We start from the raw sequence: 72,089 nt of genomic DNA, 5'->3' as shown, positions 1-72,089 counted from the left end.
ATGACTCCCCATTTAAATGAACAAAGTGGTAGCGATCGGACAGGTAGGATCTAAACCATCTTAGAGCCTGTCCTTGAATACCAATATAGTTTTGTAATCGATCTATGAGTATATTATGGTCTATAGTGTCAAACGCAGCACTAAGATCAAGTAATACTAGCAATGAGATGCAGCCTTGATCTGAAGCAAGTAGTAAGTCATTCGTAATTTTAACAAGGGCAGTTTCTGTACTATGATTGGGCCTGAAACCTGACTGAAATTCTTCATAGAGATCATTTTTTTGCAAAAAGGAGCATAATTGAGTAGACACAACTTTTTCTAAAATTTTAGACATAAACGGAAGATTTGAAATGGGTCTGTAATTTGCCAGTTCATTTGAATCTAGTTGTGGTTTCTTAATAAGAGGCTTAATAACCGCCACCTTGAATGGTTTTGGGACGTGACCTAAATATAACGATGAGTTAATAATATTGAGAAGCGGTTTTTCTGCTACGGGTAACAACTCTTTCAGTAATTTAGTAGGTACAGGATCTAATAAACACGTTGTTGGTTTAGATGCACTGATAAGTTTATTTAGCTCTTCCTGTCCTATAGTTGTAAAGCACTGCAGTTTTTCTTTGGGTGCGATGAATGAAGCTGAAACTAGACGCAGTAGAATCTACATTTGATATTGTATTTCTGATGTTATCTATTTTATCAGTAAAGAAATTCATAAAATCATTACTATTAAACTGTGGGGGAATATTTAGATCGGGTGGTGTCTGTTTATTTGTTAATCTAGCCACTGTGCTAAATAAGAACCTTGGATTGTTTTGGTTATTATCTATGAGTTTGTGGATATGCTCTACCCTGGCAGCTTTTAGAGCCTGTCTATAGCTGGACATACTGTTTTTCCACGCAATTCTAAAAACTTCTAAGTTAGTTTTTCTCCATTTGCGCTCAAGAATATGAGTTTCTTTCTTAAGAGAATGGGTATAACTGTTGTACCATGGTGCAGTACGTTTTTCTCTAACCTTTTTCAATTTGAGGGGGGCAACAGCTTCTAATGTATTAGAGAAGATAGTGCCCATGTTGCTGGTCATTTGGTCTAGTTCATGTGTATTTATGGGTACACAGAGCAGTTGAGATAAATCCGGCAGGTTATTTGTGAATCTGTCTTTGGTGGCTGGAACAATAGTTCTGCCCAGACGATAACGCGGAGCCATATAACTAATATCAGTAATAGGCAGCATGCACGATACAAGGAAATGATCAGTAACATCATCACTTTGAGGTACGATATCTATATCAGTAAGATCAAGTCCATGCGATATAATTAAATCTAACGTATGATTAAAACGATGAGTGGGCCCGGTGACATTTTGCTTGACTCCAAGAGAGATTATTAGGTCAGTAAACGCAAGTCCTAACGCATCATTTGTATTATCAACGTGAATGTTAAAATCTCCGACAATTAGCAGTTTATCAACATTAACTAGTAGATCTGAGAGGAAATCTGCAAATTCTTTTAGGAAATCTGTATATGGCCCTGGCGGTCTATACACAGTAGCCAGAGCAAGAGATAGGAGAGATTTCTTTTGCATATCTAACAGTGTAACATTGAGCAGAAGTAGTTCGAATGAGTTAAACCTCCTGTATCCTGTTTTCTGAGTAACATTGAGAATATCACTATATTGTTGCCACACCGCCGCCACGACCAGTCTGACGGGGCTCATGTTTATAACAGTAGCTTGGTGGAGTAGACTCATTTAGACCAAAATATTCATTTGGTTTCAGCCAGGTTTCAGTCAGGCAGAGTACATCAAAATGATTATCTGTGATCATTTCATTTACAATAACTGCTTTGGGTGCGAGTGATCTAAGGTTTAGGAGCCCAAGTTTTAAAAATAGTTTTTGTTCATTTATTTTGCGTTTTTCTGGTTTAATCACGGTCAGATTTTTTCTAGATCCTGCATTCAATTTATATTTTGTATAATATCTGTATATTGTGTTTTATGCTCACAAGTTAATGTCTTAAACTGCCGATCTTGTTACTGTGCTGTTTAATAGTGTTTAAACTATATTTTGGATTTTAATATCCAGTGCAGAGTTTGTTATACGGCTCGTTCAGTGAATTGCCATAACAGTGATTCTGTTCAAATCCCTATAAAATCATAAATGATTCCCTTTTTAATGATGATCCCTAAATTAAACTATTTCTTTAAATTACATATTAATATTACTTTTATTACGTTACAAAATGTCTGGATTTCTGTGTTTTCACTGTTATGTGGTGCACATCTTCTGAGTATATTTCAGTATTGAATGTCTGGAACAAAAAAAATTAATAAAAATAAACAAAACAAAACAAAAAAAAGGCGAAGTAGCAGCAGAATGCATGTATAGTGGATGCATGTAAAATAACATAATCATCAAACATTAAACAGCATATAAATCAAAATTGACTTAAGTTACCAAATGAAATGTCGGCTCAGGAAGTGGTGTAGGACTGTGCAAGCTTTGGGGGTGTTGATGGACTCTATCTACTCCATCTATGATTTGATCATCGTTCTTAATTCCGATCCAGACTTAATGGCAAAAAAACGTGCCATTTTCTCAGCTTTTTGTTAAAAATTTTGCTATTTTAATTCAAATGTATATATATTCAAATGTAAAAAAAAATGGTCTTCTAAACAAATTAATTTTAATTTAACTTCCATAACTGGGAGGCGGATGGATCTCTGGGATCAGATGGGGTGGGATGCTGATGGTAACACAGAGATGGGGCTCTAAGAAAGAGCTGAAGGGTGGGACTCAGACGAAAGGGGCTGGGTTCAGAGAGCACAGGGATTGGCTACAGGGAGCAGAGGGGCGGGGCTTTGTGATGCACTCATGCTGCAACACTGCAATGCATGTGTGTGTGTGTGAGTGTTTGCTGTGCATTTCATTCCCAGTGTATTATTAGAGCCTGGGTTTCCTCAGCTAAAACTCATATAGTTGTGTTCTGTAGAGCTGCAAGTCAGCAGCGTTCAGACTGATGGGAAACAGCTGGAAACACTCGAGTGGACAGCACTGTTAGGAGTGTTGTGTGTGTGTGTTTAAGTTTGTATAATGGGGTGGCTGCTGTAGGCTACAGTAGATTATTTTCACATTAACAGAGACTGTCAAGTGTTTCAGCACGCCATACATCACTTAAACTCCATCCACATGCTGCCCTGTTTCTTAGGATTTTACAGGCAAAGAGGTCACATGTCGTATCAAATTTTTTTCTACTTTTCACCTGTTTTACAGTGGTTACAGTGCTGTACGTCTCCATTGTGGTGGCAGCTTTTATTTACAATTGTGGGATTTTTAATGATTGCAGAGAGTAAAAATATTCAAACAATGTCTGCATCAATATACTGGGGATTAAGGCTATGACACATGATGATGATCATCCATCGGTCAAAGTCGGGTTGTCATTGAGCGTCTGTCAGCTCAGTTTTTGCTGTGTTTTCCACACCGGCTGAGCTAGTCAGACCTTGTCGCCTGTTTTTTGGGCAACTGAGTAAGACGGAGCACTTGATTGGCTGTTGAGCTTAGCGAACCATTGCACAAGAAGAATCTTTGTTGACTTTTGACTTTAGTCTTTGTGGTATGTTCAAGAACAACTTTTTTGGCCCAGATGCAGGTGACAACAAAGTCGGCTTTCTTTGATGTTGGTTTGGTGTGTCATGGCCTTTAGGACCCACACAGGCCACACAATATGTGAATTGACTATTATCATTCTTCTTTTGTATTCATTTTAAAGGATGTGGTGGCTGGTGTGTTATGTGGGAGTTGCTATTATGTTCTGAGTGGTTTTATGAGTTAATATGTAGCTTCAAGGGTGTTCAGGTTCATTTCAAGGCTACTCTGTTCTGGGTGGTTGCTTCTAGCCTAAGACAAGTAGATATTTTGGTCCCTCCTTCAATGTAAGTTTATGGGATTTATTCACCTTTTTTATTGTCTGCGAGGTGAAAAGTAGTTTTATTGTTCCTTTACCACCAACCTTTACTTACAGGCCCCAAGCATTAACCAATACATCGTATTATTAAGAGGCAATTAATAGGTGTGTAATAATTCTTATGTCAAAAACTAATTCTCCTGATGTTCATCTTCTGCTCTCAAAGAAAGAGTGAATTTAGAGCATCACAAGACTTCTGAGATTTATTGTCTGGTTTCATAGTTCAGCGCTGGTAACTAGAGCTCAGATGTGATGTTGTTGCCCCATCTGCTGGGTAAACAAAAACTATAAACAATGCAAAATCATATCTGAAAGCCTCTTATGTAAGCTGCTGCTGACCGGTGGAAGTGTTGTTTCTGTCCTGAGGGTGTTGTGTGCTCTGCGTTTGGTCAGATAGGGAATGTGATATTCTCATGAATGATTCAGTATCAGCTCTCCTACAGGAAGAACCAACTCAAAACCAGTGATCCTTATGTAAATCCTGAGAAAAAGCCAAAAACCTCACAGATAACATTAGGTTCAAAGTCCACTCTCACAGCAGCAAAACTTGTTGAGATAATCTTGGGATCTCCTGTCATTGACCTTAAAATGACATGCTTTTGTGTTGGGTTGAAACTGAATTCTTTAGACAGTGACCCTCCTGGAACAGAAAATAGTCCTTTTTGTAGATCCTCGTGGATATAATTAACATTTCAGATGATTTGGGATTAGTTTAGGTTCATGTCAAATTGTAAAACCCTAGGAAAACTTCATTATAATCACAATTCAAAAATATATATTTTACACAGTGGTTACAAAATTGACCACATTTTACAAAGTTTACCATCATGTATGTTTTATGATAATAGTTCAAAAGTTAAAAAAGCAACATAAATGCAAAGATTGCATTACTAAGAATTTACTAAGATTTTACTTGTATATCATTATATGTCATGGACATTATTCACTCTTAAAAATTGTGTATGTGGCTTTCTTTTGCTTAAGAATGTGTCAGTTGTCTATATGATGAAGTGGTTTGGTAATATTTGTTTCATCAGCACAAATCTGTAATTCAGTACATATTAGAGATGCATATGTAATTTAATATAATATGATATGTGAGTTGGTTAACACTTTAGTATAGGGACCAATTATCGCTATTAAATAGTTGCTTATTAGCATGCATATTATTAACATATTGGCTGTTTATTAGTACCTATAAAGCACATGTTCTGCATGACCATATTCTACATTATTATTATTATTATTATTTAGTCATTTAGCATATCCAAAGCGACTTACAAATGCGGACAACAGAAGCAATCAATTGTAGTATTAAAACAACTAAAAACAGATCCAAAACTAAAAGCTAAATCTTTATAAATACTACCTATACACATTTTAAAAATAAAGAAATTTAATAAAAATGACAAATGCATACAACAAAATTTCAAAAGCTTAACATTTAAATGAAAAAATAAAAAATAAAGCTAAAAACTATTAAAAATATTAAAGAAGAAACGTTAAAAGAGTATAATATATATATACACATTTATAGGTTCAATATATATATATTATTTAATTTCCATTTAGTTTGTTGAAGTATTAAAATAACTCAAATCAAATAAAACTAAAACTTAATAAAAGACCTATACAGACATAATAAATTCAGACATAATTGAACTAAAATGAAAATAAATAACAAATCATGACAGTATAGTTTATCAGTAATCCTAAGAAATAACACTGAGCCAAACCCACATGCAACTTACACATAGTAAGAAATGGTTATAAAAACTGAAGAAAAAGAGGAGAAATCAAAAGTGATACATATTCTACATCCCTAATCCTACCCAATACCTAAACAAAACAACTGCCTATTACATTAATTACGAAAACAGTCGTAATTAATGGTTCGTTAATAGCGAGAATTGGACCTTAAAATAAAGTGTGATCGTGAGTTGTTTAAATAATTATCAGGTTTCTTTATATAAAAACTACATCTTAATGTACTATTAGTTCATCCATCTAAAGTGTCTTACAGATCACCTATTATATGTTTAGACCTCTTGGAGCAAAGTATCTTGAACACTATGGTGGTAGTTTCTCTTTCAGCATTAAACTTCAGCTAACACACCATAGCAAGTCATAGCAAAATCTTACCTGGACTGGATAACTAACATACATTTTTAAGAGTAGCCTTTTCTAATAATGCAGAATTTGACTTAGTTTTACCTTGAAGTTCATGTTTAGAAATGGCTGTCCCAGTATAAAGTGTGTGAATGGAACAACATCCTGACGTCTGTGTTCAATCTTGTGTTCATAGAGTGCATTTTCATGCATGCAATACAGTGATGGATGAGAGATGAACAAACAGATGTTCACAGAAGGCTAATGCATCTTATTTGATACATTTTAACATGATTGTTCTAAAATCATGTATGAATAATCAAGTAAACCCAAGCTGCTTCAGTCCAAGTGTTCATCTTGAAATATTACTAACAAGATAAAATATATTCTTACGTTTGCTTTATAAAAATCATTAAAGTGTACTATGACATGAAGGGGGGCTAAAATGCCTTTTACTTTCTAAAAAAAGTATAAACAATCTCAGATGACAAAGGGCATGTAGAAGCAAGTCATGGAAGCAGGTCTGTACATCTTATTTCAAAATGATTAACTTTATGGTAAATCTTCATCATAGTTTTCAAGTAAAGCAGAGTCCAGACAGGAAGAGATTGTTGAAGTTCAGAGCTGACAGCAGACATCTGCTTTACCGGATGCCCTTTGCATATAAGAAATGTGAAACTAATGTTTTCACATTTACAGAAGATACGGCACAATTTGCATCAATCCCAGCTTAGGTTTGGATTGACTATAGCATAAATAATAAAAAATGTGTAGTTTCCTTCATTATCGTGGGATTTTTAAAGTCAGTGGGCCTTCCTTTTGACATGACGTACACAATGGCAATGGAGCTGGAGCTGTTGAGCTATTTTTTTGGGGGGGGGTTTCAGATCCTATGACAGATCCACTTACTTCCAGTTCACTTTCTTAGGTTCACTTTTATGCCACTGGCAGTGTTTCATAACCTTGGATTCACGTGTTTGGCTATTCCAGCTGATTACAAGAATATAAAGCTATCAAAGCTTATGCTTTTTCAACACAACTTTGGTATTGTTTTAGTTAACCGTCAGTTAAAACAAATGATCAAGTTTCTTTTTCTGCTTCGTCATCAAGAACACATTTGAGCAAGAGTTTTCTTCCTTTTGAGTTTTGCCGCAGGATGTTATAAGTATTTGTCTCCATGCATTCTCATGAGAGAAAGGCAATTCGCAGTCCGTCCGCTGCTGAAGTTTAGAGGATCCGCAGGAGCCTGGGGACCCGGTCTGGGGCCTGAGTAAACGGAGAACGAGTCTCTCTCTCATTCCAGAGCAAGAGCCACACATTCTCCAGCAGGGATTTATGCGAGCTTCTGGGCACGATAGCCTGAAAGAGCAACTATCTGAGCATCAGTTTCACAGAAATCTGAAGGAGACAACACTAACACATGCTTATAAGATGCAGATGATGCCGTCTCTTGGCTTTTTGGCCAGGTTGTGCAGCCCTAGATAAATCAGTTATTTTACCAGGATTTATTTTTTTCAGTTTGTTGCTGCTGCCCTACATTACATCATACACCAGATCCTACCTATCCTGGGTGGTGATGGCGCAGTGGATAAGACACATGCCTTTGGTGTGAGAGACCCGGGTTCGAATCCACTGTGAGACACCAATGTGTCCCTGAGCAAGACACTTAACCCCTAGTTGCTCCAGAGGCGTGCGACCTCTGACATATATAGCAATTGTAAGTCGCTTTGGATAAAAGCGTCAGCTAAATGAATAAATGTAATGTAAATGTAAATGTACCCTAAAGTACTCTAGATGCTAAAATATGTCCTCTTTCCTAGATGACACCAGGGCAAATGCCAGTTGGACGTGAGCTTCCCAAGCCCTGCTCACTCTGAAGGCCAAAGGCCTTGAATTGGGGACTTTGTAGAGAGCAGAGCAGCTGTGACTCAAAATGCAGCCAGTAAGAAGGCACCTGATGAAGAGAGCACTGAAAGACCACTTAATTTTCTCATTATCTTCACTTGGAAGGATACTGAGTCCTAATTCAAAGGCTGCATCCCTTGAAGGACTCAGACTTCAAAGGCCACACCTATGCAGGTTGGACCGAGGGTTGTTAAATTAAAGGTGCTTTCTTCACAGCGATGCCATAGAAGTACCATTTTTGGTTCCACAAAGATCCATTCAGTCAAAGGTTCTTTAAAGAACCATCTCTTTCGTACCTTTTTATAATCTGAAGAACCTTCTTTCACCACAAAGAAGCTTTTGTGAAACAGAGAGGTTCTTCAGATGTTAAAGGTTCTTTATGGAACCATTTAGACAAAAAGATCTTCTATGGCATCATGAAGCACCTTTACTTTTACTTTTGGCCTCTGACGGCGGTGACGAGCAGCAGTCATGTTTGTACTGGACGTTTTTTTTAAGTTTTAAAAACAAAACAGGGTTCAAAACTTGTCTAAATATGTTCACTTTGGTCCATTTATGTATACAATAAAATGTGTAACTATATAAAATCATATCTTGTTAAGACACGTGAACATTTTTACCACAATATCTTTATATATTTTTTATTTTTACATCTGTATCATTAGATAAAAAAGATTATTCGACTAATTATTACCCAACACTTACATTTAAAAGTGTAATTTGGCAACTTCTTCTTCAAAAAAAAATCCTGTCGTCACTGGCACGCAATGAATTCTGTGATGACCCTTCAAATGCGCCCTTCGGAGGATGCAACCTTTGAGTTGAGACGCAGCTCATGACAATGCAGTGTCCTTGTTACACATGTTGCATGTACTTACTATTATAATAACAATAAATTATGCATAATTACATGCAAGTAACCCTAACCATATAGTAAGAACATGTAGTTAATTAATATTACTCAGTACTTAAATGTAGAATTACACTGTAACAAGGACACCTTAAAATAAAGTGTAACCTAAACTTCTATCTCTTCTTTGGACCCTGCAGGTAGTCACATTTATTTAATGCATTTACTATTACTACACATTTCTTACCTACTTATTTAAACTTCCTATGAAATTCTTGACAAAAAGGCTAAAATCTCATGTACTACAGTAGATCACAACAAAACAACTTCAATTATTCTTTTTGTAGGCCTTTGTTAACTCAAATTCACCAGCCATCTAGCTTTAAAATGAATTGTGAGGACTCCCCACCCTGGGTCACATGACCATGAAGGGTAAAATGACTTCCTTGAAGTGACTATCACTAACTGACTTGTGGAAGGGAAGGGATTTAGTTGTTTACTTTCGCTGGGAATGTCACTTCAAATGGCATCCTCTTCCTGAAAACGCCATTGGAATTCAACCAGATCTTCTTTCTGCAGTCCTACAGATCCTAGTTAAACTCAGCAGATATGACCACATAACACGCCTGCTTTCAGAGAAAGCACGTCAGAATCAGAAATATGGAATTACACCAGTTGCTATGTTTCCATCCACCTATTTTTATGCGCATTGTGGGATATCGAATTAAAAAGCTGGATGGAAACCCCAAGATGCGCATAAATTCTAAAAATGTGCATAAAAACGTATGCGCTCAATTAAGTAGCTCAATTATCCGGTAAGAATACGTGCGCATAAACTACGATGGAAACACTTACCGAATAAATAATTTAATGCGCATAAAAAAGACATGTGACTTTGCGATGGGACAGCATAAAACTGGACCAACCAATGGACCGATCTCATTGCACAGCATCTGAAATGCTAGTTTTGTCATTCAAATATGCTTGAGCAAAGTCTCATCAAAGTGCTTCGTTATAATTAACTCCAAGAACTGCAAACAGCAGACTCAGAAAATAAGATGTCATGACCTCGTTTCATCAGCACGCCCTGAAGCTCGTAATTTCAAAATAATGTACAGCACATTTTAGTGTGATATGAAGTAAACATAATCAAGATCACATCTATTGCTCCAGGTTTGCTGCTTGCATGTCTGTTTTCTGCACTGGTGAGCTAAAGAGGACATGTGGGATTGGGAAGTTTGATGTGACAGGTGACACACGCATAAGTGAACTGTGAGGTCTGGAGGAGGAACAGCTGCACTTCACTGCTTCACAACTTCAGTGAGTAAAATAGCCCATAATGTCACATGCTCACAGACTTTGTGTCATTGTGCTGCTTCTCTGAACTTGTGAATGGTTCCTTTAGCAATGCACCGTTTGAAGTTTTAGTTGCAGTAAACCAAAGGAAGCAGTCGTTTTCTCCACAGGGAGAGAAAATGTCCCGCTTCTAATTAGAGGACGTGGTGATTGGTGTCCTTGTAAAGGAAACAGTTGGCCATCTGGTACTTATTTTCTCTTTTTCCTGTCACCTCACATGCCATTATTCAGAGAGGGCCAGTGAACGTTCCAGCACCTCTACAGCCCCATCTCACGCTCCTCACACCGTCATCTAGAGCCCTTCAGTCCAGGCCTACAGCTGCTTGTCACATCATACATTTTTGTACTTGACGTCACTATATACTTCAATTATATATAATGCCCTATGATGTAATGACATTTTTAGGGCCCAATATACCACATTAAGATTACTACTATCACTTTGTTCATACTATATATATTGTAACATAAAGTAATGAACTTAATGTGGTGCATATTTGTCAGTGAAACATAAATGAACAGGTAAAAGTTCTGTAATAGTATTAATAAAATGAGTTTTAAATAGAATGAGTTTTAAATGCAAAATAACCAGGTTTATATATATATATATATTGGATTGGATTGGATTGGATTCAATTTATTGTCATTGCACATGTAGGTACAAGGCAACGAAATGCAATGAAGAAGAAGAAATACAGCATAACATGAGGAAAGAGAGGAGAAAAAAATAGTCCTCACACTACGCTCCTGAACGAGAGTGCAGTGTGAGAACAGACAAAAACCTCAGCATGGAGCACAGTCAACACAGGAACATAACTTGCATAGTAATCCTAGTTCAGACGAAACAGCCATCCGGCCAGCAGCCATTCAGCGCAAACACACGGACCCGTTATCACCTGACAGGATGAAGCGATGAAGGCGTGGGATGGGGGTAGGGAGGTGTATGAGTGTGTGTATGTGTAAGTTCGTGTGAGTTCGTATGCCTTGAAATCCGTTTCGCCAGCACTCCAAACCAGTCGACTCAGTTCGCAGGTTGTGATGCGACATAGCAATTGCCATGGAAACGACCTTGGACAGAGCACAAGCGCCCGACAATAACAAGGTGTTTGATGGGGGGAGGGAATGGAAGAAAGAGCGTCTCCCTGCAGTATTCACCGGAGAGTTGATACCAGAGCGGCCTTGCCAAGCCGTTCTGTTGTGGGAAGCCGGAAAGAGATAAGATTGTTTTGTCTTAGGGCGAACAGCTGTCTTCCAGTTTCACAGCTATTCTCATTGTCCATTCTGATCTCCTTGTCCATCAATTTTCCTTTCCAAAGCCGAGAGCTTAGCCGTGATCGAACCCATATTGCGGTTAATCGCCTCTGTTTCAGATGCGACCGCTCTGCCTACAGACTCCATCATGACGGGCAGCCTTGAGAGGTTTTGGATAGCCAGTCCCGTCTCCTTAATTTTCTGATAATTTAGGGCAACGCCTAATCCAAATAGCAGAAACCCAGTTATCATTGTTCCGAATAAGAAGATGTCTTCAATGTCCTCCACGGAGAGAGCCGCCAGACACACGACCCGCCATCTCTCCCATGCGTCCATCGTGTAGCCAGCAGCAAACGTCCCAGCGGGACATTCCGGTTCTCCAGATCCCGCTTTCCTAGTCGAGAAGATGGTGTCAATTGCGTTGAGAGACCAGTTGATCAGATCCATAATTTCGGTTTTGTAAATAGTGCAGCGAGAGTCTCTTAAGAAGGACAGGACAATACTAGAGAGCAAGCAGGGAAGTTCAGGAGGGAGGGAGGGAAGAAAAATGCGACCGCCTTCGAACAGAGCCAAACGAGAAAAAAAAAATAAAAAATATATATATATATATATATATACAGTATATATATTTATTTATAATCAATAAATCCAATTTATTTCAGTCTCATTCATTTTAAACTGAATATTGCTTGTTCCACAGCTAGACATGTTTTAGCCAGGTTCATACTTTTTAACTCAATACACTTAATTATATCAATATATACCAATATTTATAATTATAATGATATAAATTGATTATATTAATATTTATATGAAATCAAATAGATCCAAACCATTCATAATAAACTATGCCATGATTTTATGGCATTTTTCTTTTATGTAATTTATATAAAGGCTTTTGTATCCACATATAAATTCAAAGGAAGGTCATTGAATCAAGGTCAAAGAATACTCAACGTTTTTTCTCTTTAAAAAGCATGCAGCATGTTTGTGTAATGCTGAGAAAGAGTGTGCATTTGTGTTTCAGAGTCTAAACACATGAAGCATGTAGACGTGAAGCACAAACTCATGATCGTCAGAGCAGAGCAGCAGAAGCTGGAGAGTTTGAACAGGACAATCTCTCTCTCTCTCTGAAAGGCTCTATTAATAGAGGTGCTTCCTCTTTTTCCCACTTGCATTCCTCCGCCGCCCCGTGCAGAAGTCACCCTGTGAGTGTTCACTCATTCATTGGTTCCTTCCCTCGCTTCCGCCTTCTTTCAGAAGCACAACCTCTCACTGTAGATCTGAAGCAGGGTTTGCGTCTGTCTGTCGTGGGATTCCTCTCGGTGGATGTGACAGATAGAGAGAGTCTTGTGCTGCGCTCATAGCCGTGGAGCGCTTGGATCCAGTGATGGTTGAGTTGGCTGCGTTGTGGACGTGTGTTCTTCTGCAGATATGTGGTGTTTGCAGTGCAACTCAGAGAAAACGCAGTCTCTGCTTGAACTGGAGCTGGACAGCTGGTAAGACTGGACTATAATTAGTGTTTGTGTGAAAGTTTATGTCTGAACTAATGTTTAAACAATGCATTTTGAGTATAATGATTATAAAATGAATGCCGTTAAATAATATTTGTTTATATTAGTGCTGTCAATCAATTAATTGCGATTAATCACATCCAAAATAAAAGATTTTGTTTACATAACATATGTGTGTGTACTGTATATTTATAAAGTATATATAAATACACACACATGCATGTATATATTTAAGAAAAATCTGTTACGTTTATATATTAAATACATTTATACATGAGATAATTTATATGAATATATGTATATGCATGTAAATATTAAAAAAATATATGCTGTATGTGTGTGTATTTATATATGCATAATAAATATACACAGTACACACACATATATTATGTAACAAAAACTTTTATTTTGGATGAGATTAATCGTTTGACAGCACTAGTTGTATTGATGTATTCAGGGGAAGTCTTGGCCTAATGGTTAGAGAGTCGGACTCGTAATCCAAAGGTTGCGGGTTCGACTGAGGTGCCCTTGAGCAAGACACCGAACCCCCAACTGCTCCCCGGGCGCCGCAGCATAACTGCTCCGGGTGTGTGTTCACTGCTGTGTGTGTGTTCACTGCTGTGTGTGTGTGTTCACTGCTGTGTGTGTGTGTTCACTGCTGTGTGTGTGTGTGTTCACTGCTGTGTGTGTGTTCACTGCTGTGTGTGTGTGTTCACTGCTGTGTGTGTGTGTGTTCACTGCTGTGTGTGTGTGTGTGTTCACTGCTGTGTGTGTGTGTTCACTGCTGTGTGTGTGTGTGTGTGTGTTCACTGCTGTGTGTGTGTGTGTTCACTGCTGTGTGTGTGTGTGTGTTCACTGCTGTGTGTGTGTGTGTGTGTGTTCACTGCTGTGTGTGTGTGTGTGTGTGTGTGTGTTAACTGCTGTGTGTGTGTGTGTGTGTGTTCACTGCTGTGTGTGTGTGTGTGTGTTCACTGCTGTGTGTGTGTGTGTGTTCACTGCTGTGTGTGTGTGTTCACTGCTGTGTGTGTGTGTTCACTGCTGTGTGTGTGTGTGTGTGTGTGTTAACTGCTGTGTGTGTGTGTGTGTGTGTTCACTGCTGTGTGTGTGTGTGTGTGTTCACTGCTGTGTGTGTGTGTGTGTGTGTGTTCACTGCTGTGTGTGTGTGTTCACTGCTGTGTGTGTGTTCACTGCTGTGTGTGTGCACGTTGGATGGGTTAAATGCAGAGCACGAATTCCGAGTATGGGTCACCATACTTGGCAGTATGTCACTTCACTTCACTTCAGTGATGTTACTGGAAGTGGCCTTTGTCCAGTTACAGTACATCTGAATTAAGCCAATAAAAGTTTAGTAAAGTGCTGTAAAATAGTGGAATATAATGTTTGTATTGAAAAGCCTGTGTGTATAGAAGCTTGTCATATGCTGTTGACCTCTTTTTATGCAAATTTAGCACCGGTTTCATTCATTCTTTGGTCAGTGGTCATGTGCCCTGACAGAAGCATTGCTGTATATTTATGAGATGATCACATTAATGAAGGTGTTTTGTTTAGCCTGTCCAGCTGAAAGATACAGTGTAACATGTTTTTCAGGTCCCTAACACAGAGTTCTTAGACCGTATGAAACTGAATGTGTTTGCTTGTCAGAGATGTCCTCGGCTGAGGTTAGACATCTTAGTCAAGGCTTTCATGCAGAGGAGCACTTTAAAAGCTTCATGTTATGGTTTATTTATAATGTCCAGTGTTGTTGTGGAGGGGCTGTGTTTCTCTGTTAGCTATTGGAAGGCCATGAGGCATTTGTCATTCTGGACGGATTTTAAGGTGTCCTTGAGTAATATTAAATATTAATATGATACAATCTACACGTACTTACTATATGGTTAGGGTTAGGATTAGGGTTTAATTTAGGGTTACTTGCATGTAATTATGGCTAATTTGTTATTATAATAGTACGTACATGTAACGTGTGTAACAAGGACACCTTGTGATACCCAATTTTCAAATGAAAGTAGCTGTTTGTATTTTTTTATTACCTTTCGTGGAATCTTATTGTTTTTTCCTGTGGTGATGGAAATAAAGGCCTTTCAGTTCAACACTTGTGTGTTGTGTTTTTGTCTATGTCACATGTCTGTAGTGCTGAGCTAGATAACAGCAGATAGATCAGCAGGGAACGGCTGCTTCCTTTGCTGGAGGACACATAACAGCCACCTCATATCCTGTGCCAACAGCCTTACAGCAAAACTACTGATCAGCAGACAATTTGACTCGGGACACATTATTTTTATTGTAGCCATGTTGGTTATGGGATGCCTGTGTGATTCTCTGGTTGCCAGTGATTGTATCATCCAATAATTCGGTGACTAACTGCGAAAGGTCTGCAAGAGGAACTCTTATGTAGGAAATGTAGCAGCTTCAAGAAGTATTAAACAAGCATTTACGTCACACTTTAAATGCCTGAATGTTATTGCATTAGATAACAAAATATCAAAGCCAGTGACATCAGTAAACTATTTCTGCTAGAGCTTTTCTCAGTTACATTGCACTTTTGCATTGACTTTAAAGTTACTGGAGTTAAGTCAGTTCTCCTCAAGTGACCACAGCAGGTGTAGTTGATATGTAGTTCATTACATCACAGCTATGAAGAGCTCCATTAATGTTTGACAAAGCAAAAAACTCTCCCAATACTCTATCAGTCATTTTGAGCTGTATATCTCATTTGGTGTAGTTGTTTTTACCTCAAACCTACAACACATTGTCTTTTTTTGTGAAACGTTGTGCTTGGCTGTCCCTCTTTAAATATCAAACCAAGTGGCATTTATTTTAGTTGTCAAATAGGATGACTTTTAAGTGTGGCTTTGTGGTTTAAGTGTCCAAACACTTTTTGAGATCACTGTATGTTTAATATGTGATGTTGTGTTTGTCATCTACAGTAAAACTGCAAGTGGTTCATGTGGTCTGCAGTGTGTTTCAGGCACATATGAAAATCCACTTGAGACGACCAGTATGCTCAGACACACACACACACACACACACACACACACACACAAACACAGGGCTGAAGTCTGCTCTTCATTAACGTGATGGACTCCCAAAGATTTTTCCTGCCCTCTTTCTCATCCACCTTTATTCACTTGGAATGCTGGAATCCCCCTGCTATTTGTCAAACACCCGTGGACTCAGACACACACAACACACAACACACACACACACACGTCTGGTCAGCTGTCTCCTGGAGGGACTCTCCATAGGCATAATGGTTTTTATACTGTACAAACTGTATTTTCTATCACACTACACCTAAACCTACCCCTTACAGGAAACTTTCTGCATTTTTACTTTCTCAAAAAAACTCACTCTGTGTGATTTATAAGCTTTTGTACCCATGGGAACCTCAATTTAGGTCCCCACCATGACACGAGTCCCCATTAGTCTGTGTGTATTCAGGTTTAAGCCCCCACCAGGATATATAAACCTGCACACACACACACACACACACACACACACTCACTCACTCACTCACTCACAAAACAAAAAATGCCAAATTTCAAATTAAAGTAAATAAATGTAATCCCATCAGGGTTTTGGGGGGATTTTGGACTGAGGTACTAGTGTGTTTTAATAATAGACAAGGCTCCAGAATGGCAATGCTACGTGAGAGAACACATTCATGTGTGTGTGTGTGTGTGTGTGTGTGTGTGTGTGTGTGTGTGTGTGTGTGTGTGTGTGTGTGTTTTTCTTTCTTTCTAGTTTTCTTGTGGAAATCTTCTGTGGTTAGGGTGGCCACTCTTGATTTACTGTTAGAAACTCAGTTGCGGCTCTAGGGCTCTGAGTCTGGGAGACTGTAAGGGGAAATGTCATTTTAGACTGTTCTTCATTTTCCCCTCAATCATGCAGCAGCTGTTCCTTTTTAACGTGATCTATGATGGGAAATGACTTCACTAGAAGAGTCTGAGTCACACACTTACACAGAGTTTTGCCAAATCACTCATTTACAGAGGCTTTCCTGGTAAAGTATCTAAATTGAATTTCTCCAGCTAATTTTGATGTACAGATGGAATATGAATTTGGGATCCAGACTGGCTAGTAAAGGCTAGATTGACTAACAGCCTGTGTCAGGGCATTAAAAAACTGATGTCAGGATTCACTAAAGACGCAGTAAAAAATTAGCGATGAGAAGTCACGGACACAGTTATTATTAGTTATTACATGCATTTGTAGGCAACATTTATGGCAAGAGAGTATTTAAATGAATTATGCAATATGATTTACTAAGGTTTGCAGTAGTCAATATTTCTGGTATTTGTGCCATCATTTAACACCCCAAAAAAGCATGTCTTAAGCCATTTTGTGCCTGTGTTGTTAGTAGAGCACACATACATTTGCGACCCCAATTTGCGCTACTTTTGGTAGGTTGCACTGGTTGCATCTGTATTCTTTAATTTGCACATTTCCAGTAGATCAACCACTCCCATCTGTGTTTTTATCAGATTGCAGCTAATTCCATTTTGCCCTGTTCAGTAAATTTGGCCAATAGTTTGTGATGGTACTGAAAATTGGAAATGCCCCAAAGGATCTCTAAACACTAGAGGTTGCTAATATAAGGATAGAGGACAAGAATGCATAACATCATTGAAGTTGTTACAGTACATTATAATTCCACAAATTCATTGGATCTGCTTCTCTGAATGTCTGCCACACAATGTATGTGAGGACTGAATTAATTCATGCAGCAGTCACACTGACAGCAATGCAATCACTGGAGATCACAGAGTGATCGTGCTGTTGGTTGCTAGTAGACGTTCCTGTCTGTATCACACGGACCACACTATACACACTCCAATTGCTCATTTGTGCAAACATGAGCTCTGCTTTTCAGCTGTTGACATAAGTGACAAAAGTTGTTCAGTGAATGAATGATGCTGCATAATTATCATTTACATGTTAAAATGTTAAATTCTAATGCATTACAATTTAAAGTTCAGTAAATGCACACTGAAATGATTCTCCATCTCATTATACATGAGTAGCATGTCTTCTAAAATGTGTGCTGGCATTTGTGTTTGAGCACTCGGTAGGCTGGCCACCCGCGAGAGAGGAACGTGTCAGTGTTTGCCAGGACAGATGGTGCATGAGATTCGTCTCGAGAGATATTATGCAAGGAGTGTGAATTTCACTGTGTCTACAGCACATCTCCATGACTGCATGTACTCTGTGTGAATGTGTGGCACGGCACTCATCTGCTCACTGAGATCTTTACCTGTAGTCCCTTCTAACGCATCACAATTAGTCTTAAACAATTCTGTACTGTACTTGTCTTGACTTGAAGTAGGGTCTGATAGCAAGCATTGATACTTCAATAACAATGTTATTTTTACCACGACTTACTAATGCTATGACTTGCCTAATAGCATGTTTAGAGAAGCACTTTATTATTATGTTTGGTATGATTCTGTAAAACTGATCAACAGAATAATAAATTCAGGATGTGTAAATAACATATAGTCTGGATTATTCTAATTTAAAAGTAAGATTTACAGGGTTTTTTTCAACTGCTTACACACAAAACCTTTACTTGTCACACAATTTCTGAAAGCTTACATTCAACTTCCAAAAGTGCATTCATCTTTGCCATGTTACATTCATTTAGTTGACTAGTGCTATACGCTGTATTAACAAAAACATTAATAAAAACACTTACACTGACAAGTTACGCAGTATCATGTTCATAATCGAATGCGATTCACCTGTGATTATGAACGCGATATTGTGTATCTTGTCAGTGATCTACGGCTCTGTGTAGTAAACGCTACTTCATCTGAAAGTACATGATGGAGATTTACTACTAATCACAGACGTGCATGCGATTTATCGGGCAGCCCTAATTTTTTTGTTTGTTTGTTGATCACAAAGTTATGGATGAGGACATATTCAAAGGATGCTGGGTATATTCAAAGCGCCGCCGTTACTGTTTACAGTGCGTGGAATGCTGCGCTGTGATTGTTTGAGCGGATGTATTGTATTCTGCAGAGAAGGGAGATTGGCGTTTGTCGTGGTTTGGAAAGAAAGGGAGAAAACATGACAGCTCGGCGGATATCGCATTTTGCGTACAATTAAAAATGGACCAAATACAATACTGATTTTGGCGGAAACTAAATATATATATTTTTTAAATGGCGTTTATTGCATTTTGGAACCAAACTCTTCACATGTGCTTTACTGAACACCAACCAATCATGCTTTAGAACAGGCCTATAAATTCACAACTACACATGCTTGATGTATTTAGTTTCTTTCATACTGTGTAATACTGTATTCACAACCACAAATGCTTACAGTAAAGTTTGGTTTCAATCTTGCTTTCGTTTTTTACCATTCATTTTTCACCATCTCTCTGCCAATTACCTTCAATCTTGAACAGAAATGTACATAGGAGCTCATGAAAGAAGAGCTTTAGGTTTTGAATAACTGTGTGTATATGATATATCTAAAAATATAATATGTGACCCTGGAGCACAAAAGCAGTCTTAAGTCGCTGGGGTATATTTGTAGCAATAGCCAACAATACATTGTATGGGTCAAAATTAGTGATTTTTCTTTTATGCCAAAAATCATTAGAACATTAAGTAAAGATCATAGATCATGAAGATATTTTGTAAATTTCCTACCGTAAATATATCAAAACTTAATTTTTGATTAGTAATATGCATTGCTAAGAACTTTATTTGGACAACTTTAAAAGCGATTTTCTCAGTATTCTGATGTTTTTGCACCCTCAGATTCCAGATTTTCAAATAGATGTATCTCAGCCAAATATTGTCCTAACAACCCATACATCAATGGAAAGATTATTTATTCAGCTTTCAGAAGATGTATAAATCTTATGACTGGTTTTGTGGTCCAGGGTCACATGTTATGGCAAAGGTGTTTGCAATGTTTGACGTTTGATTAGTTATAAGAGCCTAATGCGCAGTACTTCACATTAGTTGTGCATAAGTTAACTGTATTTCACTTCATTTCATAAAAAGGTGTGCTTGGTTGACATTTGCGTCCAGCCTCTCCTACTGCATTGTAAAGTCTTGTTTACACTTGTTTGTACAGTGATGCATGTGACTGGAGGCATGACAACTGCAAACTCGGAGGAGGAAGTTGTTGAAGGAAGTTTCTGTTCTACATTATTTGAGCAAAATCCTGTACATGCAGGCGAGTTCATGACTCTACGCCGAGCGTGATGTGCTGATTTGTAAATGATTGGTTTCATCAGAGCAGACTTTGGCTCTCTGGAGGAAACTGAACTGCCCTTTGAACTTGTGGCTAAAAATGGCAGATAAGCAGAAGAAGCTGAACTTCTTTGGCAGGAGGTCTTTCTTTGGACAACATTCACGTCGGAATTCTGCAAAGAGTAAGAGTTAGTGAGTAATGTTCATGTATATATGGAAGATATATGCTCTGACTGAAGAAAGCATAGCTGATCCTCATGAACACATTGTTCACTTACAAAATGAAAAGATCTGTTACTGAGTTTGTGTGCTAAGCGTGTGCTAGATAGATGTGCAGTCTTTACTTGATCACTTGAATGTATTTGGTAGAATTAGTTTGAATTCATTCTGATTATGCCTCTAAACAGCTGAGATAATAATTAGTTGTAATGTGTAATGCTACTGTGTTTTCCTTTAAGTTTACCATAATGTTTGTGTCAGCTGTTGAAGATTTTAATCAAGTCTGCTATCAGAAGTTGTTTGTTCTGTTTATATGTTCTTACTTTTTCCCTTCATTGGTTGGATTTTGATTATATATATATATATGTTTTTTTTAACACATTTTCTACCCACAAAACTTTCACTTGGTTATTGTGGGCAATTGCTAGGGAGTATATTTTTCATTGCTAGGGGTTTCTGGCAGGTAATTAGGTGGTTTCTTACTAGACCAAATCCAAATGGACCCTACAAGGTCATAATATCTCTGAAATATTTTCCTTAGCAAGCACCACTAATAACTGTCTTTTTATTTAATATTTTTGGTTACACTTTATTAAGGTCCAGTTCTCGCCATTAACAAACCATTCAATACGATTGTCTCAATAAACTCCTAATTTGCTGCTTATTAATAGTTAGTAAGGTAGTTGTTAAGTTTAGGTGTTGGGTAGGATTAGGGATGTAGAATATGGTCATGTAGAATATGTGCTATATAAGCACTAATAAACAGGCATAAATAATAGGCATGCTAATAAACCACTAGTTAATAGTGAGAATTGGTCCCTAAATTAAAGTGTGACAATGTTTTTTGTTTGCTTAGTCTTGAAAGTCAGGTTTTACGGGTTGTTCAAATATTAACAGTGTTTAATGAAACATGCATGTATTTGTGCCTAAAAATTTGTGTATAATAGCTTAAAGGCAAAGTCATGATTATTAATAAGTTCACAATTAAATTTGTTCTGAATTTAGTTTTAAACTTAGAATCAAGTGCATAAATGACAGTACTCCAGGTGCTTCTATAGAAACATGCATGTGTTCACCCCTAAATGTTTCTTATCTTTTTAAATTGAACAACTAGAAGGCAGCATTTGCATAGATCCAATCTTTTGACACACATCCATTTTTTTGTGCCACCTGTTCCCTATCTGTCGGTCACTACGAGTTATATCGTGACGACATAGGGGATTTACTTGGAAGCCCCAACCATCTCTGACTAAAGAGAAAACGCCAATGAAATTGGCTAGTGGATTTTGCATACCTGAGCCACTCCCCGTACATACGGGTATAAAAGGGCGACAGGTGCATCCACTCATCAGATTTTTGCTTCGGAGCCAAGTGGATGCAAACAGCGGAGTCCCTTCACTAGCGATTCCCCTGGGCACTTCAACTAAAAGAGCAAATTCTAAAAGAGCAAAATCACGGACGATCGCGTCTTTTTCAAGATGCCGTTTCGTCCGTGTCCTCTTGGTTGCGGTCGTTTTCTGTCCGCGGATGACGGACACGATCGTTGTCTTCAGTGTCTGGGTCTCCAGCACGCTGAAGCTGCGTTCGTGGATGACTCATGCGCCTGTTGTGGGCGTATGAGCATGACGTCGCTGCGATCTCGCCTTTCCTTTTTGAAAGGATTGGCACCCTCTGCCGCCACCCGCCCCGGTCTCTCTGGCTCGAGCAGAGGACCGCCGGTTGGCGCTCTGGGAGATCTGAGGGTCACAGTAAGAGCCTCTCCGCCGGGTACGTTCCTCTTACTCCTCACGCAGCGAATGTCCCGTCCGGTTCCCGGGTGATTTCGCTGGTCCCACGGGACGCCCAGCATTTCATTCGGTGCGCCACCCGAGGATAGGATGTCGATCGCAGCATCGGGGGACGGGTTTACGTCCTCTGAGGATGAAGGTGCAGAGGGGCTGCCCCCTTCGGGTGTGGTCGCCACCCCTGCACCAGACCCAGAGTTGACGGCCATGCTTGCCCGGGCAGCCGTGAGCATCGGGCTGGAGGTCAACAGACCGCCCAGTCCCGAGCCCTCGCGGCTGGATGATTGGTTTCTCGGAGTGGGGCGCGGCTCACAACCGCGATCTACTCCAGTGCCTTTCTTCCCGGAGGTGCATGAGGAGCTGATCTACAACTTGGAGGAATCGCCCGCGTCTCCCGTCCAAAGCCTGTAAGGTGACGGCTGCTCTTGCGGCCAAAGCTTATAGTGCTGCAGGCCAGGCAGCCTCTGCCCTGCATGCCATGGCTATCCTGTAGGTACACCAAGCCAAGGCACTCAAACAAATGCACGAGGGTAGTTCCGACCTGGGGGTTGATGCAGGAGCTGCGCAACTGACTGTGACTGGCGACTGACTTCGCTCTACGAGCGACGAAAGTCACAGCGCGGTCCCTCGGGAAGGCGATGTCTACCATGGTGGTCCAAGAGCGCCATCTCTGGCTCAACCTGGCGGAGATGAAGGATGTCGACAAAGCACGCTTTCTTGACGCTCCCATCTCCCCGGTTGGGCTGTTCGGCGACACCGTCGAAGGATTTGCTCAGCAGTTCTCGGCGGTGCAGAGACAGACAGAGGCGATCGAGCACATCCTGCCCCGGCGCGAGGCACCTGCAACAGCTGCCCCCGGGCCCAGGCCTCAGTCTGCTCGTCGCCGTGGGCGCCCCCCTGCGTCCTCTAGAGCTGCTCCGCCCCGTACCGAATCAACACCTGGGCCGGCGCGTCGAGCCTCTCGCAGGAGGGCGGCACCCCCCGCGTCCCAGCCGGGCCCCAAGTCGTCCAGGAGATCGATGAAGCGGCCCTGACGCGGGCAACCTGGAGATGTTGGAATTTGCTCTTTCTCAGGAGACGGCGAGGACAGCGCCGCTCCTTCCCCTGGAGGAGGGCCGGGTGGAGAATCTTGTGTTCCCTTTTGTTTCTGTTCCGCCGTTGGCCCAAGGGCCAGCGGTACCCACAATTTCCCAGAAAGAGCAATTTCCTTTTCCTCCAGGTTATCGGGTTCGCGGGTTTACAGTGCGCGACGCGCTGCCTCTTCACTCTCGCCCGCGACCCATCTTGCCAGCGGCCAGGAGAGTGCGGTTCGGGGACGCAGTGCCTCCCCACGCACCTCTAGCCAGTCCCCTTTGGGACCCAGGGAGTTCGGTAAGGATGCTTCAAAACGCGCTGCCTTCTGTATCATCCAGCCATACTCCTCTGCGCTGCACCACCACAGGTACGTCGATTGTGCCGTTGGAGCCCCTTGCACGACGTCTGGAAGCGTGGCTTGCGCTGCCCAGCCCGCCTCGGTGGCTCACGCGTACAATTCGACTCGGCTATGCGATTCAGTTCGCCAGGCGACCTCCCAAGTTCAGCCGCTCGGATTGCTTCATGTGAGACCACTTCAGCACTGGTTGCACTCCCGAGTCCCGAGGTGGGCATGGCGCCGCGGTTCACTTCGGGTGAGTATCACACGCGAGTGTCGCTGCTCCTTCAGCCCCTGGACGGACCTTGCTTTTCTACAGGCCGGGGTGCCCTTAGAACAAGTGTCCCGGCATGTTGTTGTCACAACAGATGCCTCCAGCACGGGCTGGGGCGCTACATGCAATGGGCAGGCAGCCTCGGGGCTCTGGACAGGGCCTCGACTGCTTTGGCATATCAATTGCCTGGAGCTGTTGGCAGTGCATCTGGCCTTGTGGCAGTTTCGGCCACTGCTGCTAGGCAAGCATGTGTTGGTCCGTACGGACAACACTGCGGCTGTGTCGTACATCAACCGGCTGGGAGGTGTATGATCACGCCGCATGTCACAGCTCGCCCGCCATCTCCTCCTCTGGAGTCACACGCAGCTCAGGTCGCTGCGCGCTGTCCACATTCCGGGGGAGCTCAATCGTGCGGCCGATGCGCTCTCACGACAGCTCACTTTTCCCGGAGAGTGGCGACTCCATCCCGAGACGATCCGGCTGATCTGGAGTCGATTCGGGGAAGCTCAGGTAGACCTGTTTGCTTCCCGCGAGTCCTCCCACTGCCAGCTATATTTCTCCCTGACCGAGGGGCCCCTCGGCACGGACGCACTGGCACACAGCTGGCCTTGGGCTTTACGCAAGTATGCATTTCCCCCAGTGAGCCTGCTCGCACAGACACTGTGCAAGGTCAGGGAGGACGAGGAGCAGGTCCTGTTGGTCGCGCCGTATTGGCCCACCCGGACCTGGTTTCCGGAACTCATTTTCCTCGCGACAGCCCCTCCCTGGCATATCCCTCTGAGGAAGGAACTCCTTTCTCAGGGGCTCGGCACCATATGGCACCCGCATCCAGATCTGTGGAACCTCCATGTGTGGCTCCTGGACGGGACGCGGCAGACTTAACTGGTCTACCACAGGCCGTGTTGCTTCAGAGCAAGCCTATGCTCTGAAGTGGAGTCTGTTCGCGAACTGGTGTTCTTCTCGTCGGGAAGACCCCCGAAGGTGGAGTAGTGCTTTCTTTCCTGCAAGAAAGGTTGGAGCGTAGGCTGTCACCCTCCACCTTGAAGGTGTATGTGGCTGCTATCGCGGCCCATCACGATGCAGTGGACGGCCAGTCTGTGGGGAAGCATGATCTCATCGTGAGGTTCCTGAGGGGTGCCAAGAGGTTGAATCCGCCTAGGTCACCCCTGATGCCCTCCTGGGACCTCTCTATCGTCCTGGCGGGACTTCAGAGGGGTCCCTTTGAGCCGCTGGACTCAGTCGAGCTGAAATTCCTGTCGGCTAAGACAGCGCTCCTGACCGCGCTCACTTCCATCAAGAGGGTCGGGGACCTCCAAGCATTTTCGGTGAGCGAAGAGTGCCTTGTGTTCGGGCCGGACTACTCTCACGTTGTCCTGAGACCCCGGCCTGGATACGTGCCCAAGGTTCCCACCACGCCCTTCCGTGATCAGGTGGTGAACCTGCAAGCACTGCCTTCGGAGGAGGCAGATCCAGCCTTGGCGTTGCTGTGTCCCGTAAGAGCATTGCGCATATACGTGGACCGCACCCGGAGCTTCATAAGCTCTGAGCAGCTCTTTGTCTGCCACGGAGGTCAGCAGAAAGGGAAGGCTGTCTCCAAGCAGAGGTTGGCCCACTGGATAGTGGATGCCATCGCCTTGGCGTACCAATCCCAAGGCGAGCCGTGCCCCCTTGAGGTGAGGGCTCACTCCACACGGAGTGTTGCCTCCTCCTATGCTCTTTGGCAGACATCTGTAGAGCTGCGGGCTGGGTGACACCGAACACCTTCGCGAGATTTTACAGTCTCCGCGTGGAGCCAGTCTCTTCCCGTGTGTTGGGTAACAGGTAAGTGGCGGGAAGAGTTGGCCGGTGTCACGCTTGCTGCGCCATTCCCCCTCACCCGGGGATACGAGCGCCTGTTTTCCTCCTCCAGTTCAGTTCCCCGGACGGCGAACCCTGGTGGAGACCTCCAGCACCCCCGGCAATCAGACTGGGCGGAGCAGTCTGACGCCAGGCCCAGTACTGGTGCTAGCTCGCTCGGGTCTCCGGTCAGCCCCTGTACTCGGCTAGGTGTCCGTATGGCCTGATTCCCTTCGGGTAATCCCACACGTGTATTCGTCCACGGTGCGGTTTCCCTCACGGTAAACCCGTGTCTTCCCTTTGGCAGAGCTCTGTCAGGCCCTGCTGGCAGCCCTCCTCCCTACTCCAAGGTAGGATCTGCCCCAGGGTCCAGTCGTATGTAGTACTGCCCCAGGCCTGGGTCAGTCCATATCAGTGTCTCCACATGTTACCTCCCATCGGGCAGGATGTGGCCTCCGTAGCGCCCTTCTCCGGAAGGCTCGCTTCCCCGTCGTTACTGCCAAGCTGTAACAACAAATAGGAAAGACTTGAAGCGGTCTTTCATAGAAGGTCGAAATCCCTTCCGATTTCTTGGGGAAAGGAACAGCGGCTTGGCTCCAGCAGCAATGTACTCAGTGGTCCCTGCGGGCACCAAGGTTAGCGAATTTGCGCTGGGGCGATGGGAAGGTTGCGACCTTCGCATGGCATTTGTCTGTCACACACTAGCTTGTCAACATCTGCATGCACAAGGTCGTGACGGGGTTCAGGTTGTGGCGCTTTCCATATGACCCCTATGTCGTCACGACATAACTCGTAGTGACCGACAGATAGGGAACGTCTCGGTTACGTACGTAACCCTCGTTCCCTGATGGAGGGAACGGAGACGTTATGTCCCCATGCCACAATCTTGAACCATTGCTGGTTGCCGAGGACTCGTTCTTGGCTCCTCAGCGGGTAAAACCTGATGAGTGGATGCACCTGTCGCCCTTTTATACCCGTATGTACGGGGAGTGGCTCAGGTATGCAAAATCCACTAGCCAATTTCATTGGCGTTTTCTCTTTAGTCAGAGATGGTTGGGGCTTCCAAGTAAATCCCCTATGTCATCACGACATAACGTCTCCGTTCCCTCCATCAGGGAACGAGGGTTACGTACGTAACCGAGACGTTTACTTAAGTCTCACCTGACTGCCAAAATATACTGACAGCGACACTTGGAATAGTTGGAAGTGTTGAATATGAACACAACCAAATGTGATATTTCATAGCATGCCAATGCTTTTAACCCTCTGGGGCGTATACGCGTTTTGTGGCAGATTTTCCTGATAAGGCAGAAATGAGCTTGAATTACTCTGCCATTTTTGATCGTTCAGATAAGAGCAATACACCATTCGAATCTGCAAGGGGTCTACTTTTATTTGTATACACTCATAATAACAACTAAACTTTGACACTTCATTTCCAGCGATATCGTCGACCTGATTGCAAAGACACTATTTAAACTGAACTGAGCTGGATGATGACATCACTGAATTCAATAATGAAATGCCTTTAACTGAAAATCTTTTTTTTAATCTTTTCATTTTACATTATTGACACACTATTTTCCTTTTTTGATATTGTGTAGTTGCTTTGACACAATTTACATTGTTAAAAGCTCTATATAAATAAAGGTGACTTGACTTGACTTGGCTTGACAGGAGGGGTCATGCAGAAACCCTAGATGCTTAATAATAACTATGAGTGTGTACTTGCCCATTTAAAACAATCTAGATGGATTTGTCAACATTAGAAAGGCTAAGAAAAATGTTTGTGAATAATCACAGCAGAACGTTTGCGTTAGAATCTTTTTTGCACATGCAATGTATGTGAAATTGCTCGTGAATATGACCCATTGTACCATGTAAGTGTTGTAAATGTGTATTTTTACATTCATTAATTTGCTTTCTTGTCTTGTCTAGTGTGGAGGGGAATGTTCAAAACAGTGAGCCCGGCCCTTCCTTGGACACCAGCATAGGATATGGCCATGGCCAAGGCCCTGTCACACACAGTTCTTCCTTGAGTCCGGACCAGTTTGAAAGCCCAGTGTACGGCCACAGCGTCCAGCCAGGCCAACAGCGCCCGCAGCGGCCCAAACTACAGCACTCTCAGTCCATCCTCCGCAAGCAGGCCGAGGAGGAGGCCATCAAGCGCTCGCACTCCCTCTCTGAGAGCTATGAGCTCTCCACAGACCTGCAGGACAAGAAGGTACAGTTTCCTGGCAAATTCACATTGAATCAGAGCTTTGAATGAACCTATGCTGCATTTTGTAGTTTGCACAATCATGATTATCAACAACGTTGTGTGTGTGTATCAAAAATTGGATAACACTTTATTCTGAAACACACATAATGTTGTTAATAATCAGAAACTCTACTAATAAGTGACTTTGCACCTACATGGCAACTAGCAGTCATTACAATATTAGTACATTGTAAAACTTATTGTGAATTTAATGGTAAGAACCTATTAATTGGTTAATGGTAAATTCCCCTACTGTATATGGTGAAAACCTGCAATGCACATTTCATGTAATTTTACGGTAAAATACAGATTTTGGAAGTTAAAAAGAACATACAATTTACAGTGAAAAAACATTAATTAACATTCCCAGAATTCCCTGCGTTACATTTCACATTTGCTGTTTTTTGTTGTTGAAATAACTGGGTCCCACTTTATGTGGCCCTAATAACTGTATACTTACATAGTAACTAGATGTTTACGTAGTATGTAACCATAGTATAAGTACATATTGGTACATAGTATCTACAGCTGTAATGTTTGTGTAACTACACGTATGTGAATGCTATGTGTAAGTACATATGTGTAACGACATTGGTAACAACACTTTTGGTAATGAAAGTACAAATGTGTAACATGACTAGCAGCACTTTTTGGTAAAGAAAGTTGGCTTTACATATAAAGTAGGCTTTACATATAAATTGTGGTTGGTGTTGAAAATGTTATACTTTATATTAAGTGCACAATTCCTGAGGAGTTACCATGTAAGCACACTAATATTACAGTGGTGCACCAACTCAAGATCCAACTCCTCCCACTTTACATATTCCTAAACCTACCCCTCTCCACCCCCTGGATAAAATTGTTCCAATTACTCTTATACATATTGTTGTTACAAAATGTAGTTATATAATTCCTGTAACATGACTACTTAGTGAAGTGAAAAAAAGTCCTGTTACACATTTGTACTTACACATACCATTCTGAGGGTTGTTACATGTGTGTAGTTACAGAAATATTAGAGCTGTAGATACTATATACTAATGTGTACTTAGACTGTGGTTACTTGCTACATACACATCTAGTTACTATGCAAGTACACAGGTATTAGGGCTACAATATAAAGTGGGACATTTATTGTATTATTTTAGTATTGTGTGTGTTACCATGATGGTGTTTAGTGTTTGTGTGAATGCCACTGTGCACCTTCTATATATGTTAATATTTTCCTTCTCAGTTTGTGGAAAAACTGTTTGTGATAAGCTTTGGTTTATCATGTGACTTTCTCATCACCTCATGCTTTTGGTGGTGATCAGTGTATTACAAAAGTACTAAACAGATTTCAGTACTTTAATAAGTTGCTATATAAACAGTAATATCAGTTAATGAAATATGACCTAAAGGTTTCACTTTATTTTGATGGTCCCTTTAACACATTCTATTGACTATAAGTAATGTTGCAACTACATTTCTATGATCTCTCATTAGTGTTAGTAGTGTATTAGTTGACTGGTAGCGTAAGGGTTAGAATAAGTTGATGCGTTCTTGCAAAGTTACTTAGAGTCAGTAGAATATCTGTTGGGAGACCAACACAATAAGGAGTTAGTATATATGAAGCAGACAGTCTACTAATACTCTAATGAGAGTTTGTTGACATGTAGTTGCAACATTACCTAGTATCAACAGAATGTTCAAAAGGGACCATCAAAATAAAGTGTTACCAACCTAAAATGTTGCTACTGACGGTAAAATTAAAAAACCTCAGCTGCCACGATTTTTTTATTTATCATGAATTTTACTTTTTTTTTACAGTGTAAACTGTCTGCGTAATATCTGCTAACACTTTATTTTGATGGGTTCACAACATACAACACACTGACTATCAGACACTTTGCAAGTATATGTCAACTGATTCTACTAACCCTAAACCTAACCTAACAGTCTAATCTGAGAGTTAGTAGACATGTATAAAGCAGACTATTGAAATAAAGTAGAACCAATAATTGTTTAATGCTAAACACTATTGTGTTGTGCCTTCTAATTAGCCCTAACTGGTTTGTTATGATATTGTCTTAATCATATGTTTCTTGTTTTTCTAAGGTGGAAATGCTTGAGCGGAAATACGGAGGCCGTTTCATAACCCGCCATGCAGCGCGCACCATCCAGACAGCTTTCCGCCAATACCAGATGAACAAGAACTTTGAGCGCCTCAGGAGCTCGATGTCGGAGAACCGCATGACCCGCAGGATCCTTCTGTCCAACATGAGGATGCAGTTCTCCTTCGAGGGGCCTGAGAAAGCCCACGGCTCTGTTTTGGAGGGGAGGCAGATGTCTCTCCTGGACGATGTCAGCCAAGTAGGAGGCATGGTGCAGGCCGCAGAGATGGTCCCTGTCATTTTGGAGGCCCCAGAAACTCAAAACGACTTGACAGACACAATCACAGAGCTAGAGGACACTTTCTCCAGGCAAGTGAAGTCACTGGCGCAGTCAATCGACGATGCACTGAACTGTCGTAGTCTGCACAAAGAGGAGACGCAGCCCGAGCAAGCAGTTTGTCAGGAGAGCAAGCATCAGGAGGATGAGATCTGCGACGTGACGCTCTTCATCGATGAAGAGGAGCTCTCTCCACTGGTCCAGCCGTCCACGTATGCCAGGAATGAGAAGCTGGACACGGACACTCATTCCTTCGAGCGCCAGGGGCCAGACTTACCCCTGCTGACCGTTGAGCCTCCCAGTGACAGCGCAGCAGATACAAGCCACCGCTCCGAGCAAGGTTTGGTCGAGCCGCTAAACATTCACCAGCGCACCGCAGCCGGACCCCGTCCCAAACCAGGGCTACCTCCAAGAGTCTCCTCGCTCTCTGGAGACGAGGAGCCGCTTCGACACCGGCAGCTGGAGAGCCACCTGGCCACCAACGGCAAGCGCCAGAGCAAGTCCGAGTCAGACTTCTCAGACGGAGACAATGACAGCATCAACAGCAATTCAAACTCCATTGATACCATAAACTCAGAATTGTCATCCAGAGACGAACAGAGTCTCAGCAAGCAGACGTACCACAAAGACACTCGCAACAGCTGGGACTCTCCGGCCTTCAGCAGCGATATCATGCGCAAGAGGCAATACCGCATCGGCCTCAACCTCTTCAATAAGTATGTATTTCAATTATCAAAATTGAATAAATAAGCTTTCTATTGATGTATGGTTTGTTATGATAGGACAATATTTGGTATGAGATATTTGAAAAACTATTTGAAAATCTGGGGGAGCAAAAAAATCTAAATATTGAGAAAATCTCCTTTAAAGTTGTCCAAATGAAGTTCGTAGCAATGCATATTAATAAACAAAAATTACGTTTTGATATGTTTACAGTAGGAAATTTACAAAATATCTTCATGGAACATGATCTTTACTTAATATCCTAATGATTTTTGGCATAAAAAAAAACGGATCATTTTGACCTATACAATGTATTGTTGGCTATTGCTACAAATATACTGTGCTACTTATGACTGCTTTTGTGCTCCAGGGATATTGGCTGTTTATTAGTACTTAAAAAGCACATATTAATGCCTTGTTCTGCATGATCATATTATGGTTTGAATGGTTTCTCCTCTCTGCCTTGTAAACGACTCCTAATTAATGTCATTAACATGTAAAAGATCACCAGTTGTCTATATTCTTTCATTTAGAACAGTGAGCTGCAAAAACAGCTTACATTTCCAAAAACCTGCAGTAATCGAACAAGAAAAAGTGTGATCATCTGCTCAGACCCTGATGTGACGCTAAGCACTTTTCCACGTCAAAGACCGTTTTTACAAATGCACACACACTGTTGCCCCAGATTTCTGAAATATCAAAGCATTTTTATATAACTATAATATGTCACAGCACAAGGTGTAACAGAAAGTGAAAATCTGTATTTACCACAAAAAAAAGGCATTTTAGACAAAACTAAACAGTGAAAGCATGATATTTGAATGTCACTAAAAGCTAATTTAGTTTTAATCTATATAAACCAATAAAATTTAATGGCAATCATAATTGTCAGAAAAACAATATGAAATAAAAACAAATATTTAAAAATAAATTAAATTAAATTAAAAAAATAATCTGTTCTATATTTAAGATTTTGCAGTCACATTTATCAAATAACTCAAATATTAAGTTCACTATCCTGTTAAAGCTGCAGTCCGTAACTTTTTTTGGTTAAAAATGATCCGAAATCAATATTTGAGCAAGTACTTAACCAGCCAGTGTTCAAAACTATCACCTTACTTTAGTCCGATTCACAACGGTTAGCTTATAATAATGTTTTCTAATTTGAGTGGTACAGGTAGGTTTCCGCGGGAGATTCGAGCATGGCTCTGTGTCATTACGTCACGTCTGTAAACATAAAGAATGAGTCCCGGCTAGTAGGCTATATCGCATGTAAGGATCCTGCAGGTGGAGTATCATTTATAGCCTTATCTCACAGCAGCTAGAATAATTAAATGTATCATTTTGATGGCAGATTGTAATCCAGAAAAGATTGTGTTTATGAAACACGTGAATGAAATTAAATTATACTACAGTTTTAAATGTGCTTCTGATTACAGATAGCCTGGGATGACACAAATTTTTGTATTTTAAATAGAACCAGTTTGAAGGAAGATTAATTTGGAGTAAAATAATTTCTTAATATGAAATTTGAATGGTATGACAATTAGATTAGACTGTACAGAAATTTAAATCTACACTCTTATACTATACTCATAGTCACGCAATGCTGATGCTGTTAACATTAGTAATTTGAGAACAAAGTATAACAATGATAATACTTTGCACAGTTAGATGTGATATGAGCTAACTGATCTTTAGATTTAATCACCGTTGGTAGAGTGATTTATTGTAATGCTTTTTTCCTCAGTTGGTCAGAACAAACATGGCAGTCTTGTAACTTACTTGTTCAGATGACAATATACGGTGAAAATTCTGATTTGGGTCATATATTCCAAGACATAGGCCAGAATCTGTGATTGCGAAGCACAGAAAACATCCACACTGACAGTGACTGACAGCTACATATTCACCTCAAAACATTAGATGCATCTGCTCTGGAGCCGTGCCGGGACACCGGATCACAACCCCGCGCACAGAAGATAATTCCGCAAGAAACTGCAATTCCAGGTTTTTAAACATAGAGGGCGACAAAGAGGTAAAAGTTACGTACTGCAGCTTTAATTACTTTAGTAGACAGTCAAGGAAACACAAATGCCACTGCACAAAAAAAGTGACAGATAACAATGGAAAATTAAGTAATCATTATTATTATTTAGAACCTTCATTTATTTTTTTGTAACATATAATTTTGCGTACTCTTTAATTACCAGACACATAAGAACATTTTTGCCAAAGTAAATATAAATTATGAGGATTTCATGTATTCCACACTGGAGAGAGAGTACATCAAATGAATCAAAACTGTGTGTATGTCAGGGAACTGTTGTGTGTCTGTCATGTGTTCCTGCCCCTTGTGCCCATATTTGGTTTGTTTCCTGTCCTTGTCATATGTAATCATCAGTTAATTCTTGTCTAGCCGTGTTCGTCTCATTAGCGTGTGTATTTAAGTTCCTGCCTGTTGAGTTTCGTGCTGTCTGGTCTACTCGTTAACCCCGGTGTGTGATGTCCTTGTCTGCCTTGCCTTGTCCTGCCATGTCCTGTCCTGATCTTCAGTAAAGACTATTATTTGAGTTTATATCCTCGTCTGCGTGTTCCTGGTTCCTCCCTCGTGTGTGCACCGTGACAGAAGACCAGACCAAAACAGTAAGCGGCGCCCCTTCACCTCGTTTTGTTTTCCGTTTTTTAAAAGTCTTTTTGTTAGTTCCTGTTTTGTTTGTCCCTCGTGGTATGGAAGTCGCCACTCGTCCTTCTGCCCTAGCCCGCGTCAAGTCGGCGTGGGAGTTCGGCAGGATTACCGCGAGTGCCGCGAGTCCACTGGCCGCGAGCCCTCCAGTCTGACGATCGCGGGAGAAGTTCGCCGTTGCCCGCGGCTATCCCAACCTCGCCGCTCACACCGAGCCCGCCGTTCGCGGGAGTTCACGCCGCCGTCCGCGGCACACCGAGCCCGCCGTTCGCGGGAGTTCACGCCGCCACCTGCGGTTCACCCAAGTCCGCCGTCCGTGGGGAAAGCCAACCCACCGTCGGCGGCTTCACCGTGCCCGCCGTTCGCGGGAGATCAACGCTGCCGTCCGCGGGGAAAGCCAACCCGCCGTCGGCGGCTCCCCCTGTTCACGCCGCCGTCCGCGGGGAAAGCCAACCCGCCGTCGGCGGCTCCCCCTGTGCACGCCGCCGGTCCGCCTCTGACTCAATGCCCGCCGGTCCGCCTCTGACTCAATGCCCGCCGGTCCGCCGCTGACTCAAGCCCACCGGATTGCCGCTGACTCAAGCCCACCGGATTGCCGCTGACTCAAGCCTGCCGGTCGCCGATACCCTCTCCGTGGATCAAGTCCACATGTCACGGCCAGGAGAGCCGTGTTTGTGTTTGTTGTGCCCACAGGAACATTTTAAACTTACCTTGTCATGCCATGTCTTGTCTTGTCCATGGAGACTCGTCTGGGGCAGGCGGCTCCTTGAATTGTGGCCATGGAGGCCAGTCGCAGCCGCTTGCCCCCCCTGTCGCAGAAGTGGAGGAGGTTGCTGAGGGACCCTGTGAGGGCCCCTGACTCCTCGTCAAGCCCAGAGGAAGACTCAGCTTCCTAGCCAGCCCAGGAGGGCTTCTGGTTCCTGTGGGATGTCCTGTCGTGTTTGTCTGACCCTGGAGGGTTTCTGTCGTGTCTTGTCGTGTTTTGTCTGTCTAGCCCCGGAGGGCTCCTGATACCCCCTGGATTCCCCATGGAAATTTTGGGGGGGGTAGTAGAGCTCTGGGTGGAGTGGGTGGGCCGAAGAAGGATGCCATGGCCACAGTTACCACCTGCCATGGCCTCCTGAGCCCCCTGCTCCGCCATGGGTCCTGTCTGTCTGCTCCGCTCTGGAGGTCCCCGTCCTGTGGTCCGTGTCTTTCCTGAGAGGCCTCCAGAGCGCCCACCCCCCCTCCCCGATGGAACTGTTAAGGCTCGGGACGAGCCTTTCGGGAGGGGGGAGTTATGTCAGGGAACTGTTGTGTGTCTGTCATGTGTTCCTGCCCCTTGTGCCCATATTTGGTTTGTTTCCTGTCCTTGTCATATGTAATCATCAGTTAATTCTTGTCTAGCCGTGTTCGTCTCATTAGCGTGTGTATTTAAGTTCCTGCCTGTTGAGTTTCGTGCTGTCTGGTCTACTCGTTAACCCCGGTGTGTGATGTCCTTGTCTGCCTTGCCTTGTCCTGCCATGTCCTGTCCTGATCTTCAGTAAAGACTATTATTTGAGTTTATATCCTCGTCTGCGTGTTCCTGGTTCCTCCCTCGTGTGTGCACCGTGACAGTGTATGTGCTGTTTAGCTATTTGGGATTTTCAGTGGGACTGTCTTTGCTTAGCTGTAGAATAATCATAACTCTTTTCAGTTGTAGAAATATTATTCTTCCTATACTTCAATATTATTCTTCCTATACCTTTTCAATTTATTTATTTTTTTCAAATAATGTTTTGGATTGCATTTATGTTTTAACTTGCATGTCCTATTCCGACTATGACGAGTGTGATTTTAAGTGTTCGGTAGAATGAGACGTTAACCTCACCTGCTGATCTATTTCAGAAAGCCAGAGAAGGGCATCCAGTACCTGACGGAGAGGGGCTTTGTTCCTGACACGCCCGTGGGTGTGGCCCACTTCCTGCTGCAGAGGAAAGGCTTGAGTAGACAAATGATTGGAGAATTTCTTGGGAACAGACAGAAACAGTTCAACAGGGATGTTTTAGAGTAAGTATTTGCATTTTGTTTTTTTATTTATTGACATGATATCAGTTTTCATAGTTTATAATCACCACGTTCTACTAATAAAATAGACAGGTACAAATTACAGACATAAATCCCATGTTTTGTAGAAAAAAAATTAGATATGTTAGAAAAGCTAGCTAAAATAAAATGAACCTAGCATACAGTAGCTAGTTTTAAACACATGTCTAATTCAAACAAAGTGACATAATTTGAACCCTTCTGGAAAGACAAGTTAAATATTACACAATCAGTATCTCTGACTGTGTGTTTGTCAAGATCAACTATTCATCCCTGTAACTAAAGTGAAATTTGTAACCTAGCTACTTGCAACCATTTTGCTCCCAATTAGGCTATTAATGTTTTTCCACTGATAATGATTTAAAGGGGTCATCGGATGCAAAATTCACTTTTACATGGTGTTTGAACTAAAATGTGTGCTGGTAGTGTGTGTACGCATCCACTTTATAATGATAAAAATCCACCCAGTGTTTTTTAAAAATCTCAATAAATCTAAACCCCTTTCTCAAATCAAGCCGTTCTCAGATTCTTGGCGGTGTGACGTCACACTGACAGGCTCCTCCCACGATTGTTGATTGACACTGGTGTTTATCCTTAGACCCGCCCTGAGTGAGCTGTCATCAGTCCGCCATTGTTTCGATGCCAGAGTGGTTGTAGACAAGAATGACTCCTAATCGATTGAGGTGTTTTGTTGTTAGATGTAATAATGAACATAGCAGTCGTCATTTACTCCCGACATCTGAGCCACTGAAGACGCAGTGGATTACAATTGTTTCTGAAGGGAATGCGTCCCCGATCTACCTATATGTGTTTATGTTCGCGCGAATCAATCGTGATCCAGCCTCATCTACAGAATAAGTGACTATAAGGGGTTCACATCGCCTTTCCTAATAATGTGCTAGTTAGCAAGTTTCACGATGAAGTTTTCACTCAGAAGAGAGGGGTGGGGTCAGCAGAGCTCATTTGCATTTAAAGGAACATGCAACAAAACGGCTTGCTGTAAACAGAGCTGTCTTTGGCAGGGTAAAAAGGGTGTTGTTTTACACTACCACTGAGAAATTTTAACCAAAGTATGTTATAGACTTTTCATTAAGACCCTAAAGAATCATATCAACTTGTGGAAAACGGGCATCCGATGACCCCTTTAAAAACAGAACAAAACACTTTTTCTGTTCCTTGTTTGTGCAAACTGGCAACTGTGGCATGTAGCAAGCACGTGTTGACGTTTGAGTGCATGTGTGTCTCTTGCAGCTGTGTGGTGGATGAGCTGGATTTCTCAGTGATGGAGCTGGATGAAGCTTTGCGGAAATTCCAGGCTCAGATCCGGGTTCAGGGCGAGGCACAGAAGGTGGAGCGCCTGATCGAGGCTTTCAGGTGTGTGATCAAGCAACATACATCTACATACAGTACATACATCTGAATTTAAATCATTATGAAGTGTTATAACTTAGAAATGCCAAATATACAAGGTAAAAGATAAACAAGCAGCACTAATTCTAAAAAGATCATGTTCATTGCTTCGTATTGTAATGTTTTACATGATTGATCAGAGTGACAGTGACCTGTGGTGTGTGTTTGTTTAGCCAGCGCTACTGCATCTGTAACGCTGATGTGGTGCGTCAGTTCAGAAACCCTGACACCATCTTCATCTTGGCTTTCGCCATCATCCTCCTCAACACAGACATGTACAGCCCCAACGTCAAGCTGGAACGCAAGATGAAACTTGAGGACTTCGTCAAGAATCTACGAGGTTTTGATTGAAACACACTGTTGTTTTCATATTAATAAATGAGCTGACATTCACATCCATGGCCGCAGCTCAACTGAACACTGGATAGACAGGAAAACACAACAGATACAGCTGTAATGCAATATTCCTGCTGTAATGCCAGTCTTGTGTTTGTGTTGGAAGGGGTTGATGATGGTGAGGACATCCCTCGGGAAATGCTGGTTGGGATTTACGAGCGGATCCAGAAGAAGGAGCTCAAAACCAATGAGGACCACGTGTCTCAGGTGCAGAAGGTGGAGAAACTCATTGTGGGCAAGAAGCAAGTAGGTTCATCAAAATACTGCTTTATGAAACTTTACTAAATTTGCTAAAATATGCAGACTTTTATTTTTAATCCCCAGTCAGTGAACTTCGTCTTAAACACTCTCTGTGTAATTAATGAAGATAATGAGAGTCTGTCAGTTGTAGTATAAGTCATTCTTCAACAATTCAGATATGACAATTTTGAATTTAGTAAAGAGAATTGCATTAGTACACACACACACACACACACACACACACACACACACACCGTAACACTTTACTTTAAGGTGTCCATAATACAGAGTAATTATCTAGTTAAGTACTTAGTAGTAGCCGTTGTACTTACATGAAATAAAATATACTTACCATGTAACTAAGTTATGGAACAGCCTGTACTTACAGTTAGTAACAGGAAGCTACTGTTACACATATGTAACAGGCCGAGTCTGTTACACTGCTACTTATGTAACCAAAAGATTGTTACATATGTGTTGCAGACTTTATACAACGTAATTATAAATGTAAGTACACAGACATAAGCTACTTAAAATAAAGTGTAACAAGATTGCACTTAAGTGTACTTCATGTGTATCTGTACTGTCCACCTTATCCAGCTGCACCTTAGTTTGATTTAACCCACCAGTACACAGCTTCAATACATGTAATTCATTTCTAATTAAAATAAAGTGTATCAAATTGTACTTGTGTACTAGTCTGATACATATGTGTAACAGTAGCTGCCTATTACAGCTACATAATTACAAACTGTAAGTACAGGCTGTTCCATAACTTAGTTACATGATAAGTACATTTTGTTTCATGTAAAGTACAATGGCTACTACTAAGTACTTAATTAGGTAATTACTATGTATTATGACACCTTAAAATAAAGTGTTACCACACACACACACACACACGCATATATATATCTTGACTTTTCGTCTTGCATTACAGATGGGATCACTTCACCATGGCCTTGGATGTGTAAGTATTTTTTATGATGTATAAATACAGCAGCTGTCCATCTCTGTGACAAATCATTATTTCTTTCCACACTTCACTACTACAGTCACTTTCCTTCTGTCATTTTCTTTCTAAATGTCATAACTGAACCTCAAATCAATAACTGGATATTTTGCACTGGATGTAAAACATTTTATTTTTCCTTTCAAAACTCTACATAATTTAAATATTGATACAGTATGTATATATTTGGTAACAGAACCAAAATGTAATCTCACATTCACAAAAAGTCTTCCAAGAGTTAAAAGCTGAGGGAAATGCTTCACAATTCATGTAAATGAATTTGACTTAGTGTACTTACAGTACTTAAAGGGATAGTTCATCCAAAAATTTAAATTAATATACTCACTCTTATATTGTTATAAAAGTTGTTACAAAAGAAGATATTTAGAACAATGTTGCTTGTAGCCATTCACTTCCATTGCATTTTTTTCCCCATACTATAGAAGTCAATGGCTACCGTGTAACTGTTTGGTTGCCTACATTCTTCAAAATAACTTCTTTTGAGTTCAGCAGAAGAAAGAAACTCATACAGGTTTGGACCAACTTGAGGGAAAGTAAATGATGACAGAATCATTTCATGTTTTGGGTGAACTATCCCTTTAGCCATATTTTGAATGCAAATTTGCCCTCATAAGCGAGCTAAATCTGACAAAACTTCCTCGTTTTGGGGAAATTCTCATTGGTGAAAGCAATAATAAAAAGGTAAATAAAGGGTTAGGGTGTGTTAGGTTATAGTTTTATAGCTAGCTCTATATAAAAACAATAGAAGAGAAAAAATATCATAGCTCAGTATAAAAACAGGCGTCAGTTGGTGGACAGTCGGTCCCCACCTGATAGAGAAAAACATGTGTGTGTGTGTGTGTGTGTGTGTGTGTGTGTGTGTTACAGGTGCTGTCTCAGGCTCATCGCAGGCTGGTGTGCTACTGCAGACTGTTCGAGGTCCCAGATCCAAACAGACTGCAAAAACTGGGGCAGCACCAGCGGGAGATCTTCCTGTTTAATGACCTGGTGGTGGTGAGAGATCACAAAGACACACATGAGCATGCTACATCATCTACTAAAGCTAAATACTTTCATTAATGGACAAATATCAGCATGTGTTGATGCGGCCCTTGATCACTGTGATTTCTGCAACTTTGCGACAGGTTACCAAGATCTTCCAGAAGAAGAAAAACTCAGTGACGTATAGCTTCAGGCAGTCTTTCTCTCTGTACGGGATGCAAGTGATGCTCTTTGAGAACCAGTGTAAGAAATATGAACACAATCAATATTGCTGAATGGAAGGCTAGAAGTGCCATTAAAATAATAAGTAGTGCTGTCAAACGATTAATCGCATCCAAAATATTTTTTTTTAACATAATATACTGTATGTGTGTACAGTGTATATGTATATTTATTATGTATATGTAAATACACACACATACATGCATATTAAAGAAAAATATGTTATGTTTATATATAAAATATATTTATATGTAATATAAACTATATGAATATAAATATATACATGCAAATATTTTCAAAATATATATTGTATTTGTGTTTTTGTATATACATAATAAATATACACAGTACACATACATATATTATGTAAACAAAAAACTTTAATTTTGGATGTGATTAATCAATAATAATTTTTATTTATACAACAACTGTAATGTACATTAACAAATGATTTCTCAGGTAGACAATAACCAGACATACTTAAAGTTGTGGGATGCTGAAAATGATACATTTATGTAGTTTAACTCAGTGATGTATTGACATTTTTGTTTTTGACTTATACAACATTTTTGGTAACACTTTAGTTTAGGGACCGATTCTCACTATAAACTAGTTGCTTATTAGCATGCCTGTTATTAACATATTGGCTGTTTATAAAACACATATTCTGCATGACCATATTCTACATCCCTTATCCTACCCAATACAGTGGGGCAAATAAGTATTTGATACACTGCCGATTTTTCAAGTTTTCCCACTTACAAAGAATGGAGAGATCTGTAATTTTCATCTTAGGTACACCTCAGCTGTGAGAGACAGAATATAAAAAAAAATCCAGAAAATCACATTGTATAATTTTTTAATAATTAATTTCCATTTTATTGCATGAAATAAGTATTTGATACAATAGAAATATAGAACTTAATATTTGGTACAGAAACCTTTGTTTACAATTACAGAGGTCAGACGTTTCCTGTAGTTCTTGACCAGGTTTGCACACACTGCAGCAGGGATTTTGGCCCACTCCTCCATACAGGTCTACTCCAGATCTTTCAGGTTTTGGGGATGTCGCTGGGCAACACGGAGTCTCAGCTCCCTCCATAGATTTTCTATTGGGTTAAGGTCTGGAGACTGGCTAGGCCACTCCAGGACCTTGAAATGCTTCTTATGGAGCCACTCCTTAGTTGCCCTTGCTGTGTGTTTGGGGTCATTGTCATGCTGGAAGACCCAGCCACGACCCATCTTCAATGCTCTTACTGAGGGAAGGAGGTTGTTGCCCAAAATCTCACGATACATGGCCCCATCCATCCTCCCCTCAATACGGTGCAGTTCTCCTGTCCCCTTTGCAGAAAAGCACCCCCAAAGCATAATGTTTCCACACCCATGCTTCACGGTTGGAATAGTGTTCTTGGGATTGTACTCCTCCTCCTTCCACCAAACACGGCGAGTGGAGTTTATACCAAAAAGTTCTATTTTGGTCTCATCTGACCACATGACCTTCTCCCATGCCTCTGGATCATCCAGATGGTCTTTGGCAAACTTCAGATGGGCCTAGACATGTGCTGGCTTGAGCAGCGCTGCAGGATTTTAATCCATGACGGTGTAGTTTGTTACTAATGGTAACCGTTGAGACTGTGGTCCCAGCTCTCTTCAGGTCATTGGCCAGGTCCTCCCGTGTAGTTCTCGGCTGATCCCTCACCTTTCTCAGGATCATTGATACTTCACGAGGCGAGATCTTGCATGGAGCCCCAGTCCGTGGGAGATTGACAGTCAACTTGAATTTCTTCCATTTTCTAATAATTATGCCAACAGTTGTTGCCTTCTCACCAAGCTGTTTGCCTATTGTCCTGTAGCCCATCCCAGCCTTGTGCAGGTCTACAATTTTGTCCCTAGTGTCCTTAGACAGCTCTTTGGTCTTGCCCATAGTGGAGAGGTTGGAGTCTGATTGATTGAGTGTGTGAACAGGTGTCTTTTATACAGGTAACGAGTTCAAACAGGTGCAATTAATACAGGTAACGAGTGGAGGATAGGAGGGCTTCTTAAAGACAAACTAACAGGTCTGTGAGAGCCAGAATTCTTGCTGGTTGTTAGGTGATCAAATACTTATTTCATGCAATAAAATGGAAGTTAATTATTTAAAAATCATACAATGTGATTTTCTGGATTTTTTTTATATTCTGTCTCTCACAGCTGAGGTGTATCTACGATGAAAATTATAGATCTCTCCATTCTTTGTAAGTAGGAAAACTTGAAAAATTGGCAGTGTATTAAATACTTATTTGCCCCACTGTACCTAAACTTAACAACTAACAATTAATGAGCAGCAAATAAGCAGTTTATTGAGGCAAAAGTCGTAGTTAATTGTTTGCTAATAGCGAGAATTGGACCTTTAAATAAAGTGTCCAAATATGGCATTCCTTCGTTTTATGGCACTCTTAGTCCTGAGTAATGCTAAAGGCCACTGCACACTGCACTGACAGACACAGACCAATGCAGACAATCACCAGATTACAGTACATCACTTCTCTGATGTTCCACGACCCAACAAGAGCTGATCCAGCATGCTCAATCATCGAAAAATGTGATCCAACAGACACAGACGGGGTAAAACAAGTCAAGTCACCTTTATTTATATAGAGCTTTTTACAATGTAAATTCTGTCAAAGCAACTGCACAATATCAAAAAAGGAAAATAGTGTGTCAATAATGTAAAATGAAAAAAAAAGATTTTCAGTGAAAGGCATTTCATTATTGAATTCAGTGATGTCATCATCCAGCTCAGTTCAGTTTAAATAGTGTCTTTGCAATCAGGTCGACGATATCGCTGGAAATTAAGCGATTTTGTCAGGTTTTGTCTGATCAGATAAAACCTGACGAAGTGTCTGATGCCATCTGTCGGCGTTTATCAGTGCGGTGTGAATTAGCTTAAAGAATCCAAATAAATATATTATTTATTTATTTTCCTTCATATACATTTTTATGGAGTAAAATTATGTTTTATTATTTTCTCAGTCTATCCAAATGGTATCCGGCTGACTTCAACCATTCCTGGTGCAGACTTCAAAGTCCTGATCAATTTCAATGCTCCCAACCCTCAGGACCGTAAGAGATTCACCAGCGACCTGCGAGAGTCCATCGCTGAGGTCCAGGAAATGGAAAAGTACCGGATAGAGTGTAAACAGACCTTTATTCTTCCTCATCCTCAGAGCAGGTTTTGTGAGCTGCCCATGTTAATGTCGTTTTCAGTTCAGAGTTACAGTTGTTAGGAATAAAGAGCAAAAATCAGAAATCCCATGTCATTTCACAACCATGGTGTCATTAGGATTTGACTGTCTCTGTTTACATATTACTGTATATTCAGCTTTACAGGAATGCTGTACTCATTTCATATGCGACAAGGTCATCCAATCATATTATAATGGTAATTTACATTTTTGATTGTAAGGGTCAGACTCATTCCCAAATCAGAATCCCAATGTGGCTCAAATCAGATTTTTTTGGATGACTTTGGAAAAGTAAAAAAAATTAATCTGACATTTTCAGTTCCGATCTGGGCCACCTTCTAATGTGAAAATAAATCATTTTTTTTGCATTGCGACTGCTACATGAACGTCAGATCAGAATTCACATCATTTTTACATCTAACTCAACATTCTTCAACATTTTTTACAATGTTTATTTTCTCATTTGACTTATGATTTCTCTTTTTTTTTTTATGTGAAAAGTGAGTACGTTTGTTACCGTTGCCTCCTTTTCTGATGGACGGCCATCTGATTTTATGCTAAATATTCTTTAGCATGTTATGGTAAATAAAGCACATCAAACTGACATCAGCTTTAATGTAGAGAAGTATGCTTAATGACTATCCACTAAATCACTTAGCTCCAGTGTTGCCAAGTCTGCGGTTTTCCCGCTACTTTAACACTGGGTTGTTTTTTATGTCCGCGGGTTGAAGGGACCCCAATAACATGATATGTAGCCCCTGAAATGCGAATTTTCCCGCGGAGTCCTGCCAAAAAAACATGTATTTTACCCCTGGAACGCGATTTTTAACAGGGGACCCCCTTGGCTAGTTATGGGCTAGTTTTGAGTAGCAATTGGGGGGGTTTTGTTGTGAAAACCTGGCAACCCTGCTTAGCTCTTGCTTGTTGTCCATGTACGATGTTCTTTTGGAGTTGTATGCCATACGAATGAAATGATTGTTGACTGTATGTGTGTGTTTGAATGTTTGTAGCTGAGCTGGAGAAACAGAAAGGAGTGGTCAGACCCAGTATGTCTCAGAGCATGTCGGGCCTAAAGAAAGAGAGCGGAAACGGCACCATGGGCCGCACTAGTCTGGATGACACGTACGCCATGGGGGAGGGGCTAAAGCGGAGCGCGCTCAGTAGCTCCCTGCGTGACCTCTCTGAAGCAGGTGAGTTCAGTGTGTCTGATTTACTGATCAGCTGATTGCCTTTCTACTCAGTAAAACCAGAAAGTGTGTTATGTTTTTACGGTTGTTTGATTCCCTGTGTAGAAGGATTTTCCTGAAGTTGAAACATTTCTTAAACCTAATCTTTCCACACATTATGTTACAAATGATTTTTTCACTGATAGCATTAGATGACTGCAACATGGGTCCTGCAGGGTTTGCGGTTTGCATTCACAGAATGAAGAAATAATATTTGGTACACAAATGATGATCTGTCTTATGAATAGGTCCACTGTTTATATTCTGAATCTTTTTCACAAGCAGTATTTGATCTTGGCAGTGTTGTGTCACTGAAGCAAAGATCCTGCTTAACTGATGTGTTATTAAAACAATATTCTGGGTTCAATTCTGTTGAACAATAATATTGATTCAAATAAATCTGTTCAGAGTTAGGAGATTTTAAAAGCAGAGATAAGCTCTTTTTCTTCGGTTAGAGACATTATTTGAGTTGTAACATTGTTTAAATCATCACTTTTGTACTGTTGTTTTAAGGTTTAATAGGGTTTATGAGTTGTAAAATTGTGTAATAGGCAAATGGTTAGTGATTTAACACCAAAATCCTGTTAATACACATTGTTTTCTTCTTGTGGCTATACTATTTAAACAGTGGGCTTTTTAACATCTTTGAATTGATCATCCTTATTAATTTCCATTGTATATAATTTCCTGTAAAACTGCATTCACAGCTTATGGGTTTTCCTAGTGCTGTCACTCTATTGTTATTGGTAGACTGCAAATCAGGACTTGTTCCACAAAGCACAACAGTTTGCGGACGATCCAGGACTTGTGTAAATTGAACTTCATGCTCAGGACGTGTAGTTTCTGAATACGGGAGAATGAATGAAGATTGCTCCCTCGGACTGTCAGTCTGATTTAGCACGAGGTTTCAAACGGCAGAGTTGTATTTGTTTGCTTTCAGCCAAACATCCCATTGCTCCCTTTGGTTTTCTCTGTCTCCTCCATTGCTGTGGCACTTTGTATGCTTTCCCGCTAATACACCTGCTTCCAGCAGTCCAGGTAGCTCCATTTGGGCCTTTCACTGTTGGTTCCTTAGGAAGTGTTTTTTCTGCGTGTCCGGCCTCAGCTATACTTGTACAAGATGTGTGTAGAGACTATTGCTGCTGTTAGGGTTATGCTGTATGTGCCTGTTAATGGTGTTTCTTTGAGGAGACACTCACTTGTCTCCCATTTCAAGCTTAGACGCTAAAAAATAACTTGTGTTATTTGGCAACCCAGCGCTGGGTAAATTTTGGACAGAACACATGCTGGGCAACAGCAATAATCAAAAAATGAACACCCATGGACAAAATACAAGACAAACTGAATTTATTATGGTGAATACAGCATAGTTTAAATCCAACACGGAACACTCTGGAGAATCACTGGGAAACATGACCAATGAAAATATAGATGAGAACCCACAAAAGGAACATAGGGCTTATATAACAGGAACATAATCAGGGTAAAACAGCACAGGTGAGAAGGAGCTAATTACCAAACAAGGAAACTAATTAAGGCACTAAGCAGGAAACAGAAAGACAACTAAATTGCAGAGAAGCTGTTGGTGTCCCGCGTTTGAGTCATGGCTCCTGGATCGTCCCTGATCGTATTCTCCTTTCTCTCTCCCACTTCACTTCCTATCTCATTACTGTCCTTTCATAATAAAGGCAAAGATGCCAAATCTTTAAAAAAGAAAAAGCAGAGGAGCTAAACAGACAGAGACTGTGCATGTAAGCGGTGTGACTTAGAAGTGATATTTCTTGAAATTTGTGATCACACTAGATAAGGTGTCTTAACAGAGAAAGTGAGGATTCTAGTAACCACCAGGTTCTGGAGTTTTTTCTCAAAAGTTGCCTTTATCTGTCTACCAAAGCAATGTTATTTTTTTCCAGGTCAGTTTGCAATACAGCAAAAGCACAGAAACTCTACTCAGTCTGCTGTATTTACATTGTATTGAAACTGCTCTTTTAGTCTTATATTTAATTTAGCCAAGTGTTTGTGAGCGTTGTGTGTCTTGGCTTATGTGTATTTGCTAAAATGGCTCATGACAGGCAGCAGTGTGCACAGATGGAGTATACACAGCAAACTGGTAGTCACTTAATGTTGATAATGACCCAGAAAGTTCAGATAGTCTCAGCTTGCTTTGTGTTTTCATCTGTTTAGAGTAGAGGGATGTTACAGGTGTGATGTACATCTCTAATCTATGCCACTGAATGTGTTGGCCAGTGCATGTCTTGGGCAGGAAAGTGCAGGATCTCTAGAAAGCAGTATGAAAGTAAGTAGGCAAATTTGATTTGATGTGTAATGCACATTTTTTGCACCTTCTTTGCACCACATTGTTTTTTTTTTCTTGTAACATATTTATCGATGCCTACCCTGCCTGCCTGCTCACATGCATGAACTGCTCGCCTACTGAAACTGTGCTGGTGCTCAGAAAGACCTGGAGCTGATTTTTAAGCATGCATGCAACAGTCTGATGATAGTTTCTTAATGTTCATGCAAGTCTGTTCTTTCGGTTCTTTTTTAAAGGGGCTTTCACTTGTATCTGTGATGAAACTCACACATACAGACAGAGTGAAACTTTGCAAGTCTCATCAGTTCATGCTGATCGGACCTTTGAAGACTGAGTCAAATGTGGATTTCAGTCTAGTTTTTGTTCACGCATTACATTTCATGCTTTTTTTATATTCATTTTGATGGAAGATTTGAGTATTCATTCAAAGTGGATTGCTTAGACCTTGTCCGTTAAAATATCTAACATTGGGAGTCGAACAATGTGATTGCCTGTCAAAAATAAAGAGACAAAACAGCTGAAGATGTGTCAGTTTTACTGCAATGCGTTTTATCAAGCTTTACATGTTAAAGATTGGTTCTTCTTAACTGTGTGCATGTGTGATCATTTTTTCTCAGATTTAAAGATTTTAATATGAATATTCTACTCATCATCTTTTGGTTTCTACCCTACAAATGGATGAATTTGAGTAATATTCAGTACTGTTTACAACAAATACAGATACCTGTCCAAAGTTTAACATTTGTGTCTGCCCATTTTAGTATGAATTGTCTTTGCAGCCCTTTTGAATTAGAACTATCTGAAGAATATGAAGGGGTTATGAAAGTAAAAATTCCTGTCCGAATATTTGGAAGCAGAATTTAAGTAGTAATGGATAGGCCTAAACTTTTCAAATAGGCCTGCCCTTAAGTCAAGTCAAGTCAAGTCTGCTTTATTGTCAATTCTTCCACATGTACAGCACATACATACAGAGAATTGAAATTGCATTACTCTCAGACCCTTGGTGCATACAGTTAACATTTAAGACACTGACAGCAGACGTTCAAATACAGATAAATACAGTTTAAACATATGTACATACAACTATACAGATATACAAATGAGGACATTGTAGAAAAATAAAAAGAGATAGATAAAGTGGCATAAGGCACATGGCAGAATAGATAGAGTGCAAACCAGTTAAATGAAACAAAGCTGTGCAGATATATGTGTAGTGCAAGAAGAGCTTATCAGTGTGGAGCTGATTTTTAAGCATGCATGAGACCTGGAGGTCTAATGAGGTTTGTTAAGCAATGGGGTGTGCTTCTGTAGTTTATTTGCAGATTTTATATAATGAGACAAGATTTCCCAAACAGAGAAGCCATTCCTGCTGAAAAGAGCCAGATTTGAGTCTTGAGTTCTTTTCATTGAATTGGATTCATGCGGACCACGCACTCACATAATTATCCGGAGTGTTTTCATTCATTAAAACTGCTCCACAGAAGTGCATGTATTATAAAAACAGGACCTTTTATGCCAAAACAGGTCACCTGTGCTGCTTTTCATTTGTAAACATGCTAAAGGGATGTGCTACTGGGCACAATATTGAAAAAAAACATGAATGATGCATTTTATAGATGCCGTATGTGTTAATCTAAAAAGTGGAAGACAAATAAACACCTTCATTCACAGACAACTCAAAAACAATGTAAAAAAAAGTACAATGCAATAATGTCTTCAAACACCTTCAACAAAATTTGAATGTTGAAATTTTGAGAAAACGAATACTGACACTTTGATATCAGTTTGCTGTCAAAATGAAATTGAAGCGTGCATGTTCAGACTTTCAAATCTATCTGTCACTGGGGCGGTACCTTTTCAAAACTTTTATACCTGTTATTAGCTTCTAATATGTACACTTTAAGTACTAATATGTACATACAGTATATCCTAATATACTAATATGTTTAAGGTACCAAAATGGATCCTTTAGGTACAAACATGTTCCTTTTGAAAAAGGTACTGCCTCAGTGACAGCTTTTGTACCTTTATTTCTGAGAGTGAAGTCCACCTTCTACAGCCTGCAGTGAAGATCACATTAACAGATCGTAGGAGACATCTCGAAGAGCTACTTGCTGATTAAGGACCTCGTGAAGTAATCCCAGAAGGTGCTCTTTGGTTGGGTTTAAAGCAACTATTACAGAAAAGAAGAATACAAAAAAGTTAAAAAGCCTTTATTCACTTTCTGGCCATCTCAATAAACATTAAAAATGCCTAAACCTGCACGCTAATGTCGGCCTTCAGCCTTGTGTTAAAACATATAATAAACATAATAAATAGTTTTAATGTTTATTGAGATGGCCAGAAAGTGAATAAATGCTTTTTAACTTTTTTGGACCAGAAGAAGTGCCTTGGTTTTGGTACTGTCAGCTGCTAAAAGGGCATTGAAGTGATTGATATAATGTCTATGGAGGAACTGATTATCAAAATACATGTCTATACTTCACTACTGCACAGTTTCACTTCAAATCTAGTTCACTTAAAGTGTTTGGATGCTTTATTAGTTCATTAATGTGTGGTCCACGTCTCTCCTCACAGGGCTCCATCTTTAGCAGTCCTCCTCTGCTCCAGAGAGACCCTTTCTTCCAGGAGCATCTGTTTCCTGACAGACACAGCGCTCCAGACTCCGTCCTTGGGTCACTCTTTCAAAGCATTCGGGTCAAGCGCTTCGTCTTGGGCAGACCATCCGCCCTATCACCACACCCCTATAGCAGCTTTCAGAGAACAGCACATGATCAGCAAACACAGACCCTGCGCTATCGGCACGCTGGTGTGAGCTTCAAACAGACACCAGCCAACCCCGACAGTGCAGAAACAGCATCTGTGTTTTATTGTGTTTTTATTCCTCCACACTTACTGCATTCTGCCTACGGGCGAATGTCACAAGATTAGAATAAGAATTTATATTTTGCATAAAGAATACCAAGGACCATTAAGATATATTGCGTTGTTACATATTTTTTTCTGTAATGCATTTTAAAGTTATTATAATAATAAAATTACTATTATTTTTAGTTATTATTATCAAATAGTTTTTAGTCTGTTCCTGGAAAACATAATAAAACAATGATATTTCTGTTAATATTAGCATACATTAAAGCCAGTTACCATGCTGCACAAATATTTTTACATTTTAATAATGCATAGTTTTTTTCATATTACAGTAGTATGGTTATAATAGAAATCGCAGTTTTGTATTTATATATTTATTGAGAATTGTGTTTAATTGTGCTTAATATCAGCAAAAATCTTAATGATCCTAAATATGGGTTTTTGTTGCCTTTATGCAAAATATGATATTTATTTTCCTGACAGGTTTCTTGATTTCTTTGACGGGTTTGTTAGATTTTCCTTGCAGAGGTTATAAAACATTGTGTTTTTGAGACTGGCATTCATTCAAACTAGCAGAATGACTGAGTAGATGTTCTAACGCTGTATTTGTTGTAGATGACAGCTCTGCGTTGTCTTAACGATCATTAATGAACGTGCCAATGACCATTGCACCCATGTTTCGTGTGTAGTACAGTAGTACAGTAGTGTAACTGAAACCATTGTAGGCAAAAAGCGATGTTATAGAATACTGTAAAAGATGCATTCACCACTTTGGTCAGTTTGAGTGGAAGTCATATTTAAAGAAGTATGCTCATAGAAACCTTCCATTGTGATCTATTATAAAGTGATTTTGAAGCACAAATGCAGTCTCGTGGCACTTTGAACTGCTCATATACAGCATCATATGAATCTCACAGACTTACAGTTAAGGGTTTCGAGGAGATGTTCAAATATGTTTGCATGCTGGAGTCATTTTTTGAAAGAACTTTTTCTGATTTTGTTTTCATTGGAGGACTTCTGAGGGCCAGTGATGGAATAATTTTTCTATATTTTCTGGATTGTTCTTGTTTGTTTTTAAGTGCAATATGTGTGTCATGATGACGAGGTCATGGCTAAAGCATCTTTACTATTACTTCATCGTAGAGATTCTCATCAAACAAGTGTTTTTACGTTGACTGAGATGTCAAAGTGATCAGCTAGGCTTTAACTGTGATTTATTATTGATGTTGTTCTTGGGTGTTTATTTATTATTGAAAATAAACCAGTGTTACCATGGCAATGAAGTGCAATCATGTAAAAAGTACTCTTCTTTTTTTACTTTTAGACAACCAGGAGATTGTTTCAGGGGAATATTCTGCTATATTATGCAAGCATCTGTATGTTTAGAGAAATGGATCTCTAGAAATGAACTTTTAGTCTGTGAAGTGAGGCAAAAGAAAGTGATTGATGTAAAGATGCAATCTGATCAGATATATAAGCTGATATTTTTCGATTTGTTTTTCAGGATCAAAATTTTGTAACGTTTTCTGAGCACATTTTCATGACGATTATGTTTTCTTTTCAACATATGACATATATATTGAGTGCAATATTCATTCTGATGTACTGAAGTCAACACGAACAGACTAAAGACTAAAATAACCCTGTTTACGTTCCTCGAGTTAAATTCAAAGAAAAAAGAGTCGTCTTCGTATTCTTTCTATTTGAAACATTTGCGTGAAATCATTGCACCCTTTTATTTCTCAACCCCGCTCCTTCAATCACCTGCCATTTTTACAATCTGATCATTTCTTGATGGATAAAAGAAAATCCTCCCTTACTTTTATTTTCATGTTTAATATCCCGTTTTGCTTACAATTAAGTAAAATGGATTTGTTGTGTAACATGTTGTTTCATGTTGACTTTAAGAAGAAAAAAATGTAAAAGATATTGCATTTATATTACTTACAAAGCAACCGTTTCCAAATATTTTTGTTCTGCATAAAATATGAATAACACGAGAAGATATTCTGATGTTTTGATTGACAGATGAAGGACTGAAGGTTCAAATGCATCGTTCTTTTTTTGTCCACCGCGAGCTGATCAACACTCAGCCTTAACTCTTTTATTTCTTATTATTCTGTATATTTCTTATTCTCGTTTTATGTTTTTCATCATTTCATGTGCTCGACCTGTACTGTGTTGTGTGTAACTGCAGATATTGCATCTCATCCATGTAAAAGATGGCATAAAACGATCCACTATTAGCCCATGTAAAGAGGGCTTGTAAAGACACATTTGAGCAGTAATAACTATATTAGGGGACCAAGTTAGGCACCATTGTGTATATAGCGTGTACAGTATCCTGACTGCATAATATGAGGTCTATCTTTAAATGAGAAGTGTGTTCCCGTCTGTTTTACTGTGCATTACTGAAACAGACTGGTGAGATCCTCTGTCTGGACGTTTCTCTCCTCACAGGCTGCTATCACACTGTCCCAATCCACCACTCTCAGAAATAGGTCAAGATGAAGGGCATTGGTTTATTTTGTTGTAGAACTGAGAATGCTTGTCTTTTGAGATTTAATTTTATGTGATGGTTATCTATGTCAGTGTACAGTCAATGTAAAACTCAAACTGTGACGACATTCAGAACATAAAATAAAACAATTATATGATACGTATAGTTGACTGATCGGTTCGTTTGTTTTTAATTAGACAGTCCAAGCTAATTAAAGCCCCAGCTTTCAAAAGCATTCAGCAGTCTATCATTTACATTATTTTGGATTTCGATATATTGACATTTAAAGAGAGATTGCAGCTTTTAATTAAATATGTGACCCTGGACCACAAAACCAGTCATAAGGGTCATTTTTTTGTTATAATGCTGAATAAATCATCTTTCCATTGATGTATGGTTTGTTATGATAGGACAATATTTAGCTGAGATACAACTATTTGAAAATCTGGAATCTGAGGGAGCAAAAAAATCTAAATATTGAGAAAATCTCCTTTAAAGTTGTTCAAATGAAGTTCTTAGCAATGCATATTACTAATCAGTTAATATCCAAATGAAATTGGCATAAAAGGAAAATGGATCATTTTGACCCATACAATGTATTTTTGCCTACTGCTACAAATATACCTGTGCTACTTATGACTGCTTTTGTGCTCCAGGGTTTCAAATGTGAGTCTTTTGTTTTGGTGGCATGTACTGCAGGATAAACATTGCTTATTCATCATGTATAGCAAGTTATTTCCTTTTCAATATTTTCAGACTCATCTCAACTGCAGATATAAGCACGCAGCTCTGTCAGTAAGCAGGGCTTTTCTAATGTGCTTTTGGCAGATAGTCTTATCCTCTGCTCACACAGGCCAGCCCTGTGATGATCACATGACCCACGATGCTCCTAGATGTACAGAAACATTTGCAAGAAAAAACTACAGTGGATGTACCTCTTGGCTTAAAGCCAGTGACAGCACTTCTTCAGCTGCTGTCAGTCACATGCTAAAAGGTAAGTCTTACATCCATTATACACACACAAGTCTGTCTTATTCTAACATTTTAAGAGAGACTTAAATATCCAATTTTGGGGTCACATATGTACAGACATGTCACAAAGCTCATTCCTTTATATAAAGCAGCGAATATGTTTTATTATTATTATTCTGGAAGCCACAGTGCTCTTCAGTGCTGTTTATAATGTCTAGTCTGACTAACTTTTTGGGATGTTTGACCTCTTTCATGTCACTGTTGAACAGTGTTACTTAAACACAAACAAATATTACAAAATATGACATCAGTGTATAGTTTTATTGTTGTTCTTTATTTTTCAATGAAGAAATTGAGGTCAATACAAGTTAAGCTCTGGACAGCAAAAAAATAACTGTTTACATTAATGAACTGTTATGAAGGATAAAGTACTGCTATAGTTCTGTTATTGTCCTTTTAGGTGTGGGACTACTGTTCTAGCTGGATGAACTTCTGGTTATGATTATAACTATATAAATAGTTTACCATTTGGTAATATTGTGCACATCGTGCTAAAGTTACAGCATTGTCATTTCATGTCTATAACAGGAGTTCTGTATATATAATAGTGGAAATAACTTTGCACAGACATGCTATTGGGGAAGTCGTGGCCTAATGGTTAGAGAGTCGGACTCGTAATCGAAAGGTTGCTGGTTCGAGTCTCGGGCCGGCAGGGATTGTAGGTGGGGGGAGTGAATGTCCAGCGCTCTCTCCACCCTCAATACCACGACTGAGGTGCCCTTGAGCAAGGCACCGAACCCCCAACTGCTCCCCGGGCGCCGCAGCATGGCTGCCCACTGCTCCGGGTGTGTGTTCACGGTGTGTGTGTGTGTGTGTGTGTGCATTTGTTCACTACTCACTGCTGTGTGTGTGCACTTGGATGGGTTAAACGCAGAGCACCAATTTCGAGTATGGGTCACCATACTTGACAATACGTCACGACTTTACTTTACTTTACTATTTTAATCATTTTATTTTAATGTCAGTTATAAATACCCAAGTCATTGTCAAGGACAGCTCTTTGAACAGCTTCTGAAAGAATATAAGTGTTGTTTCCTACAATGGATTGTGGGTAAATAATATTTCCACCTCATCCAGCTCTTTTGTTTTCTGTCTTATATCCGCTTCTGTGTGAAAAAAACTCTGTAAAGGATTCAGTGCATGAGTGAACTGACTGAAAGTGTCAAACTGAATCATGAACAATTTCAGACTTTTTGCAAACCTGTTTGACTGATTAGATCAAAAGAGTTTAAATTGGCATTCGTTTGGTACAAGTTTTAATCTCCTCACACAGGGCTGTCCAATCCTGCTCCCCAAGGGCCACTTTCCTGGAGTTTAGCTCCAACATACCTGCCTGGAAGTTTCTCGTGATGTGTTTGAAATCACCTCCTATCTCCTTCACTATTTCTTGCACTAATACACTAATGGAGTGAATGAAAACGAGTGAGGTAATTTGGACCCCCGAGTATAAATTGTGCTTGCTGTTCAATAATCATTTAAAACTTAGCAAACTGGCAGCTCCAGTAGTAATTAAAAGATTTATCTTGAACTCTGTCATGGAAACTAGCACGTGTAAAACTCCATTAAACTATTAAATAATCAATTTTAAAGAATTGTATAGCTGTATGATATTATGATGTACCCACACTGGATCAGTGCTTTGGAAAATGAATGCAGCTGCAGGTGTCATCTTCTGGTGAGACGTGGGAATTCACTCGGCACGACCCTCACAGTGCATTATAGGTACACTCGTTATTGCGGTGCATTATGGGATTGAATGAGTGCGCTTGATAACGTCCACTACGGTTTCAGATACCACTACAAATGGCTGCCCCCTCAAATAGTGGCCTATTTAAGGGTATAGGGGGTGATTTCGAACACAGCCCCCCTTGATTACGTTGGTCCAGGTGTGTTTAATGATCGATTGCTTCTGTCTGTCGTGCTGCTGAGAGGTTTGCGATTGTAGCTCCGTGTAGCTTCGCTTTTCTGTTGAATCTCTATCTTACTCTGATATTTAAAGTGATAATATATAACTTAATTCCCACCAATATTTCTGGTATTATCTATCAAACTAATTTGATCGTTGGCTTTTTAAAACCGCGAGTGCAGTGCGTTAGCATTCGTTAGCTTCTCACTCGCGGATCCATTCATGTTTCTATTCGCGCTTATTATTGTTTTCTTTTTTCTCGTTCCGTTTTTCACGAGTTCATCAAACAGCAGCGGTAAGCGAATCATTCTTCAATCACGGTGAGTAATGGCTTTTTCTCCTGCTATTGTTGTTTGCACTGTTTGCCACATGTACAGTTTATCTCTCTCTGTCGGCGATAAATATTACATGTGATAAATGCAGGGAAATAGTTAGGCTGACAGAGAAGATTTCTGAATTAGAGACATGCATCCAAACTTTAGTTGAGGACAGTAAGAATGTGAGGGCTGTAGATACTGCTTTGGATGTGACTAGCTCAGGGAGTCCTGTACATTGTTTGCTTCCGGTAGAGGCCGTGCAGCAGGGCAGCTGGGTGACTGTGAGGTGGCCTAGTCGCGGGTCAAAACACCACTCTTCCGTTCCGATCAGAACATCAAACAGGTTCTCCCCACTCAGTGGGAAACCTGAGAAACCTGATGAAAGTGCTCTAGTTATTGGTGATTCTATTGTACGGAACGTGAAAATAGAGACACCAGCCACCATAGTCTAATGTTTACCGGGAGCAGAGCGCCTGACATCTTGGCAAATTTAAAAGTGCTGGCTAATGCTAAACGTAAATTCAGTAAGATTTTTATTCACGTCGGCGCTAATGATGTTTGACTTCGCCAGTCGGACATCACTAAATATAATGCTAAAGAGGTGTGTGAACTTGCAAGTACGATGTCAGACAATGTAATATGCTCTGGCCCCCTTCCTGCTTACCGGGGTGATGAGATTCATAGCAGACTGTCGTCACTCAATGGCTGGATGTCTAAGTGGTGCCCGCAGAATAACATAGGTTTCATAGACAATTGGAAGAATTTTTGGGGCAGACCTGACCTGTTGAAAAGAGATGGTCTTGATTCCTCTTGGAGTGGTGCCGCTCTTCTCTCTAGAAATATGGCACATAGTCTTAGAGTTCGTACTTGAACTGTACTGGCTAAACTGTCTGCTAGCCGCTTTACTAGATTAGATTAGATTAGATTAGATTCAACTTTATTGTCACTGTGCAGAGTACAAGTATAGAGCCAATGAAATGCAGTTAGCATCTAACCAGAAGTGCAAATAACAAAGTATATAAATAAATATAAAAAATGTGTATATACATTAAGTTTTATGACATATAGTGCAAATTATGAGGTGGAGGGGGAGAGACTAGCTCAGTGCAAATGACTGTACATACAACTTAGGTTGCAAGGAAGTATAAACAGAAGGTGCATTATACAGTGAGTATAAAGAGAAGGTGCATTATAAGTGAGGTATGTAAGTAGCATATGTTTATATATGGCCAATGACCTTAACGGCATCCGGAGGTAGAAATGTGCAAGGGAATGTGCAAAATATCAGAAATGTGCAAAATAACAGAGGAAACAATACGAACATTGTGAGTGAGGAGTGCAGACAGGTTATTGAACAGTGCAGTTTTTTTTTTTTTTTTTTCCATTAGGTGGTCCATCTTGGATGTAGTGTTCAGTGCCTGAGATTGCAGTTCAGTAGGCTGACAGCTGAGAGAAAGAAACTGTTCCTGAGTCTGCTGGTGCGACAGCGAAGACTCCTATAACGTCTCCCAGATGGGAGAGGAGTGAACAGTCTGTGACTGGGGTGAGAGGAGTCTTTGATGATACCCTACATTTCACTGCTGGTTATACTCTGTATAATTGTGTATGTGACAAATAAAAACTCTTGAAATCTCTCTTGAAATCTTTACTTCTCACTCTCCTTAGGCAGCGTTTGTGGTAAATGTCTTTGATGGAGGGTAGCACGACACCAGTGGTGTATTGGGTAGTTTTCACCACCCGCTGGAGGGCTTTCTGGTCCGAAACAGTGCAGTTTAGGGCCTCTACCTCTATGACCGTTTTGCATTTTTGATGCCACAGGACAGATTGGCTCTTGCTGTTTTGAGGGCTGCTTTATCTCCTGATCTGAATGCTTCATCTCTGGCCTTTAGCAGCCCACGAACCTCTGCTGTCATCCATGGCTTCTGGTTTGCACGTGTGGTCTTGGTGACTGTCACATCACCAGTGCACTTTTTGATGTAAGCAGTCACAGTTTCAGTGTACTCATGCAGGTCTGTGTGGGTGTTGTAGGTGGCTGCCTCTTTAAACATGTTCCAGTATGTGCACTGAAAGCAGTCCTGTAGTGCTGAGGTGGCATTGTCTGGCCATACAAGTCCAGTGTGTTGTTTCACCTTGTTGCAAAGTTCACATCTTGGTAGAACTTTGGCAAAACTGTCTTTAAGTTTGCGTGGTTGAAGTCATCGGCTATGATGAAAAAGCCGTCGGGGTTATTTGTTTGTTGTTCGCTGATTGCGCTATACAGTTCACAAAGCGCGTCCTTAGCGTTTGCACACGGGGGGATGTAAACCGCGACGATAACAATGGCCGTGAACTCCCGCGGCAGATAGAACTGTCCACACTTCACAACCATAAACTCCACCAGCGATGAACAGTGTTTTGATAATACCACAGCTGTGTTACACCAGTCTTTGTAGATATACACACACAAGCCACCTCCTGTCTGTCTTACCAGACAGTGATGAATTTCTATCCGCTCGGTAGCTGGTTAGCCCGTGCTGCTGAATGGCGGAGTCCGGGATGTTGTCGTTTAGCCATGTTTCGGTGAAAACAAACACACAACAATCCCTTGCCTCATGTTGTGTAGACCGACTGAGTTGAATTAAGTCCAGTTTGTTTTCCAGAGAGAGAAAGTTTGAGAACATGAGTGTTGAAAGAGCCGGTCTTGTGGGGTTAGAGCTTAGCCTAGCTCATATACCTCCGCGCTTCCAGTCCTCTCTCACACCGCTTGCGACGCTGCCTTGTGCGGGTAGCGTCAGTAGGCGAGTCAGTAGGTCTCGAGGTCCGGCTTCAGCAGTAAACAAAGGCCTCGTAGCTTCTCAGTAGCCGCCGGCGAGAGTTGGTGTTTGTATGCGTTGCTGATATCCAAAAGACTTTGGCGATCATAGATGAGTTTTGGGGTGATTTCCTTATGAGTTAGCGTAAACTGACACTATTTGGAGACGAACAGACGACATTAAAAGACATAAAAGCACCGTCTTTGGGACCCGGAGCAGCCGCTGCGTCTGATCGTGCCGCCATCTTGGATCAAGAATCCAAGAAATTATAGAATTATAGAATTATAGATTTGTGACACCGTCACATTAAATTAAGTGTTCCTTTGAAACAGTAACGCTCATGGTTGCTCAGAAACATATTACATTGGTTACATATAATGTTTATGTATGATGAATGATACTTGTATGTATTCCGGTGTAATATATTTAGGTTCTACTGTGTATTTTGGTAAGAATGTGGGATGTTTCTTTAAGGCCCTGGCCGCCGGCAATTTCGATCAAGGCGCGGCCAAGCTTACTTAAAGGGGTGTGTTTTGGGGGTAAGAGAGGGGAGGCGCCAGTATTGTTGGCTGCAGCTATAAAGAGTTAAAGCTTGTTCCTTATGGTTTGATAGGGTGGTCAAACAATGCGTTAAGAGACTGCTTTAATGGGGGAGAGGAGGACAGAAATGTATTCAACCACCTGGACTGTTTACTCGTGTGCGCGTCTCCGGTAAAAGGACGTGCTCGGACCCAAACTTTCCAATTGTGGGGATTAACATTGCCCTACGATCTACGGCTCTGGTGAGATCAGCAAAATTTTTGTATTTTTTGGCGTGGTATACCACTGGATCAACTCTCTACTTTTTCCTTTTTGTTTGGGGATTACGTTTGATGGGGATTACGTTTTTTTCGTTACGTTCCGACAAAGGATTAATCTGGTGAACTATCTGTTTCCTGGTTTGGAAAGACGGTAGCGCGCTCTTGAGCCAGCCTGAAATTTCCTTTTAGTTTGAACTTTTAGTTTATTTTGGTGGACTGGGACAAAAAAGGGGGAATTGTGAGGGTTGCATGGGATAATTGATTCTTTTATAATATACTGCGCTAAGCGCGTCATTCAATTTGAACTGTTTGGTGCGTTTTTTGTTGATATTGTTCAGCGCCGTCTGAATATTTGTTGTTTGCTGTGTGTCTTATCAACTTCTTTACACCTTCTTTTAGGCGTATTTTGTCTGTTTAAGAAGGCGTTGAGTATGTGGTATTATTGAAGTTTTGTGATATCTGTGATTATTGCTTTCATTCCAAAGATCTCCTTGTGCGTTTATAGCAACACAGATGTTTAAAAAAAACATTAAAGGGCGAAGTTGTTACAGATTTATAGAAATGCAATAGTGTATTATGTGTAAGCCAGGTTAAAGGATTGTTAGGCTGCATTAATTAGGTCAACCGGAACTGGGAGCACTTCCCAAAACACCTGATGTACTTGTTACATTGGCATCTACGCTAATATTAGTCTGTTTCTTTCTTATTCCGAGGTCACCGTAGCCACCCAGATCCAGACTAGGGATGTGCACGAGCGCCACACTCGTCTACAACTCCACAACGAGTTCGATGCATTACCATCTTGCACATAAACACAAAAAAGCAGATGATGCCAATGCCACTACCAGCAGTCAGACGAGCATAAGAGATTTCACCATCAGACAGAAATGCGACACAGGCAGGGCAGAGAAGATGACGCAGCTAATAACAGAAATGACAGCAGAAGACTTGCTGCCTATTAGTTTTGTTGAACGTGAAGATTTTAAACGTTTAATGAATTACGTTGAGCCCCACTATACTGTCCCATCGCGCAAAACGGTCACTGCAAGGATTGATGCTCTATACGAAAAATGCGCTTGTTCACTAAAAGACAGTCTGTCGAAGCCAGCGTGGGTGGCTATAACTACGGACTCGTGGACCTCGCTAACCACTGAATCGTATATGACTCTAACCTGTCATTACATAAATGAATGGAAAATTCACAGCGCAGTATTAGAGATGCAAGGTTTTCGAGGAAAGACACACAGCTGTGAACATTGCCAACTACCTAAAAGGTGCAACAGAAAAGTGGCTGTTAAGCTCTGAAAAAGTAATGACGTGTGCACGACAATGCCGCTTCAAAGGCAAATCAAAGTCTTTGGGAATCAGTGCCCTGTTTCGCACACACCCTGCAGCTTGTAATCAATAAGGGCTTCAATGTTGCAACTGTAAAAATTGTAATAGCTGCAAGTACAGCCGCGCTTAGTCAGAAACAACAAGAAGTAAGTAATTTTAATGGGGGTCGATGGGGGGGGGGGGGTAACTGGTTAATCCAGTTCCGACAAGCAGCCATCCGGTCCTGCAGCCATTTCCGGCGCTGGTCAGACCCGCCTATCAGAATGGCGGTACGAAGCGGCGAAGGCGTTGGATGGGGGTTTGGGAGGTGAGTGCGTATCTGTATGTGTGTGTGTATGTATGTGTGGCCTGGGAAGTTGGCACGCTGGCATTCGAATCAAGTTGCCTCAGTCCGCAGATTGTGAAAGCGACACAGCAGGTTGCCATGGAGACAGCCTTGATCAGGACCCCAACCGAGTCAACAACAGCAGGTGTCTGGAAGGGGGGAGGAACGCAAGAGAGTCTAACTGCAGTGCTCTTCCTGAGGAAATTTTCCAGCTTCGACCTTGTCCGAGGTTGCGCTAGTTAGGAGAGCCAAAGAAGATAAGATTGTTTGGTCTTGGGGCGAGTAGCCGCATTCCAATTTCACAGCTACTCTCTTAGTCCATTTCTGGTCTCCAAATCATCAATTTTCCTTTAACCGTGAGCTTCTCTGTGATGGTATCCATATTGCGGTTAATAGTCTCAGACAGTGCTGACCGCTCTGCCCACTACTTCATGACGGGCAGCCTTGAGGCTTTGGACAGCTGTTCCGTCTCCTGAATTCTAAAAATAACAGAGCAAAGCCTAATCCAATCAGCAGAAAACCCGTTATCGTGGTTCCGAATAGGTAGATGTCTTCAATGTCCTCCACGGAAAGAGCTGCCAGACACACGACCTGCGTCCATCGTGTAGCCAGCTGCGAACGTTCCGTCAGGGCAGTCAGGTTCCCCGATCCCAGGCTTCTCATCGAGAAGATGGTGTCAATTTCGTTGAGAGACCAGTTGATCAAATCCATATTTTTCAGTTTGGAGTGCAGTGCAGAAAGAGTCTCTCAAGTGAGACGACATGAGACGAAGAGGCAAGCAGGGAAGGATAGGGAAGGGAGGGAGAGAAAAAATGCGACCGCCTTCGCTGAGAGCCAAACGAGAAAGAACAAAATATACCCGACCATAAGATTATTCAGCATTGTCGCACGTGGTGGAATTCGGTGTGTGACATGTTCGAATGACTTTTGGAACAGAGGTGGGCTGTGTGTGCTGTTGTCCGATCGCAATGTTACAAAACTTGCAGATGCGAGGACACTTGACCTAAAAGATGAGCACTGGGAGACTGTGGAAGAACTGACACCTGTTCTCAAGTCTCTTAAGTGTGCCACAACTACAATGTGCAGTGAGACCCATGTTTCCAGTTAAATTGTCTATCCGATCACACACAGTCTCATCACTAAACACCTAAACACACAGAGGAGTGAGTCTCCAAGGGTGTCTGAATTTAAAAATGCCGTGGCGAATCTCTGAAACGGCGCATAGTCTCAGTTGCTGAGGATGCTGAGAAAATGTATCTGCCTCTGATTGCAGCGGCTTTGGATCCAAGACACAAACATCTCAAGTTTCTTGAGACAGAGCTTCGGGAGAGACTAAAAGAGAATCTGAAGCAGCTTTGCGAGACAATCCCAAATCCTGTCAGACCCATACAAAGTAAGCCCGACTCATCACTCTTTCTCATTGGGGGCGAGATGGCGCAGTGGATAAGACACATGCCTTTGGTGTGAGAGACCCGGGTTCGAATCCAGTGTGAGACACCAATGTGTCCCTGAGCAAGACACTTAACCCCCTAGTTGCTCCAGAGGCGTGCGACCTCTGACATATATAGCAATTGTAAGTCGCTTTGGATAAAAGCGTCAGCTAAATGAATAAATGTAAATGTCATCAACGGCGCTCGACACTCTTTTCGGCGAGGACTACGGCATGAGTGATGTTTCTCCGCATGACACCGAAATCGAAAGCTACTTCAGGGAGCCATGAATCTCTGTAAACCAGGATCCTTTATTGTGGTGGAAAGTAAATGAGTCTCGATTTGCAAAGCTAAGCACCCTTGCCCAGTGGTACCTGGCTGTTCCTGCAACTTCTGTGCCTGCTGAGCGCGTTTTTTCCACCACCGGTCTAATTGTAAATAGACTACGCACTCTGCTTTCATCTGAGCACGTAGACCGACTGATCTTTTTGAATAAAAATATGTAGTCCTTATGTTAAGTTTTATTAGCCATGCATGGTAAAATATTCAGGCTGTTTTTGTTTTAAGTTTAAGCAGCATAGTTAAATTATGCCAGTGGATTATCTCGTTTGGCTCTCAGCGAAGCCGGACGCTTTTTCTCTCCTCTCCTCCCCTTATCTTCCCTGCTTGCTTTCTCGTCTTGTCTATTGTCTAACACTTGAGAGACTCTTTCTGCACTGCTCTCCAAACCGAAAAATCATGGATTTGATCAACTGGTCTCTCAACGCAATTGACAATTTGAGAATTTTCTACAAGAAGCCTGGGTTCGGGGGAGCCCAATTGTCCGGCCGGAACGTTCGCTACTGGCTACACGATGGACGCATGGGAGAGATGGCGGGTCGTGTGTCTGGCGGCTCTTTCCGTGGAGGACATTGAAGACATCTACCTATTCAGAGAATTCAGAAGACGGGAACAGCTGTCCAAAGCCTCACAAGGCTGCCCGTCATGATTGAAGCAGTGGGCAGAGCAGTCAGCACTGAGACTGAAACTATCAACCGCAATATGGATTCTATCATGGAGAAGCTCACGGCTTTGCTGAGAAAAATTTATGGATTTGGAAACCAGAATGGACAAAGAGAGTAGCTGTGAAATTGGTATGCAGCTGCTCGCACCAAGACCAAACAATTGCAATCTTATCTTCTTTCGGCTTCCCTAAACAACCAGAACTGCCTCGGACAAGGTCGTGCTGAAAACAACCCCCCGGAAGAGCACTGCAGTGAGACGCTCTTGCTTCCTGACCCCTCCCACAGACACCTGGTGATTATCGACTCCATCTGTGTCCCGATCAAGGCCGTTTCCATGGCAATTGCTGTGTCGCTATCACAATCTGCGGACTGAGACAACTTGTTTTGAATACCAGCGTGGCGGATCTCCAGGCCTACAAATACATAAACTCACATACACACACATACGCACATATATGCAGATATGCATTCACCTCCCAAACCCCCATCCAACGCCTTTGCCGCTTTGTACCGCCAGTCTGACAAGCGGGTCTGTGATTAGCGCTGAGAGGCTTGCAGGTCTGGATGGCTGAGGCTGAGCTGGAATATGCTGGCTTCTAATTTTCGTTAGGCTATGGGCTACTTAACAGTCGTTTGGTGAAGTTGTATTAAACTTTATTTTTGCAAACCTTTTACAAAAAAACTTTTTTGATCCACAGCTGTTGTGATGCTGCTGAAGTAAAATATTGTTTTGTTAAAAATAACAGTTGAATAAAATAACTGAAAAGCAGAGTATCATGTGTGTCTTATTTGCTTTATAAAACATAGAAAAAGGTAGGTTATCTTTTTAAAAACTGATCCAAAATATTTATACAAATAATAAGACACACATATTGATGGGGATAATACTGTAAAATAACTTTGTGGGTTTTTTTGCCAGGCTTCAGTTGTCGTTGTTTTAGAGCGCCCTGTAACAGGAGAAGCGCATCCACTACTTTCTGGTTGGCACGTAGTTCAAGCTCACATGCATTTTGTGTAGATAAATACAATTTGTAATATAACATTTACATATTGTGTATCTAGGCTATGTGATTAATTTTATATACAATGCGTCATGTAGAAAAAGCTTCACCTTCCAGATCAGATGGTGGATCAGTACCTAGAGATGACCTCTACAGCCAGGACACCTAGATGAGTCCCAGAGACTGACCCCCAGTGAAGACCCTGTCTCCAAGACGGCCATCGGGACAAGACCACAGGAACCAGATGAGTCCTTTCCACAATCTGATTCTGCTTTAGATTAGATTTAAACTGCTGATTTTGTCTGGCCAGAGGAGAATGACACTATTTCGAAAAACTATTTCCCCGTCTAAATACTGTAAAGCTGATATAAAGCCACCCAGCTTTATATGAAGCCGATGTAAAGCTGCTTTGACACAATTTGCATTGTTAAAAGCGCTATACAAATAATACTGACTTGACTTGACTTTAATTAGGGCTAGAGCTAAACTCTGCTTGACAGAAGCCTTCCAGAAGCAGGATTGGACACCCCTGACCTAATGCACATCAAACTTCTGTATTCTTTAAAACAGTTCACATCGCTTCACCTTCAGGTCTTTAGTATGTGCTCCGTTAAATATAGAGCTGTTTTACTAAAGATAACGAGCTACCAACGATGTGCATAACAGATATCCATCACATATGCACATTGATATCTAAGAGTTTATTTTTCTTCTTCTCACTAACATCAAATAAAATGAATACAACTAGATAGGTTCACTGATTACTTTAAAGGTCCATATATTGCCATCAGTTCACACTGCTTTTAACACTTTATCCAAATAAGAGGATGTGATGAGACATCCTCACGATTGTTTTCCGGGTTTCCAGGTTAGTTTGTGCAATATTTGGCATAAAGCCAATAGACAGCATATATCACATGACTGCTGAAATATTAACAGGGAAAATTAATTGCTATACGGTGATCTCTATTGCCAGACAAGGATTTATCAAAAAGTAAAAAAAATGGAAAAAGGGTCTAGATATGCCCCTTAGCATCTATTTAAGCTAAGAGAGCAATTTATAAGCATAATAATTCGCAACTTGCCCTAAATACTGGATATATTTAAAGTTCTGTCATGAAACTCCAATAGGTCAAACTCAATCTGACATAATTATCACATGGTGCAGCTATTTGGTTCTTTTTGTATCAGCAGCAAATGAGCTCGCTGCTCAACATTCAAATACTTGGCTAGTGCTTGCTGTATCAGTCGCAGCGCTTCAGAAACCCTCCACCTTCCCCAGCTCCACCATCTGCTACGAGGTGATTCGTGTATGCTATGGGGGTTACTCATATATGTTATATGTGCAGCAGCAGTATTCCTACATCCTCACGGCAGCATGCTGTGGATGTATTGGCAGCAGCAAGTACTTGCTCTGCAGCAGCGTAGCAGACCTTTGACGCCAAGACCAAACACATTAAGATTGTTTTTTATTGCATGTTATGATGTCAGTAACTCCATGCTTCTAAAGATATGTGCTAAAGTATTTGTGGTTTCTTCACACACAGGATGCTCTTCAGTTCAGGACTGAACCTTCTCTTGTGCTCAATCTTCGCACACGTCAGTTCCCAGTCCTGCAGGTGCAAGGCTTTACCGTCCCGAGGTCTGAGGGTGAACTGCAGCTCGCAGGGCCTGAGAACCGTCCCTCATCTTCCTGTAGAAATCACCGAAATCCTGCTGCAGAATAACCTCCTCACCACTGTGACTCCTGGGCATTTAGACCGGCTCCACCACCTGCAGCTGGTCAACTTATCTGGGAACCCCTTCCACTGCGACTGCAGCATCCAGTACTTAAGACAATGGCTACAGAGGAATAAAGCCGTCTCTGTGATGCCGGTGTGTGCCAGTCCTGCAGAACTAGCCCAAAGGTCCATCCATGAGCTCACTGATGCTGATTTTGCATCCTGTATATATGATCACTGCTTTGGGTGGATTTATAATGCCATCTTATGCGTCATGCTTTGCTTTCTAATTGGTTTGCTGCTGTGGTGCATGCAACTGGCAAGAAACTCTATGTTTATTCTGGGAATCGATGAGAGACACGCGGGATTTGAGGCAGAATCTCTTCGTTCGCTCAAACCCAAACACAGAGCGAGGATGAGGTGCAGTACCGGGTCACTGAGTGCAGGAACCAATGACATGGACAAGCCTTTACTCAACATGGACATCCTCCCTCAGATACTGGACGTCTTGAACAAGCAACACAACATTAAGATTAAAGTACCATGAAAAACTCAACGTGTACTGATCCCTTCTAGTATATAATACGCTCTCATTTGATACAGTATATAACTTGGACTGCGATATTGGGAAATTGTAAATCTTGCCAGTTTAGTATATATTTTGCTCTGTAAGGTGGATTATATTTATGATATTGTGGTTTAAGGTTTCAAATAAATAATTATTATTAATTTCAAACTCGAGGCTAGTGAGGCTGTCTTTGGGACATGGTGCTCCTCACCAGGGCCCAGTTGTTAAAAAAGTTAAATCTGGATAAGAATGATCTGGATTTGGAAATCCCAGTTTTGCTATATTGGATCACGTAATACATTTTAATTTTGCACCAGATTATACAAAGCAACATTGGACTGGACCCTGACAGAGGTGGGTAGAGTACCCAAAAACTGTACTCAAGTAAAAGTAAAAGTACTTCTAGAAATATTTACTCAAGTAAAAGTAAGTAAGAGTAAAAAAGTACCGGATAAAAAAACTACTCAAGTAGTTAGTTACTAGTTACTTTGGATCATATAGGTACTGAATATAGTCTATTTTTATTTAGATATATAGATTACATTTATGTAATGTGTATATGTATATCATAAAAAATCATGTTGATTTATTATCAGTGCTGCTCTTTTTAGCTTTCTATTCATCAAAGAATCCTGAACAAAATGACACAGGTTCCAAAAAATATTAAGCAGCAAAACTGTTTCAAACACTGGTAATAAATCGATATATTATAATGATTTCTGAAGGATCATATGACTCCGAAAACTGGAGTAACAGCTGATGAAAATTCTGATTTGCATCACTGAATTAAATTATATTTTAAAGTAAATTAATTATGTATTATCCTATAACCTCTGACACTGAAACCTCTGAAAACGCCTCACATGAGTGCTCTGAACATAACGAAACAAATGCATATTGACGGATCTTCTGTTCTGCAAAATGAAAACAAATGTAGCCTATATTTTTGCAAGTAAATATTGTAAAAATATGAATATTAATTGTGTCTAGAATAGCCGCTGCTCAGAGCTAACGCGGGTTCCTCGGGTGTTCATTTCATACTCTGTGACAGCTTATTTAATGTATAAATTATACATTGTATTTAATGTAAGGTACATGTACAACAAACTGGTAATGTCATAGTGGTATCGTGGCCTATACCTGTGGAACAGTAGACAGCACACGCGGTGTTCATCTAATAAAGATCTTCATATAGCTCTAGCAAACAAGCCTTTGCAGATTTGCTTTCAACTGACTGTAGATCCAAAGCCACGTCTTCAGCGCTCTTGATGTTCTTAAACTCTCTGTTATCTGAGTGAGAACCGCTTCAGAGACTCAGCGCGTGCGGCAGGGAACTGAACGAATCATTCAAACTGATTCGCGAACCGATTCACTGGTTTGCCAACTGGTTTGATAAAGCCTTTAAACAGAATCGACTCAAAAGAATGAATAATTCGCGAATGGGCATCATTCATTGCCCAGAGAAAAGTAGACGGCGCGTTTGGAATAAACTGAAGCATTTTTAACTTGTGTTGCATTAAGATACAGTAACGAGAGGAGAGTCGCCCACAGTAACGAAGTAAAAGTACCGTTTTTTCTCTAAAAATATACTTGAGTAAGAGTAAAAGTACCCATTTTAAAATATACTCTAAAAGTATTAGTTACCCAAAAGATTTACTCAAGTAAATGTAACGAAGTAAATGTAACTCGTTACTACCCACCTCTGGACCCTGATCAAGATACACACTTCTTCTGATTGCCAAATCCAGATAAGACCAAAACTGAAATAAGAATAAACAAATATCTAGACATATTAAAGAATTATAATAATAATGAACTAAAAAAAGACAAAACGCTGTAAAATTACTAAAACTTTAAATTAAATCATATATATATATATATATATATATATATATATACTTATATACAGTGCCATCCACTAATATTGGCACCCTTGATAAATATGAGCAAAGGTGGCTGTGAAAATAAATCTGCATTGTTTATCCTTTTGGTCTTTCACTCAAAAAATTGACATTTTTTATATAAAAGACATACATGTTTTTCTCCAATGAATGGTGGCCACAATTACTGGCACCCCCTCGAAATTCTTACGAGTAAAATATCTCTGAAGTATATTCCCCTTTATATTTACATTTTTTTAGCACAGCAGGGTGACTAGGAGCATGAAATTATCCAGCCATCGCTTCCTGTTCCTCAGTATTATAAATATGAGGAACACAAAGGCCAAATTCCCTTTATCATCCATCACAAGGAGTAAAACCTAAGAATATAGTTCTGATGTGCAGAACAAGATTGTTGAGCATCACAAAATAGAAAGTGGCTGTAAGAAAAGAGCAAAAGCATTGAAAATCTCCATTTCCACCATCAGGGTAATAATTAAGAGATTCCAATCAATTAAAGATGTTACAAATCTGCCTGGAAGAGGACGTGTCTATATCGTCCTAATGCACGGTGAGGAGGAGAGTTTGCATGGCCAAAGAATCTCCAAGGATCACAGCTGGAGAATTGTAGAGATTAGTTGAGTCTTGGGGTCAGAAACCTAAAAAAAACATCCCCTACATCAGGGACGTGCACAGGGGGGGTTGCTCAGGTTGCCCTGGCAACTGCCCAAATGCCCTTTTTCGACTCACGTTGCCCTTCCGAGGAAAAAAACAACAACATCGTACAATGGATGCAGATTTTCACGTAGGCCTAGATTAATAATAATAATAAAAAAAAATCGAAAAGCCTCATTCACTTCTATTCGGGCACCGAAAGTGAAAGTCAGTAGGGGAAGGGCAAACTCTGTTTACGTGGCTGCTGCAGCGCTGCACGTGACGGGCACCTGAGCTGAGCCTGCATGAGCGGGCGCCAGATTGTCGCGGTTGTCGGGTGAGGTGTCTCAACGTTGCCGGAAAAGGTGAGTTTGTGATGTATAACAAACGAATCATCATCATCAAGTTTTATGAAATGAATTAAAATCTTCATAAATCCAGGCTGCGTTTGCCACGTTTAGCCTAAATAATCAGACGGATAGCTAGCTTGCAGACAAGCAGCCTAGCTAGGCTACTATTTTTTTGGTAGGCATTAGGCAAACTAAGCTACATGTCTGTCTGCTAATAGTTAGTTTCTCATATTTCGTTTTAGCAAGAAGAATGAATGATGGAAGTAATGTATCACATTAATTATTTTATTCAAAATGGTTAAATGCCTAAATCCTATCACATTTTGGGTATTGTTTTGAAGCCAAGATGCCCACTGAAAAGAGGCGGATTCAGGAGAGGAAGAGACAATTAAGGGAGGCAGCAAAGGGCACCACATTACTGCAGGGTTAACCAGCAGGTGAGACAGAGACTTTGCACTGTAATAAAGATGAGATGACATGACACTGTGTAGGCGAATTGTGACCCTGGAGCACAAAACCAGTCTTATGTTGCACGGGTATATTTGTGGCAATAGCCAACAAAACATTGTAGCTATGGGTCAAAATTATAGATTTTTCTTTTATGCCAAAAATCATTAGGATATTAAGTAAAGATCATGTTTCATGAAGATATTTTGTAAATTTCCCACCTTAAATATATAAAACATTTATTTTTGTGAATGGATGCAGCACTATCGCCAATAGAAATGGACAACTTTAAAGGCGATTTTCTCAATATTTCAATTTTTCTGTACCCTCAGATTACAAGCTTCAGCTGGTTCAAAATGCAGCTGTTAAGAAAACCAGAACTATAATATCATCCTAATTTTAGCATTGTTACTGTACACTGGCTACCGGAAAGGTTTCACATCAATTACAACATAGTGATACTTGCTTCTTAAGTCTTAACTGTTTGTTGGAAACTCAGAAGCGAAGAGCAGGAGACAGCTGGAGAGGTCTCTCAAGTGGTTAGAAGTTGCCAGTAGGGGCTTGAGATGGTGCTGAGGAGACAGAGCGAGACATCCACAAGTCTTTCAGGAGAGGAAGAATGTTCTTGAAATGTTTGATGATGAGCAGTTAATTAAACGGTTACATTTACTGTTATTCAAAATGAGCAAAGAACATTTACATTAACAAAGAACATCATAACTGACTTCAGTCTAGCGCAAGTATTATATGATCTTTAAAAACACTCCCTTTATAATCAGTGAGCTACCTACACCGTATGATGAATAAATCTCTTAGCCCTTATTTACATTGCACACGTCTGCGGCGCGTTACGGCTCCGACACGGCCACCGGAGCTGATCACAACCACTCACCAGCCGTACCGCGGCAAGTTTCTGAAGCAGCTCTCAGCGCTGCAAATACATTAACATTGTCATGTACAATCCCTCGAGAGTGCTTCCAGAGAAGCTATGAGCAAAGATGCACAGGTGTATCCTATGCAGAAGTCTTTATCAAACAAAATCAAGTCACCGTTATTTATATAGCACTTTTTACAATGCAGATTGTGTCAAAGCAGCTTTACAGTATTAAAAAAGGGAAATAGTGCAACATCCAGATGAGACCAGCAGTTTAATTCTAGGTTGCAACAAAGTCAGATTGTGCAGAGGACTCATGTGGTTGCCTTATGCACATATAAATTCTCCTCCTTATAATAATCATAATAATCTGAATTTATGTTTTACCTTTGCAGTTTCAATAGACCATACATTTAATGTAATCTTGCTTTATTAATGTTCATTACGAATGTCTTAACCAAACTTTAACAGTATCCCCATAGATCCCCTGAGTGCAGCTGATGATGCTTTGAAGTGATGCTTGAGTGATCAAGAATAATGCAATGTACAAATCATCTTTCCTTCGATTCCTCTGCACTCATTTTGTTTCCTTGCATCCTTTCCTCATATCCCGAGGGAGGGGATGAGACACAGGGAAGAAAGCGAGGAAATGAAATGAGGATGCACAAATAAGAAATGAGAAGTACATTCTTTCACCTGGAGGAAGTGTTCAATGCTACCATGTGCTCAGTACTGCTTTTGATACTATAGACCACAACATTGTATTTATCTGACTGTATTTATAATTGTAGTTATCACTTTGTAGTAATAAACGAAGAGGTGTCATCAATCACAAGATCAGCATGGAGTGCCGCAAGGCTCAGCACTAGGGTTGTTGCTGTTCACCTTGTACATGCTACAGTTTTAAAGATATCATTAAGAAATATGGAGCTGGTTTTCACTTATTTTTACGCTGACGATACAAGGTTTTATATTTCCTTGAGGCCAGATTAAACCTGCCAGTACACAAAGCCAATGCTATGCAGTTGATAATAAACACTAGACGACTTGTAACTTACTGCTACTTTAAAATGTCCATCATGTGCTTTAATTTGCATGCAACAAAGAATTTGGTTTGATGCACCTGGCTGTTTCTGTGAAGATGAATGTTAGACGTTTGCTAAATCTTCTGTTTTCCCACAGGAATGGCATACTGCTGCAGCTACCAGGCATGCTGGTTTATTAGCCAGGTAGTGTTGGCTCAGTAACATGAACATAAACGCTGCGGTCACAAGTTTGCCACAGGCCTTTATCTTTTTGTCCTGCAGTGAGTGTTTCATTGTGATGACTCTGTACAGCCCAAACCAGACTTTTATGCAGTTTCAAGACTTTATTTACTGAGAAAGTGCT

At 40.8% G+C, this 72,089-nt stretch overlaps 2 protein-coding genes across 6 annotated transcripts; both read left to right on the top strand.

Moving 5' to 3' along the window:
* Window positions 1-12,720: 12,720 nt before the first annotated feature.
* LOC306860969 (IQ motif and SEC7 domain-containing protein 1-like) lies at window positions 12,721-51,050 on the top strand. Of its 3 annotated transcripts, none has more exons than XM_079402993.1 (13): window positions 12,721-12,934; window positions 27,623-27,908; window positions 30,042-31,090; window positions 35,650-35,811; window positions 37,099-37,221; window positions 37,431-37,597; window positions 37,760-37,899; window positions 38,834-38,863; window positions 39,794-39,919; window positions 40,051-40,150; window positions 43,142-43,303; window positions 44,364-44,543; window positions 49,471-51,050. In XM_079402993.1, exons 1-13 carry the CDS (start codon window positions 12,870-12,872, stop codon window positions 49,482-49,484), a joined length of 2,604 nt encoding a protein of 867 aa, XP_079259119.1. In that variant the 5' UTR covers window positions 12,721-12,869; the 3' UTR covers window positions 49,485-51,050. The 3 variants fall into 3 exon arrangements, with proteins under 3 accessions (XP_079259119.1, XP_079259121.1, XP_079259120.1); XM_079402995.1 differs by lacking the exon at window positions 12,721-12,934 and adding an exon at window positions 20,273-20,342; XM_079402994.1 differs by lacking the exon at window positions 12,721-12,934 and adding an exon at window positions 20,276-20,352.
* A 2,126-nt stretch (window positions 51,051-53,176) lies between these two features.
* Window positions 53,177-66,658, top strand: LOC306860973 (platelet glycoprotein IX-like). 3 transcript variants are annotated; one of them, XR_013783436.1, is made up of 2 exons: window positions 53,177-53,258; window positions 64,305-64,450. XR_013783436.1 is itself a non-coding variant. In XM_079403000.1 (2 exons), exon 2 carries the CDS (start codon window positions 65,755-65,757, stop codon window positions 66,472-66,474), a length of 720 nt encoding a protein of 239 aa, XP_079259126.1. In that variant the 5' UTR covers window positions 53,178-53,258; window position 65,754; the 3' UTR covers window positions 66,475-66,658. The 3 variants fall into 3 exon arrangements, 2 of the variants coding, with proteins under 2 accessions (XP_079259126.1, XP_079259127.1); XM_079403000.1 differs by lacking the exon at window positions 64,305-64,450 and adding an exon at window positions 65,754-66,658 and having other exon boundaries at window positions 53,178-53,258; XM_079403001.1 differs by lacking the exon at window positions 53,177-53,258 and adding an exon at window positions 65,754-66,658 and having other exon boundaries at window positions 64,390-64,454.
* Window positions 66,659-72,089: the final 5,431 nt, after the last annotated feature.

The sequence above is a fragment of the Barbus barbus genome, assembly GCF_936440315.1.
Source record: "Barbus barbus genome assembly, chromosome: 41".
Classification (NCBI taxonomy): Eukaryota; Metazoa; Chordata; class Actinopteri; order Cypriniformes; family Cyprinidae; genus Barbus; species Barbus barbus.
This window is presented reverse-complemented; position numbering and strand designations above follow the sequence as displayed.

Excerpts from the sequence above, each read along its gene's own strand:
- LOC306860973 (XM_079403000.1), top strand. The coding sequence starts at position 65,755 with ATGCTCTTCAGTTCAGGACTGAACCTTCTCTTGTGCTCAATCTTCGCA.
- LOC306860969 (XM_079402993.1), top strand. The coding sequence starts at position 12,870 with ATGTGGTGTTTGCAGTGCAACTCAGAGAAAACGCAGTCTCTGCTTGAA. Across the intron at positions 35,812-37,098 it reads TTCAACAGGGATGTTTTAGA|CTGTGTGGTGGATGAGCTGG; the intron begins GTAAGTATTTGC and ends TGTCTCTTGCAG. Across the intron at positions 38,864-39,793 it reads TTCACCATGGCCTTGGATGT|GTGCTGTCTCAGGCTCATCG; the intron begins GTAAGTATTTTT and ends TGTGTGTTACAG.